Source organism: Mixophyes fleayi, chromosome 1 (genome assembly GCF_038048845.1).
Source record: "Mixophyes fleayi isolate aMixFle1 chromosome 1, aMixFle1.hap1, whole genome shotgun sequence".
Classification (NCBI taxonomy): Eukaryota; Metazoa; Chordata; class Amphibia; order Anura; family Limnodynastidae; genus Mixophyes; species Mixophyes fleayi.
The window spans coordinates 343038801-343110889 of NC_134402.1; the positions used below are offsets into that span (position 1 = coordinate 343038801).

Sequence of the window (72089 nt, forward strand, 5' to 3'; positions counted from 1 at the left end):
GAGCCCAGGATCTGGGCCCCGGTGGAGAGCTCACGCGGCACATCCGAGCAGGACGAAATACCAAAACAGAATGTCTGTTATGTCTGCTATGTCTGTTGCTGCTCACACATGGGACGGCACCTGTCACATTTTGCGCATCCCATGTGACAACCGGGATGTAAAGCGCTACGGAAATTGCTGGCGCTATATAAATAAATGTTGATGATGATCTCACACATAGGGGAGGAGGGGGGACAGATCAGAAGAATCCGCGGCCAATAAGGAAGGTGGCTGATCCCGGAGAAGGGGCCAGCGACCAAGTAATAGACTTGGGCCGGTCGCTCTACCAGCCCAAAATAGACTTTTTCTCTCCGGCCCGGAGGGCATGTGCCCCCTGCCATGTTCGCCCCTGATCCAGACAAGCCGCAGCTAAAGAAACCAGCATTCACAGGTGGTGAAAGTGACAAGAACAAGTAGGAGAGAGCAGGACAGTCTGTCAAATGTTCTGATTCTAATGGGACAACCCCGAGCCACATGCCCTCTGGTGGGCCCCTAGCATTGCAGTCCCCCGGTGGGCCCTTCATGCCCCAGTCTGACACTGTCTATGGGGACTGCTTTTGATTTTAAATAAGAAAACAAAGGGATGTCTTATTAAAAAATGTCAACATTACTTAAATATGCATCTATCCCCTGAAAACAGCAGTTTTCATGGGATTTTGATGTAAAAACTCTTATATAAATAGGCCCCATGGACTGCTATGACTAACATTTCCTCCATTTACAGGCAGTGCAGGCTTACAGTAAGTACATAGTAAAAAGAGTTTGTGGAGGAAGGGGGACTTCACCACCTGGCCTTGCAGAGCAGCCCCCAGCATGGTAAATTATTGGTTAACTGCATTTCTGCAATTTGCAGTGATGCATAGTGATTGTCACCGCAATATCTTACTAAACAGACCCCTAAATGTAGTCAAGTTTGGCAACTGTTGTTTCAGTCCTTCTGAAAGTTACAAAAATGGTAAAAGCAAACCTCAGCATATACACAGCCGAAGGGAAAGTATAGCATTTTTAGAAAATGATGGGAACAGTTACATCCAAGAATTTTCCTGTATAAGGTGAAAAAACGCAATTTCTCTGACGTATGAGAATACTTTAGCCTTGTGCGGTAAATAATATATAAGTGGATTGCTGAATCTCATCAACCGGGTCCACCGATAGAGGAACGATAGTTCCCAGCATGCCCCGGGTATCCCGGCAGTATATAAAGCGCCGTGAGGGAGAGTTTCCAGTATGTGCTTCAAATAGAACGTTGAAGATGTTTCTCCGCAGAGTGATCGTGGCCGGGGGAGCTGCTGCTGCTTCTGCCCTTCTCACCGCTGCGGTTGTGGGGAAGGTCGGGGATGACTCCAATACATCTATCGGCTCTTGGCCGCCTGTCTTCACCGCGCGCTGGGACCATAACTGGGACTGGTGAGTGTTTGGGTGTGAACACATGAGAACTAATTCAGACTGATGTGGCTTCATTTGTTTGATATTAAACCATTTGAAGGGTTTATTAAATTAGTAAACACACAAAATCAAATCCCATGTATGTGAAAGTAACTTCAGACTTCCTTAAATGATTCTTGTAACGGTGTTTGAAGACTCCAACGTACCTGGGGCATGCCACAATCAAGTTCAGAAAAGTCACTATCGACCCCAATGCTGGGAAACTGATAAAAATTTGTTTAATAGAAAATTTGTTCGCTTTTTTTTTTTTCTTTTAACTTTGAACTGGAAAGTTGCCTTTCAGCACCTATTGGGGCACATTTATCATTATTCACATAAAGTGAAAAGTAGTTTTCAATCCTTATCGCAATGATAAGGATTAAACTACTTCTCGCATTTATGTACAGCCGTGCAGAGAAACAGCAGTTCTGAAAAACTGCTGTTTCAGTGATAAAAAAAACAAAACATACTTACCCCCTCTTTGGAAGCGCTGTCTTCGGGTCTTCTCTTCACTCTTCAAGTGTGCATGTCCAGTTCCAAGAACTGGACATGCGCACACAGATCCCCTCTCTGTCTCTGCAACGATAGTTGCAGAGAGAGAGCGCTAAGTGACAGGGAGGGATCATGTGATCCCTCCACACATGCGCTGTACAGCTCTGCTCTCCGGAGCAGAGCTGACAGCATTAGATTTCCTCAATTCGGATGATGTACGCCAGCTGCAGCTGGCGTACATTAACATGGCAAGTTCCCGAAAAAAACATTTTTTCGGGACTTGTTAGATTGCGGCCAGGAGCAGTCACCATTCTGTTGAATGGTGACTGCTCCCAAAAACGAAGAAGAATGCAAAGCAGCAGATATCCATGATATCTGCTGCGATGCACCCTTAATAAATTTGCGGAGGACACTGTGGGACCCTAATTACCCGTTAAAAGCACTATCGTGCTTTATTAAATATGCCCCTTAATTGTATCAACTTTTGTACCCATAATTGATCAGAGACCTACTTAGGGGCACATTTATCATTCATCGGCAGAAATGAGAAATAGTTATCAATCCTTATCGCATGGATAAGGATTGATCTATTTCTCAAATTTATTAAAAATGGAACACAGAAACGGCAGTTCCGAAAAACTGCTGTTTCTGTGATAAAAAAAAAATCATACTTACCCCATACTTACCTCTAGGATCTCCTTCACGTCATCTTCGTTCCTCTTCTTCTTTCCATTGCGCATGTGCAGTTCCACAAAGATCCCGGTCTGTCTGCAATTCTGCGAGTGAGTGACAGGGAGGGATCATGTGATCCCTCCACACATGCACTGTCCAGTTCTGCTCTTCGGAGCAGAGCTGACAGCATTGGGTTTTTTCATTTCTGATAATGTACGCCAGCTTCAGCTGGCGTACATTATCAAGACAAGTTTCCGAAAATGTTTTTTCGGAACTTGTTAGATTGCAGCTGGGAGCAGTCACCATACTGTTGAATGGTGACTGCTCCCAAAAACGAAGAGGAATGCAAAGCAGCAGATATCCATGATATCTGCTGCGATGCACCCTTAATAAATTTACGGAGGCACCTTAATTACTCGGTAAAAGCACTATCGTGCTTTCTTAAATATGCCCCAAAGATCTGCAATTTCAATGACAGATGCACATTTTATAAAGCCTTATACTCACACTGTGCTACTGGTTCTCCAACTTGCCTTAAGACCTAGCTTGTTGTGGCTATTTTATGAATATCCTCAAGAGCACAGACCTACTTACTGAAGTCAAAACCTTTGACACAATCTGTGTAGTTGAGGAGATCTACAATAATGGATAGTTTAATCTAGAGGACTGGGCTGAGGACTGCTGCAGGGCCAGTTAGACAAAGTGGGCTCTGGGCAGGAATCAAGGTAAAGACCATAACCAGAAGATTTGTCTTCTGGTGGCAAGCCCATAGTTGCTTAAGAGGCACTTATTTGTTCTGCATAATGCCTTTAATACCTGCTCAACTCTCCTTTTTGTTCTTTAGACATGGGCTTTACAGTTATGTGCTGTAAAAAAAACACTGCACAGGCATGGTATATAACTTCTGCACTGTGTTTAGTAAAAGTGCTTGCGGTGTTTATAAGATACTGTATAGCTTCATCCTGTATCTGCTGATCACCCCAGGTGCAGAAGAACGCCACTGGGTCAATTTTTTTTTTTTTTTTTTTTTTTTTTACCTCAAGTGCTAATTCAGTTGTAACTGGAGCTGGTATGTTGGTGCAAACAAACAGTTGCTGTAAAAATGAATATTGTGCCATACTGGGACACTCGATTAATAAAATAAATTTTTAAAAGTAAAAGTTCTGACTTTTCCTTAAACTAAAGTTATCAATATTTGTGTAATTAGGAGAACATGTTTAAGAAATTAATGGTTGTGGGTGAGGTTTTTTCTTATTACTGTGTTTCTTGGGATATAAAATATGAAAAAAATCCAATTACCTTTAATAAAGTGTTGCAAAGTGACCACAATCATTGATTGGCAAATACTCAATGTAGCTAGATACCCTTGGTGCAATTGTAACTGGAAAAGTGTGATGTGTAAAAACTCTACTACACTAACTTTTTTTTGCCTGTTTCCATAAAATTGAGTGCATCTGTTCTAGAGAATACTTCATTTGGCAATATATATACTCTACTTTACTTTAATTTTAACATGAAAACTAAGGGGTATATTATGAATCATGTGTTAAACACCCTCAATCTCATTCCCTTTTGTAAAGGTAAGGAATGAAATATTGTTACTATTTATTAAAACTCTTCACTAGGAACAGCAGTCATGAGAACTGCTGGTCTTGTGAAGATCTGTCATGTCCTCTATGGTGACTATTGCAAAGTTGCCACTTATGTTATAGTGACCAAAGGGGAGAGCAGGTAAGTTGCCGTGAGGGATCCTGAGATTTCTCTACCGCAGTAATCTCGCCATGGGCTTCAATGGCTAATGCCAGCTTTAGCCATCGGGTACATTTTTCCAAGAATATTTGATTTTCAGAACTTGTTAAATGGTGTAAAATAGCAGTCCCCATAGAAAACTATGGGGACTGTTTTTGCTTTCAGAGATAGCAGCAGATATCTCTATCTGCTGTGAGTCCTAAATTAACAGGTTACTTAAATATGCAGCTATCCCCTGAAAACCACTGTTTTGGGGGGATTTTAAAGAAAAATGTGATAAATGGGTTCCATAAGACTTTTTTACTCTGCTCCCATCTTCCTTTGAGTATCTGTGATAAAGAAACCTATGCTACCTGGGTACATTCAACTAAAATACATCTGGAGGTATAATGCAGTGTCCTAGTTGAAATTGGATATTCTGGGAGAGAAACATGTGAGATGGGCAAAGGATACTTTACTAGATTCCTGGATTTGCGTACTTTGGTTTAGGACACTCTTAAGACTGACTGCCTCAGAGCTAATGGTTACTTCTACCTATAAAGTGTAAATATTGTAGGTTTAATCAACTACTCTGTGTAATGAAGCTCCAAGTTCCATTTGGTTAAATGGTATTTTAACTGATTAAACACTTAATATTGGTGGTGTCCTAACAAAATTTACTCTATTAATCCGAAGTCTTCCAGGTTGCATCTAGTATAACATGTAAGGTCTCCAAGCCCTTATTCCTGTCTACTGACCAGCATGTTGGTTAAATAAAGCATTCTTCTGAACCCCTTATGTGACTGTTGTAGATGTATTTTGGTGTTGTAGTAAAATATTCTCCCCTTCTAGCCGTGAACCAGTGTCCCTAATAAACATGGCTAAAGTCGCAGGAGAATCTGATGAGCTGGAGTTACAGTTAAGGAAGTACAAGGCTAAAGCTACTCGCCACATTTTCCTGATTCGACACGGACAGTACAACAAGCGTGGAAAATCTGACCGTACGAAGGTCCTCACTGACACAGGTATGCTGGATGTTGGTTAACCAACAATCAAGAGCTGCAACTACCCTATACTTTATGGTAGACCCAATTCTGCAACCAGCATACTATAGGTGCTAAGTAATTGCTGTTTCCTGCTTTTCTCTATCACATGGGTGTAACCCATTCATCAGGTACCAAAGGGAGCTAACTGGATACTTTTGTCAACATCAACTGATTGTGGTATTGGAGAGCAATGACTACCACTTTTTTTTTGTTTTCTAAGTAGGCTGCATGGGATAGTGGCTATAAATGACACCAACCTGTAAAGGGATATCATTTGTTGGTCATAGTAGTTCTTGAGGTAGTTTTGACAGCCTTACTAAGTGAACATGCATTTTAACGGTCTACCCTATGTCCTTTGGTAAAACCTTTGTGTACTTGAAGGTAAACATCAAACAGAACTAACTGGACAGCGCCTGGCAGATCTGGGTTATCCGTATGATAAGATTATTTACTCCACTTTGACCAGGGCCAGAGAGACTATGGAAATGATCAGCAAATCCCTACCAGGTGAGCCCTTCATGCAGACAAAACCGATTACACTTGTGGATTACACTGTCTACTATTAACTAGAGATGAGCATTTTGGTTTTGCAGAAATCCAACAGACCAGAATTATAGGGCTCAGAGTTGAACAATCATGACTGTTTCTTGCATCAAATTTGGATCTAAAATTGAGGCAAAATGTAACTTCTGATAAAGTGCTGGCTCTTGTGAGTTTTGGATTGATATTTTCTATATATAGCCCTCCCCCTGTTCTCATCTGCTATTTTAGGAGTGTTGACATGTGGGTAGGACGTCTGCTGCAATTCTGTATTCAAAACCTTGCTTATAGAGGGTTGGACAGGGTGAAACAAGGAACTCTTATATTGCAATAGCTGTGATTTTAATGCCCATATCTTAAGATTGTATTAAAGATCAGTCTGCTGGCATTGTGTTGCTCGATTGGGTGTGAGTGAAGAGTAGACAAGCAGTGGCTACTGGTTGTAATAGTATATTAGTAAACTAATTGGGGACAATCTTTCTTGCTTTTAAATTCAATGCTTAAATTTGAAGACAGTTGTATTGGGGTCAGTATTAGTGACATCTGAACTATTTAGTGGAGAAAAAGCAGCGTGCTGTATGACTGAGCAGCACCAAAAAATGTTTGTTGCCTTTAAAATCCCAAGTGTTTCAATCGGAATGCAATTGTTTAAGGGGTGCTTCAGTGACATTTTTACTACAAAGTGGGCATAAAACCAGGTGTTCTGTGACTGACATTGGTGTGTTTCTCTGTGAAACCAGCAACTGACCTCTGCTTTCTGTTGAGGGGGGTAAAACTCAGATATGTCATAGCAAAAAAATAAAAAAATGGCTCACCCTGCTAAGACTCCTCAGGAATCCTCATTGCTGATAACTGAGAACACTGAGTGTATTCAGTCTAGGTGAATTTCAACTAGAGATGGTCACTGACTCCCGTGTTTTGGTTTTGGATCTGGATTACCGTCGTGTTTTGGTTTTGCAAAACCGCCATTGCGTGTTTTGGTTTTGGTTTTGTTTTGCTATTTCTTTGGAAAATCCATGTTTTTGGGCCTAAATTAACCCAATTTAGTGCTCCAACTGTTTTAGAGACAAGTAATCTAATTGTTGAGGTAATAAATCATCCAAAAAAACAGTTATAATTCTTCGTTGGTAGGCCTATTCTACACACAAAACAGATTGTCTTCCTCTCCATCTATGCATATTGGCAATGCAGCCATCGTCTTTGAATGTATATTACACCCTACACTTATAGTTAAATATGTAAAGAAATGGAAAAAGCCAGTTTGGTTTCTGTCTCTCTAGGCCCCCCTCCACTTGTATAAAATACCCAAAAATTCAGCCATTATAGACTGTACAATATTATGAAAAATGGACAAAGCCAGTTTAGGGTCACTCTGTCTATGACACCCTACCCTTAAGGATAAATTGCCCTTACAGCAGCCTTTCAAGATGGTATGTGATATGGAAATGCCACAAGTCCCTTTCCTCTTTGGGGGTAGATTGCACCCTACACTTACATAGAAAGTTTTAAAAAGATGTTATCGGCATCATCTTCAGCTTAATCCTCACCCTCATCAGTGTGTACGTCATCACAGACTATCAATTCATCGCCGCTTGAATCCGCCATTAGAGAACAGTCAGTGCTTGGATGTCTTGGATGGTGAAGGCCTTCCTCGTGGAAGATGTAGTTCATTTTTATAAACATAATTTTCTCCACATTGTTGGGAACTAACCTTCTACGGCGATCACTGACTAAGTTCCCTGCTGTGCTGAACACTCATTCAGAGTACACACTGGAGGGTGGGCAGCTTAGGTATTGCAAAGCAAGTTTGTACATGGGTTTCCAAATGGCCTGCTTTTCTTCCCAGTAAGGAAAGGGACTGTCTGACATTTCCATATCAACTACCTCTTGAAAGTAATCCTCCACCATCCTTTGCATGTTTATACTCATATTGGATGGAGTTATGGGCAAAGTGACACATTTTTTTGAAAAATCCTTCAAACCAGCCCAGATGTTAAATTGTTCTGGTCTGCCCCCTGTGTCTTCCCTGCTTCTTTTTTGGAAATTTAATTTTTTACGAGCAGCAACAGCTTGAGAAAGTGAAGGAGGACACGTCGTCAAGCCGAGGCCCAGTTCAGCGGCCAACTTGCTGAGCAATAGCTCCTTGCAAAAGTTCACATCTCGCTCATTTACAAGTAAAGACTCAATGTAGGTTTTAAACCTTGGATCAAGCACAGTGGCCAAAACGTACTGATCCGAGTTCAAGATCTTAATTCGCTTCACAATGATCCTCGAGTTATTAAGTACTTAATCGACAAGGCCAACATACTTTGCTGAATTGCTTGCTTTCAGCTCCTCCATTTTCTCAAGCTGCTTTTCCAATAGTCTAATTAAAGGAATGACTTGGCTCAAACTAGCAGAGTCTGCACTGACCTCACATGTCACAACTTCAAATGGTTTCAGCACCTTGCACAGCACTGAAAGGATTCCCCACTGTGCAAGAGTGAAATACATCCCCCCTCCTTTCCCAATGTCATGGCTTGTGCAATATGCTTGGATGGCTTTGCGCTGTTCCTCCATCCTCTGAAGCATGTACAGGGTGGAATTCCACCGAGTTACCACCTCTTGCTTAAGTTGGTGGCAGGGCAAGTTAAACTGCTCTTGGAGCTGCTGTAATCTCCTACATGCTGTGGCTGAATGCCTGAAATGGCCTGAAATTTTACGGGCCACCGAAAGCATCTCCTGCACCTCACGGTTATTTCGTAGGAAGCTCTGCACCACCAAGTTGATGGTGTGAGCAAAACAGGGAATATGTTGGAAATCACCCAGCTGTAATGCTCGCACTATATTGTTGGCGTTATCTGAAATGACATACCCTGGGGAGAGTCCGAGTTGTATAAGCCATGCATCAATCACATCTCTCAGTTTGCGTAACAAATTGTCAGCCGTATGCCTGTCAGTGAAGCCGGTGATACAAAGAGTGGCCTGCCTGTGACAAATGTTACGTAGTGGTGTACATGCTGCTGCTGTTCCTGCTGGTGAAGGTGAATGACCAACCCAGTGGGCTGTCAGTCATATAGTCTTTGGTTTGGCCACTTCCACTTGTCCACATATCTGTGGTTAAGTGAACAGTGGGCAGAATGGCATTTTTCAGCGCAATCTCTACATTTTTACACACTGTTTGGTATAGTTGTGGAATAGCTTTACGGGAGAAATGGTGTCGCGATGGAATTCTGTAACGCGGACACAAAACCTCAATTAACTGTGAAAAACCAGCTGCGTTTATTGTGGAGATTGGACGCAGATCTAACACTAACATTGCAGCCATGGCGTCTGTGATTCGCTTGGCGACTGGGTGACTGCTGTCATATTTGCTTCCCCTCGCAAATGATTGTTTCACAGTTAATTGCTGAAATGTAGGACTGCTCATTTTATTCACCTGCCTCTGGGATGACGATTCACCCGCAGCAGCAACAGCAGCAGCAGGACTAACGCTTTCTTCAGAGGAATCAATAATAGTGCCGGAGTCATCCAGCCTTAAGTGGGATGCCGGGCTAACTCCAAGCGCTACTGAGGATATTGATGAGGATGGTGTGGTGGGTGTATTTTGTAGCCGTCGGTGAGCGGAGGGTCTTAGCTGATGAGGGAGTGCTTGTATTCTTTTGGGAAGAACTTTCAGCTTTTCCCAACACTTTGCCATGAACTCTCGTTAAATGGCGTAACATAGACGAGGTTCCAAGATGGTTAAGGTCCCTCCCTTGACTGACTGTGGTTTGACATACACTACAAATGGCTATACAATTGTTGTCTGGATTTGGGTAGAAATAATTCCACACAAGTGGATTTTTTTGTTTTATGCCCAGGCATGACAATGGCCTTTTTCTTGTCACGTGCCAGAACTGCTGCCACTGGTGCAGGACTTACACAAACAACCTCATCCTCATCAACATCCTCATTAGCGCCCTCGTCGCCTACACAAATCTCCCCCTCATCCTCTTCTAATTCCAAAGTGGCATCCTCAATTTGGGTATCACCGGCTACACTCGGGCTATTAAGGCACACATCAGCAGAATGCTCACGATTAGACATCCCACTGTTGGATGGACTCTCCACAGGGATTGTTGTCATTTGTGAATCAGTGCAAATATTCTCCTGTAATGCCTCACTGTTATCTTGCAGCTCTGCTTTGACGCGTAACAGTAGTTGTGCACCAATTGTAGGCTGGGTAACTTTTTGGGATCTGCCACTAATAGCCAAAGGTGAAGGCCTCATTCTCTCTTTGCCACTGCGTGTGTAGAATGGCATGCTTGCAATTTTTTTTTTATCGTCACTTAACTTTTGCTCAGTTACACTTCTTTTTCGCTTCAATACAGTAAATTTTTTTTTTGTTTTTTGCACTAATTTGAAAACACTGTTGTTTGACATCGCCTTGGCCAGATGACGTACTGGGAACACTAACATCAGGACTGGTGACAGAACCTGGTTGCTCATTCAGAACATATGTGGACTGCTTTGAATCCATTCTGAGCGCAAACCACTGGGGAGTGCTAAAAATGATTTAGTAGATACTGCTGACAGAAATGACTTTTGACAGCCAGAAATATTAATGCCCAATTATGGGGGACACCCCAAAAGCGCTGGGGAGTGCCAAATATTAAGAAAAAATAATAAACCTCTATCCTCCCCTCTGCACTAGCGATTTTGGTTAGAGCAATTGCAAGAACAATATTGTATTCTCTGTCCCTGCTCTAATTAGCCTAATAATAAAGTTGAAGTATCGCGAGAACCGAGATCCGACGACGTCACAAATGACGTTCGGCCTCGATTTGGATTCGGACCGGGCGGGAGAGTACCGAGCTGCTCAGCTCGGTACTCGGATACCCAAAGTTCGGGTGGGTCCGGTTCTTGGAGAACCGGACCCGCCCATCTCTAATTTCAACACATACCATGCGTTGCACACATAATGAACTTGGTGCAGAGTTTCTTAAAAAAAAAACAAAAAACCGAGGTCTGAGACAGAAGTTTTACAGGCCAATCTCCAATAGAGGCTATTGCATGTAGAACATCCATTTGGATATGCCACCAGCTGAAGCAAGAGGTAGTAACAAGGTGGAATTCCACACTTTATATGCAACGGCAACAAGCCATGAGATGGGGGGGGGGGGGGGATACATTTTGCCTTACACCAGCACACTGGAGAATCCTTTCTGTCTTATGCAAGCTACGCAAACGATGAAATTGTAACAAATTAAGTTCAACCTGGTTCAATTCAAGTTGATGTGTAGGTCTTGAGCTATTACTTTAGTCAAGCAGTCAGTAAGACTTGTTTGACATGATGTCCCTCCAGTTTTTTTTTTTTGTTTTTTTTTTTGTTGTTCTGTTTTTTTTAGACGTCTCCATCAATTTCCCTACTACTGATGTAAGGCTCAGTGGTCAGTATTTGCTTCCCTCTTCTTTGCTTCCACTCTTGTGCAGTGGGACTACATTTGCTCTCTTCCAGTCCTCTGGAATTGCTGTTGTAGCTAATGACTGGCTGAATAATTCTGTTTATGGTGTTTGCCAGCGCCCTTTCAAGCTGTTCTAGTATTCCTGGAGGTATCTCATCTGGCACCTTTTCTGTAAATGTTCTTGTAGCTACCTTGTTTTTATGAATATACTTGCAACTTAACTGTGGCCCCTTCCCCTCTTTTTGTAGTGAGCACTGAGCAAAAATAATTAAGGAATTCTGACATCTATGTTGGTCTTGTAGATAAAGTTTTTTTTATTCACTTCACCAGGACCCAAAGGTTTGGAACTTCTTGAGATTGGATCACTGCATTTGGCAACCATGCTTGATCCTAGGTTTAATTCATGTAATGCTATCTTTCCAACTGATGCAAGTCACAGATGGCACATGCCCTTACGTCGCCTTCTCCTACAAATACCACTACCAGAAAACTTCCCTTTTTTGATGGTCAAAATGGCCCACCAATGGGAAATGTTGACATCTGGTTAGACTTAAAAGAAATAACTGAATATATTGACATCTCTACCATGTCTCAAACTAATAGTTTATTAGAAGAATGGTGCAAGATTACTTTAATGATGTACAAATAAACATCTTTAACAGTCCCTTTGAGTTTTGGGAGGGAAAAAAGGCAATTTGGGGCCCCTTGTACAAACTAGTGTGAGATGAAGTGGGATCCCACAGGACTGGACATATTAATCACCTGTAACAGTTGAATATAATTTTTAATCCTTAATCCTTGGCCCAGTCTAAGTATACACACCAGAGCATAAGTGTATTAAATGTGGCATTTCATGTTGGGTACATTTTGCTCTTAATATTACTTACAATATTTAATGTGTTACAAATATAGACTGTTGCCATATTGTGTAAAAATAGCAGGACAGCAAATGACTTGCTTAAGTCAATTGCCATTATTTTAAATGTCCATTGTTATGAGGTGTCTTGGACATTCTGGTTATATTAGTAATCAGCCAGATCCGAGTGACTGCTAAAATAGCTGGCAACCCAAGTTAATTATCTAGATCAACACGTAATCTGAGAGGGTCAGATGTGCAGTGTTTGTACAGTACTATATTGCCTGAAATAGGAAATGTTTTACATTGATACAAATTATCTCAGACTTGGGTTGTGAAATGCTGCAGATACAATGTGTCAATTGTCTTACTGTTTCACGCAAGCATGAAGTGTTGTGATGTTCCCTGATGTAATATTTTAATCCCACTGTATAATCAAGGTAAGACACCAGAGATGATTAACACTTAAATTATTTAAGTGTCCACTGATAGACCCCTGCTAAAAGGGGGTGGATTTGGACATCTTGACCCATCTCGATGGGTCTAGATAGCCAGGAATATAAAGAGCAGAATGTCAATGGATTAATTCATCTTAGAGGATCCTGTTGTATGTAACACCAGCAGAAACTACTCTGGGCTAGGCATCGTAGTGCCACCTACCGGGACAGGGACTGCGTGGTTTCCTTGGTGTACTTAAGCGTCCTACCCTCCAGTGTATACTTGGAAAAGAGTGTTTAGCACTGCTGGGAACATTGAGTTCTCATCTGAGGAGGCTACTTCCTGAAAATGTAGAAACTTGTGTTCACCAAAATAAACTACAATGATCTTGACACTGGTGATGTCAACATAGAGGAAGATGACTACATGTATATTAGTAAATTGTTCAAATCCTATCTGTTCTCCAGTTTATACCAGGAACCAAAATTATCTTTTGTGGGGGCCCAAACAAATCAAGCACTTGAGTAACAAAAGTCAGTTTAAAAAACAAAGCACTCCTGCAACAAGGACAAACATTCTTGTGGCTGAAGTGCTTGGTTTGTTAAGCTATGTGCATGTCCTTTTAACATATGGGTGGGTCCAAGGACAACTGTCTTGCACAATTTTACATTGTGGCCTTGATATAGCATTTTTGTAAAATGTTATGACAGTTCAACACCAAGTCAACAGTTCAGGCGTCAACAGTATTATATGGATAAGGTTGGGGATACTACCTAATACTGTATGTCATTGTCTTTCAAACCCTGTCTATATTAGGATGTCTACTATATAAATGTTGATCATGTAACCATCAAACATGTTTATCACACCTAGATGGGGGGCCCAAGGACAATTGCATCTTGCATTATTTACACTATGACCTTGGTGTAAAATGTCTAATGAGCTCTGAATAAAGTCTTCACTTTCCATGATGCATGCTGTTGAACATTAAAAATATTGTTCATGGTCTTCCTCTCTGCTTTTCTTCTGGTTGCAGCCCACCTTCATCTACTTGTCTAAAGTGACTACCTATTAGCCAGTGCTTTGCCACTAAATTTAATGGGGATTGTGGCATGCTTTATACACAACTTTGTTATTCAGGATTTCTTAGAGGTCAGTGCAGGGTAGGCTGTCTGTGGCCCATACAACTTCTGGGCATTTTCAGCAACCACAGGTAGATCATTGCCACAGCTTAAATACCTGCCATACCACCAACTGGAATAAGATGGTAACGAGGAGGCATTCCCCACATGCCCACTGCTGTGCACTGTTTCTTAAGGATTTATCTTATTAAACTGCCATGTATTTGTGCTGCTGTTCTGTCACTAGTTTTAGCCAGCCAGCTCTCAGCAGCCTTTGGCCCAAATCGGAAGACTGGAAATGAATGTTAATGATATAAATAGTAATGTTGGAACAAAAGAGCTCCATCACTTTATTTTTTAAAAATGGAAAAAAAAAACTGTTACAACTTTGAATTAAATCCAAAACCAACAAATCCAAAACCAACATGAGGAGTTTTAGAACAAAACCAAAGTGTTCTGCGCACATCTACCTATTAAGGTATTAGAAGTACATCTTAAAGCTTAATTATCCAGCAATTAGGCAATAACATCTTGTGACAGCAAATGATAAATTCATTAAAATGTGAATATAACACCAGCCTTGGATGTAAAATCAATTATATCTGCTCATAGCATACATTCCCTCACACACCACCACTAATGCGGATTTCCTCAGAGGTATAATGGGTTGACCTACTGGATAAACTCTAATCACAGCAAATCCAAAGACACAGATCTAGCATGTGTGGTATATGACCCCAACTAGTCAGATCAGGGCTCATTTTAGATATTTAGTTAATATTAGAATAAATATTGTCCTGTAACTGTTTTACAACAGTTACTTGTAGACATCAATTTACATATAGGAGATATGGTATGTTGTAGTGGACTACAGAATATCCATATCCCACCCTTTCCAGATTCACTAGTCTGGCAACTGGAAATGGGTTTCACTGTAGATAAGATTTTCCAAATCATGCATGTAAACTCAAAGTACCACATCGGTATTTGCTCACAGAAAATACCTTGGTGTGTAAAACAATATATCTGGGCTATCTAAAGAATTGACACCTAGGGGCATATTCAATTGACTGCAGGATCGCAGAAAAGCCCACGCTCCAAAAATATTACCATTAATACAGTAATCCTGTGCATAAAAACTGTTAATACAGTAATTTACTCGCTAGATTTCAGCTCCCTGCGCAATGTTACCGTATTAACAGTAATATTTTTAGAGCGCAGGATTTTCGGCAATCCCACCGTCCATTGAATATGCCCATTAAAGTCTTATACTTATTGTTTGGAATGATGTTTGAGTTCCACTTTGCACTGGGCAGCCCTGAGACCTTATGATTCACTGTACTAATGTACTGCATCTAGGACCTCCTGATACTACTGTCAGATTTTTAATTCCATGATTTCCTACTGAGTAACTAGAGCATCCCAATCTGGATATTTTCCCATTATGTGTTCAGAACACCAATCCAGGGTCATTTTAATAAACATTTTAGTACTTGTGATGCCTCATCAGGGGTTCAATTAATGGGATACACAAAATGTATCTCTAGTATGGAGGTACTGTATTGCAACTATTATATAGGAATGTATATCTTTTGGTTTTTACAGTGAACTGCAAATGGGATCGACCTATGGACACTGCATATCCCTCAGCCCTCTTCTAAAGTGAAATGGGGAGGGGGGATGAGAGGCTGCCTAGTTTGTACCTTTTGTCAAAATCTTAATTAAACTGTCCTGAATGGTAAAATGTGATATGTTCACTTAAATTTAACTCTAGGTTGGGAAACACTAGTTGGTGTACACATTTGAAGCATAGTCAAATTATAAAAGCATGTGATGACCAACAAATTTACCATTATTCAAAAGCAACAAATACTCATTTTTTTGGGGGAGGAATTCTATTTGAGGGACTACAAAAATTTCAGGTTTTGCATAAAAATCTGTAGTTTTAATGGACTTGTGTAAATGGTGAACCTTTAGTCTTTTAAACGGAAATGAACTTTTGAATGAGGCAACTTCAGGTGCATTTTGCTCTCTTCCAAGAACTATAAATAGCCAGTTTAATATCTAACTTTAGTTCAAGCCTTTATCGGGCTTGATACAAATGTTTGCTCAAAGCGGAAATAGAATGTAGATCAAGAGACACTCCAAGGTAGCTACCTCTGAGTGCCTCTTGATCGACATTCTTTTTCTGCTTTGATAAAACTTTAATATGTACTGAGTGCACTCCTCAAGCTATTGTATAATTTCTTTAGTATATTATGTATTTATTTAGAGGCAGCTGCTATACAAACCGATAAATATACCTAGTGCAGGTTTCCAACTTTTTTTTTGTTTGATACAAATGTCCTCATTCAATAGTTTTGTATTCTAATTTAGAGGCCTTTCACTTATATTTAAAATGTATATGCATAACATGTTTCAAAATTCCCACATTGTATCTGTCCTTTTTTTTTTTTTATCAGATGTTCCTAAATTTGGTTCGGATTTGCTGCGGGAAGGATCGCCCATTCAGCCAGATCCTGCATCAGACTGGAAGCCCAGTGTTGTGGTAAGACTGTTGCTGCAGTAAGATGGGACCATTCATGCATCTAATATTGGGGTAAAGGCTTGTGTTCCTGTAGTTCAAATGACAAGCTGCTGATGCACAACAATTAACATGATACAAGATCACTTGCTTTAATGCAGTTATTACTACACAATACAGGTGCTATCAGACTGTTATAACCAAAGATCTTTAAGAAATTCTCTTGTTCCCTTTGCTTGTTAGTTGGAAACCATTGCCAAGTAAGCGCCACATGGCTGACATCTGAAGTAAGGGGCTCCTGAACACTCTGGCTCATTCTATTGGCTCGTGTGTAGGCCTGGCCAACGTGTACAAGTTTTGCCAGCTGATAGCTGCCAGGGCATGTTGAGTCTTGTAGCTTCAAAACACCTGGAGAGCCACAGGTTGGCAAGACCATTAATCTACCCCCCCCCCCCCCTCCACCTACCCAGTAAGATCTTGCTAATCATTGCTGGCCCAGAAAACAGCTCTGCTTCCAGTAGTAGTCCTTATCAGCTACCATAAGCAGAGCATGATGCACTTGTAGTGCAAACTTAAGAATGCCAAGTCCCTGAACAACCCCCTCATGAGGGGCCTGAATTGTGGACTGAATGACTAGAATGAAGTGCCTTTAAGTGCAGGTCTGTTTCAGTAAATAACAAGTTGTTAATAACTAGTACATTAAAGTTACAAGTATTGCATCTCCCTTCCCCACACTGTATAGTAAAATTAACACTATTACATGTGTGCATTTTGATTCTAACTTTTGAAACACATTTCCCTCAGTACTATACAGATGGCACACGCATTGAAGCTGCATTCAGGAATTGCATCCATCGTGCAGATCCTGAACAGAAAGAAGATAGCTATGAGATAATAGTTTGTCATGACAACGTAATCCGGTATATTGTATGCAGGTAATGCCAGATACATTCTGTTCTCTTAAAGGGGATGGTCACCTTTCTAAGGCTAGGTACACATTTTTTGTGCTATTTGGCCAATCAGCCAACATCCAACTGACCAGATATCGTGTTAGTGTATATAGTGACTTAGTCCTCCCAAAGTGCTGATCGTTTCATTTGGTTGGTCGTACTGTTTAATATTTTCCTACCAATCGTGTGTATGCACTCATGCTGCGATCTCCATAGAGTGTACAGAGTTGTGTTCTTTTCAGCCAATGCTAGCAATGAATGTCCCAGTGAATAAATGTTGAAGGAATAATTTGTTAGTTCTGCGACAGTTTTGTTTCAGAGTAACAAGCTAATGAAATTCGTTAGCGCATGTGTAGCTGTAACAAGGCACTTTAATGAGTGACAACAATGAATATTGTGCTGTCATTCTCATGACTAGAGGACCAGATGAAAAGCAGATTTCAAGGTAACTCTTCAGTGTGTACATATGAATTGCCAGACTGATTGGACCTTCAGTTGTAGGTACAATCATTTGAGAGAACAGGTCAGTCGGAAAATTCTTCAGTGTGCACCTATCCTAACTCCAGTGTACATAAGTCTTCTAAGCCTTCAAGATCTCTTAATGTAGCTTGCCTCTTCCCTTGTGAAGAGATGTTGGCACTTACAATGTCTACCTAGGATTCAGGTTATATTTGTATTACCTGCAGCTACAGATCCATAAAACTTGCAGTGTAGTGAGGTCTGACAGGCTCTGTAATCACTGCTTCAAGAAACTGCAGCTTAAAACTTAATGTGCTTTTTAATACTTTTAAACTTTGGAAAAATTATGCCTTTTTCTTTAGGGCACTACAGCTTCCCCCTCAAGCTTGGGATCGATTAAGTCTTCATCATGGCAGCATCAGTTACTTGGTGGTACATCCAAATGGCAATGTGTCTCTGAAAATGCTTGGTGAAAATGGCTTTATGCCTCCAGGTAAACTCAGCAATGCCTAATCCAGATAACTCTGCATTGCAGGCATATTGATAGTGATGACTGTATGGAAAGGCAAACTGACCTTCATCAACAATCATTATTTTGTACCTTGTAAGAATGCTTGAAGAAAAATGCTCCCATATATTCCATGGGCAACAGTGAAGATTAACAAATGCTTCTTATGGATAAGATGAAGTAATCTTGGGCTTTAGCTATGAAGTGTACAAATGTTTACGATTTGATTTGCAAAGTTTCTTAACAAATTATTTACATGGTACACCTTCCCCCTCCATAGCCTTAAAGTCTCTCTTAAACCCAACATTGAGTGCTAGAAAAATGGCTTCTATTCGATGAGGGTAAGAAGCATTTCAATAAGCAGCACACTTATTGAGCTATTAAAATATTTGGTACCAGCATGGAAACAGTCAGAAAATATTTTATCATATGTTAAATAACCTGAAAATATTACAGCTAAGTTGTTTGACACCTTACATTTTGTCTGTTATACTGCCAGTGACAGCGTTAGAACCGTGCTGTCTGGTCTTAGAGCAGACCTTCTGCACTTAGAAATATCTTGACAGTACTGGATATGATGGCTGTGTAGACACTTCACTGTTAAGGTCTGTAAACTTTAATGTTTTGTATTAAATCAAGATCTTTATGTAAATATTGTCATAAAAATAAATTGATGCAGTGAAAACAAATATGTGCTGTATACTGCGCTAGTAAGTCATGAGTATCTAATAAAATGTAACCAACAAGAACTATCAACAATTTGCTAATAAAAAAAATATACCATAGTTCTTTTGATTCTAGGAAAATATCAATTGTAAGAATGAGTCCTTTGAATTAAAACTCAAGATGTGCCCACATGTTTAGAGACCTTTATTTGTCAGAGGGAAATAGGTTCATTTTAGTCCTGAAGCAATACAGTAACGCAACTCTCTCAGTTCCATGGTGAGAAAATGGCTCAAACACAATTTGTATAGAGTTGTGGTGTAATCCTCTGTATTAAATCTTTTATGTGCCATGTGAATATTAAAAAAAACAAAGTGCAACACATCACACCATAATAGGATTTTACAAAATAAAATGTGTAAATGAAACATAATAGAGGTCGCAAAGGGAAAGAAACGCATACGAGATTTAAATGTCAAATACAGGCACAAATTTAATTGGTGCATTTGCTATGATTGTTTACATTAAAAGGGTTAGTAATTGGGCCTTTTAATGTAAACACAATGCTTCGAAAGTTTCAGATGGTTTTGTGTCTAAATATAATCCTTTCCTCACTATTGTGGCTTTACTCAAATACCAAGGGATGTATTTACTAAACTGGGTTTGAGTGAGAAAGTGGAGATCTTGCCTATAGCAACCAGATTCTAGTTGTCATTTTGTAGAATGTACTGATTGGTTGCTATAGGCAACATCACTCTTTCAAACCCAGTTTAGTTAATGTATTAAAGTCCGTTTTTTTGCAACTCGGCGAGTTGACAGCTAAAATTTAAGGCGGTGCTGGCTTATAAAGGAAAGTTTACCTTTACAAGCCAGCGCCGCTTTAAATTTTGGCTGTCAACTCGCCGAGTCCCGGCGAGTTGAAAAAAACCAGACTTATACATTTACCCCCAAATCTTATTTTCCTGCAATGTTCTAATTACATCAGGGTGGAGGCTTGTGAACATAACCATGGCCCAAAAAACGTGCCGTGACAGGCAAACTATTTTATATACCAAACTCATAATGCAATAAATGCTGTTAAAGATGTATTTTCTTTTACGCATGAATACATAAGGTCTCGCTAATTTCCAATGGCTACAATCTGGTCTCCCATACAAATTATATGTAAAATATTATCAAACATGAAATAAATATTATAGCTCTTTCCAGGTACATAACATACTCAGAAAAATGTCATGTATGTATTTCCACATGCATATCACTGTATCCAAACATGGAATGTGTGGACAAATCATCATCATTTATTTATATAGCGCCACTGATTCCACAGTGCTGTACAGAGAACTCCTTCACATCAGTCCCTGCCCCATTGGAGCTTACAGTCTAAATTCCCTAATACACACACAAAAAGAGAGAGAGAGACACTATGGTCAATTTTGCTAGCAGTCAATTAACCTACTAGTATGTTTTTGGAGTGTGGGAGGAAACCGGAGCACCCGGAGGAAACCCATGCAAACACAGGGAGAACATATAAACTCCACACAGATAAGGTCATGGTTGGGAATTGAACTCAAGACCCCAGTGCTGTGAGGCAGAAGTGCTAACAACTAAGCCACCGTGCTGCCAAATCGACTTTCTGTATTTTTCCCACACCTGCCTAAGACTTTTACACAGTACTGTATGTTAACTGAACCACCTACTTTTTCTTGATTAGGTTTTCGTGTTCCATGGGCCCTCAATTTAGAAGAGCCGCCCTCAAACCCTTATGTCATGAGTGATTTTTTTTTTTCTATCCATCAGTGTGTCCTTGAATCTCTGACTTGTTGATGCAGCCTTCTATCTTGTGATTATCTACCAGTTGGGAGTAGCTGTCTGACTTTTGTTGTGATTGCTGGACAGACCCAGGACACTAGTCCTCCATTTCCACCATATATGGGTTGCCAGGTAGAAAAGTGGCTAAATTTGGTTAGATAGCCACATTAGGCATCGGCTAAACAAGTTTGTAAGACATTTTCTATGTTTGATTTGAAGACAAGTAACCCCTTGAAAACCTTGGTATCAGATGGACCTTTTGTGGTCGTTGGTTAAAGGTTTAACTAGTTAGATAGCAAAATAAACAAAGGGTGCTGATTATTCAACATAAGATATAGTGCACTGTAAGAATAAATGAGTGGCTTCATACCAATCTGTATAAATTTTAAGGTTTCCAGGATTCTGTGATAAGAGGTGAAGGATTATTGTAACTTGTTTACGTCACTTTGATCTCCAAAGAAATTTGCACAGTGTAATTTCATAAATACCTAAAACAAAACTGCACATAATAAACAAAAGATTATCTGGATCCACCATAAAGTGACAGTGGGTGTGATGGAAGCCAATGTTATATCTTCCTCACAAGGGCAATGGAAAAGGTGGGCATCTGGGTCGGGGCACATGCAGGCTCTGCGGCCAATTAGGAGTTCAACCCAGAACAGATTTATTCAAATCCCAAGTTTTTTTTTTTTTTTTTTTTTTGAGTAGCTTAATCAAAATTGATACATCAAGCAATTGTAGAATTTTTTTATTTTTTTTTTATTATTATTATTGGTAGAGGGATATGCTGATGTATGGATTGTGCTACTCTAATTCTAGAGTTACAAACACTAACAAATGGTAGGGCCTCCAGGCTTCCTTTGTACACCAATTGCATGAGATACCTGGAGATATCTATAGACTCAATGACTGTGGATTATGTTTTGGGCTGCAGTTGTTGGTGCAATATAAACAGGTTCTCAATAAGTTCCTGTATACACTTCATAGCTTGCCTCCATCCAAGTCTGTTGAGTGCTGATGATTGTTTCCGCAGATGTGGGTTATTGGGGGAATCTGTAGTTTATGTAGAAGAGCAGAAGAAGTATTTAATACTGGTGCACTTAGCTGGAAAAATCTTATAAATCACATCAGTGACGGATAGAGATAACAAGTTCCATACTTCCAGGAACTGATAAAAAGACTTTCTATATTTCTATTTTCAAACATTAAAATATTTAGACAGTGAAATCAGTTAAAATTGTGTTAGTATAAGTATAGTGATATTAAAAATGGCACACTAGCAGCACACTTATAATTATATCCCTTTAATATGATCGTATATATTAATCTTTCTCATGTAGAAAAGTACAATCACAAATAATGTGGCTAGTCGCAGTTGATTTCCAGATCGTATAGTATTCGATCTGAATCAGTATTGTAAATTGAGTAAACAAAACTCCACTGCTATTGGATTGATATTTTATATCTAATTCTTATATTTCTATATATTCATAAATTTCTATAGTTGTTAAGTTCCATGAATGCAAAGAATGATTGTATCATCACTCGTATAAACGCGGTCAATAAGAGTAGATTTTGTATTGTCAATTAAGACAACAATGTAGTAAGTTTGCCTGTAATTATAGCTGCATTGTAACTCACTGGCTGTACATGAGTATATATAACTACAAATGTAATTTTGTATTGAATATAAGAACAGTCCAATTGTAATGATTATAATATACAGATTGATGTTATTAGTTCCATCAAAGAGTTATCAGTATTTCAGCAGCAGTCAGGCAGTTGAACAGACTTATGCTGGTTATATACATAACGCTACTGTGTATATACATATGCAGATGTTATTAGCTTTTGCCACACGGCACGTCTATGCAGAATAGTGTTGTGGACAGGCTCCAGTTTCATATATTATAAAGACGCAGCTACTATCTAATTAGTGTTATCTCCTCAGGTACTGGAAAGGGATGGCGCGAAAGCCGAATTTCCGGTCCACATATGTGAAGTAGATGGCCGGACTGTGCCCCAATTCCTGTTCTCTCTAGACAACTGGGGATAATACAAAGTAGGAGATTGAGCGTAGGGCTACTTGTCAACCCCTGCTCCCTTCTCACTGACTGTCAGATGTGACGTTGTCACGTTCCGACACTGTCAGTGAGGAGTAGCGCAGAGAGCAGCCGCTGCCAAAAGAGACAGAAGAGGAAGATTGGAAGGTCTTTCAAAGGTAAATAAAGAATGGAGGGGTCAACAGTGTGATGATTAAGGAGAGTGTGATAGAGTCGCAAGTGTGAGTTCACTAGTGATAGGGAATAATAGGAACAGGGATAGATAGGACCAAGGAGTAACGAAGGAGCAAGAGAAGCACAATGTGAGGCTCAGGGGAGAGCAGGATGGGAGGGAGAGAAGGGCATAACTGCAATAAAGTTATGGGCACATTGGAACAGTGAAAGGAAACTAATCCGGGAAGGGTAATATGGAAGTTATACATGAGATATATTGGACAGTTTTAGTATATTATGGGGTTATGAGGGAAAATGTAAGTACACAAAGGAGACATAGGAGAGAGAATGTGGGACACAAAGGTAAGGTAATTAGACAAAGGAGAGATGCGGGACACAGTGTGGATAGCCTTGCATCATTTAATACGTTTTATATTACACTATATAATAGTAAATTGCATCTAAAATTAGTTTCATGCTATCAAACCCCTAAACCTTCAGAGGCCCCCAAATATGGCACAAATATTTTTCATGATGTCTGTTGCCTCAGTTTTTATGATGGCAATTTGCATATACTCCCGGATGTCATGAAGAGTGATCAGATGAATTGCAATTAATTTCAAAGTCCCTATTTGTCATGACAATGAACTTTATCCAAAAAATAACATTTCCACTGCATTTCAGCCCTGTCATAATAGGACCAGCTGACATGAGGTCAGTGATTATCTCGTAAACACAGATGAGTGTTGATGAGGACAAGGCTGGAGATCACTCTGTCATGCTGAGTGAGTTAGAACAGGAGACTGGAAACTTTACATGGAGGGTGGTGCTTAAAATCATTGTTCCTCCTCTGTTAACCATGGTTATCTGCAAGGAAACACGTGCAGTCATCATTGCTTTGCACAAAAGGGCTTCACAGGCAAGGATATTGCTGCTAGTAAGATTGCACCTAAATCAACCATTTATGAGATCATCAAAAACTTCAGGGAGAGAGGTTCAATGGTTGTGAAAAAGGTTTCAGGGCGCCCAAGAATGTTCAGCAAGTGCCAGGACCATCTCCTAAAGTTGATTCAGCTGCGGGATCGGGGTACCACTAGTGCAGAGCTTGCTCTGGAATGGCAGCCGAGAGGCGTGAGTGCATCACAGAGAGGTGAAGACTTTTGGAGGATGGCAGGTGTCAAGAAGGCCAGCAAAAAAGCCACTTCTCTCCAGGAAAAACATCGGGGACAGACAGATATTCTGCAAAAGATACAGCCGTTGGACTGCTGAGGACTGGGGTAAAGTAATTTTCGCTGATAAATCTCCTCTCAGATTGTTTGGGGCATCTGGAAAAATGCTTGTCCGGAGAAGAAAAGGTGAGCGCTACCATCAGTCCTGTGTTATGCCATTCATGTGTGGGGTTGCTTCTCAGCCAAGGGAGTGGGCTCACTCACAATTTTGCCTAAGCACACAGCCATGAATAAAGAATGGTACCAAAACATCCTCCAAGAGCAACTTCTCCCAACCATCCAAGAACAGTTTGGTGACGAACAATGTCTTTTCCAGCATGATGGAGCACCTTGTCATAAGGCAAAAGTGATAACTAAGTGGCTTTGGGATCAAAGCATCGAAATTTTGGGTCCATGGCCAGGAAACTCCCCAGACTTTAATCCTGTTGAATACTTGTGGTCAATCCTGAAGAGGGGGGTGGACAAACAAAAACCCACAAATTCTGAGAAGCTCCAAGCATTAATTAGACAAGAATGGGCGGCCATCAGTCAGTATGTGGCCCAGAAGTTGATTGACAGCATGCCAGGGTGAATTGCAGAGGTCTTCAAAAAGAAGGGTCAACACTGCAAATATTGACTCTTTGCATAAACTTAATGTAATTATTAATAAAATCTTTTGACACTTATGAAATGCTTGTAATTTTACTTCAGTATACCATTGTGGAAGTCAAATAATTGGATGAAGTAAACTAAATTGATATTGTTATACCGTGCGATTGCGATTAGTACGCCTTGTGTAATGACGCAATCGCATGTATTAATAACACACATTTACATTCGCACTTACACTTGCAAATAGTACACATTTATTAAGGTTCCAATCCACGTTTATTTATTAGTAAAATGTATTAGAGATTAATTAAATATAGATAATATTAAAGTTAAGGTATTAATGGTTCAGGTTCTCTAAAAGGTAAAGAGTTTGATCTCATATTAAAACTTATTTCACCAGCATCAACCCGGTTTCGACAATAGCGATCGCATCTAGTGGTTACTAGTTATGAGCAAAATGAGATTAATACTCAAAAGTACTTTGTTTATGGGTCAGTTTAAAATGGTTATTTGGTGGGAAGACACGTAGGCAACAGTTAGAGCGAGTTGCCAACCTATGACCAGCAGACAACTGGAACATCATTAACCCTGGACCAATGAAGGCATATTTTAGTGTTATCTGTGCATATTTGTGAATCATCACTGTTTATGTTAATTCAAACTGCATATAAGCCATTCTTGCCAATTCTCCCGGAATGTCCGGGAGACTCCTGCATTTTGCGAGCGTCTCCCCCGGGTGAGTGTGGAAATCTCCCGAATTCTGCCCACTTCACTAAGAAGTGCCCACTTCCTAGTGAAGTGGGCAGAATTAGCTCCCAAACGCCGCGATTCCCTGGGAAATGACGAGTTTTGTGTCATGTCACAGGGCGGGTCCAAAATTATGTGCATTTTGGAGCCCCGCCCCCGTCACGCCCACCTCCCATGACAGGCTCCCGGAAACCAACTATTCAAAGTTGGTAAGTATGATGTAAGTAAGCTCCTGGGCCAGTGTTAAATCTCTGTCTTCCTGACTACAAACTACATGGACCTGGGCCCAGACGCAAAAATGATCAAGATGTAATGCATTGGGTTTTTATACTTTCCTGTTTATTATAATATCTTTTATGCTTTAGCATGACTTGCTGTAAATCCTGCTATATTTTGCAATTAAATCTCTTAGTGTGGTGGAACCACGATAATCTCATTGGACAATGTTTATTGGTAGCAATAAAACAAACAAACAAAACACCATAGCAGCATCTGAAAAAAAGGTCTAAAAACAATGAAGCAGCAAACTTTGTGAAAACCAATACTTGTCATTCTCAAAACTTTGGGCCATGACTGTAGATTGAATATTTGCAGTCCTTTACCTTGAGTAGTACAGAAAACAACAATATATCTACCTTTTAAGCAATGTAACTGATAGTACATACACTTTTTTTTTTTTTTTTTTTTAACCAAGAGTGACAGTCCTCTTGGTATGTGGAGAGTCCCGTATAGCATGAGGACAAAAGCCTCCTCTAAGAACCAGCAGAGGAAGGACACTAAGTTAGGGTATATGGTGAAGAACAGTTATGGTTGCCAGCAGATTACTGTTTTAAGATTTCTACAGTGACTGACTCATGTTTCAGTGCTTTGCCTTCTGCTGTCTCTCCTTGTTCCAACCCTACACCACCACCGGTAGCTGCACAATAACACTAGTTGCCAATGACTGCTTTATTATTTATTAATTGAGCCCAGTAATGCTGCTGCCTAACAATAACTAACAGCACTTTTTTCCCACTAATTGTTATGCCACTAACTTCTGTATCATATGTTCCTAACACCTCTTAGATTGTAAGCTCATTTTTACAGGGTCATCTTTACGTTCTCTTTTAGGTCATTGTATGAATTTGTGTCATGTCATAATGCCCTCTCAATGTACAGTGTGGCATAATATAAATACATATAATATAAAGAAAAAAAATGATGATGGAGAATTAAAATACTTTATGTGAGCTATGATTTCATGCAATAAAAGGATAACATGAATTTTAGACTGAGATGGTCCCATTCTAACAGAGCTTACGCCAGCCATACTCTGTCCACATTCCAATATGTGTAAAGATTGGGAGAGTCTTATGAAATAAACATTTAGTACGATCATAGGGATCCATGAAGTAAGCCAAAAATACACATTAGGTAGCAGCAGCACTCAAACTTGCAGACCTATTAAAGAGACCAATAGACCCTAACAACAGCCCCATATCCATCCCAACTTGCATCTTTCAATCTGAGAAGTCCTAGTTATACAAAGCCTGAGTTCCAACAGGTAAACAAACATAGGGGGATCTGTAGAAATCCAGAGGTGCATCATATTTAAACTTCAATACTAGGTCTGTAGATTTCAGAGCTGTCATGTTGGCCCTTTTATTTTATGATGTTGCTAGTGTTGGTGGGTTGCGCCAAACCACCGATTGGAATAGCCAAGTGTGTCAAATATGTGTACTCTTTGTTGGTGCTCAATTATAAGTCTCGCTAGTAATAGTATAGATGTTTTGCTTTATGAAAATGTGTTTTCAGGGAGAAGTATTGATTTAATGAGACTGGATTGCCATTATGGAACTGTATCATGGTGGTTGGGGGGGATGAAAAGACGAATAGCTCTGCACAACATGAGGGAACGTTTTGGGACCTGACAGTCTAGGGGGTATATTTACTAAAGTGTGGATTTGAAAAAGTGGAGGTGTTGCCTATAGCAACCAAACAGGTTCTAGCTTTCATGTATTTAGTGCATTCAACAAAATGACACCTGTTTAGAAAACACCACAAACCTGACATTATTCCTCCTCAGATGATTCTCTAGGGTATCCTTGTTGGTTCACATTTTGGATTTATGAATAAAGAAGTTAAATGATGAGCTACATCTGTAAGTTTCTGGTAATGAGCCTTAATCAGCATGAGACTGCAATAGCTTTCACAGTATAAGCTGAGAGGAATCTGTTTTATAAATATTATTTAAGTTCTGTTCCCCAGCAGTTTTTTTTTTATTTGTTATTTTTTTAAAATGCCACCAAATCTGCATCCCTGTGATAATGGGAGAATATTTACAGCCTCACCTGCCACTTTCAGGTTTCTTGACGGTCCACTAATTAAGTTGGGCTAGCATGTCAGGTGGATAGAGCTAATCCTGGGACTCTGTAAAAGTAAATGACCTCTGCCCTATAACTGTGTGCGCAGCAGTAGGACACTTGCTATGGATGGTTATTGAAAATGAAAGCAGTTTATTACAAACCTCTTTGACTCACTTATTGTATTTTATGTCTCTGTTTAGTAGTTTTTAACAAGTGTGTGTTTGATTTTATTTGCAAGCGGGACTAGTAGTGCCCTGAGGAGTAGCACTCTCGTTCCAATTGATGGATTCCAGCAGATAAAATATACGCAACAAAAAATATAAGGGAGAAATGTAATATTTCCTAAAAAATTAAAAGAACTACTTAATGGCAACAAAATGAATCAAATAATTAGGAATAATAACTAGGTGCAAAACAAACAAAAAAATGCATTCTCATATTCAAGTGCAGATTTTATTATGAAAAACTATGTGTAGAACCCTGACTTTTGTGGTTATGGGATGGCAAAGCAAGAACCACAAAGTATTTCTTGGTGGTGTTTAGAAAAAAAATATACACACATTTGCTTCTAGTTTGTTGTCTTGCAATTTCAATTTAAAAAAACAAATACTTTTCTTTTTTTTGGCAATCTTAAGTGACTTTTCTTTGACAGTGACAGGAGGTATAAGAAAATTAATGGTATTTCCTGAAAATTCAAAGTTTTCTGGCCGAAAAAAATACGGTACAAGTTGAGTGGGTACCACACAAATTACTGATATTGATATTGGAATGTGGCCAACCCCCCAATAAAATTAAAATAGGCTCAGCGGTGGAGAGGATAAAGAATGTACTGTACAGACGCATATAGTTTAAAAATTAGAACACTTAATTTATTAGATTTGATTTAGGTATGTAAATAGCTTAACTCATACTCACACATAAAAGACCAGGGGGTAAATGTATCATAGTCCGTGTTTTCATCTCGCGCGAGATCGGCGAGTTGACAGCGAAAATTTAAAGCGGCGCTGGCTTGTAAAGGCAAGATTGCCTTTCCAAACCAGCGCCACTTAAATTTTAGCTAAAATAGTGTGTTTACAACCATATGCTGAAGTGTTCGCATCACAACACGCATCCAGCTCTGCATCAGTAGTATAAGCATCCAGTTTATGTCAGATTCATTGAGTGCATCATATGCTGTATTTCTTAATTAACGCTGCTCACAATAAATATAGGACCCCTTGCATGACCAGTGACTCTGATCCTGTTTGCTGCGCCCCACTACTAGGTACAGGCTCAGATAGTGCTAACTTGCTCCCCCACCTTTAGTCACTGGAAGGGACCATTCCCTACCAAACACTTTATTCCCTATTGATTTGGCTATTTGTTTGCTGTGTATTCTATTGTTTTGTCTATTTTGTAGTGCACTGTTTTTGCATCTGATGTTTTAATGTATTCTCAATGTACTGTGCTGTAGAGCTTTTGTGGTGCCTTATAAATAAACAATAATAATTCTACATAAATAAAAAAAATATAGATCTTTTTTCAGCAAATCAACATAGTAGATGGCCCAGGCAATTCTGCATGACCTTTAATTGAAGATGGATTCCATGCAAGTAGGCCTGGGCCATCTCCCTCTTGCAGCATTTGTGGATGAGGAAAAAAATGAGATATTAGTCTTGTAATAATCATTCTTCACAAATAAAAAAATCTATAGCGAATTGTTTTGTTTAACTATAGACTTATACATAAAAGTAATAATTATACATAGATCTACATTATATTACAGAAGGCATCAAATCTGTTTCTGCACCCAGAATATGCGTAAAACTTCTATGAGCTACTTATACCCCATTCATACTGCACCAAAATCCCGGGTTTTTCCCGGGGCGAGCTCAAACGACCTGGGTCTTGGTGCAGTATGAATGGTACAAGTCAAAAATCCCGGGTCTTCAACCCGGGATTTATCATAGTGCAGGGGTTGCCTGCACTATGAATGGTGCAACCCGGGTTTTTCAACCCGGGTTGCACAGAAAACAAGCCGATTGGCTGTGTATATATTTTATTTTTTTTCTACATGCAAGTAAGCACTTTTGTATTGTGTCATTTTATATTTTTGTGAAGAGACATATGAGGAAATATGTACAAAACAAAATACAATATGTGAAATAAACATTTTTTTTTTACTTTTACATTTGTGTGGTACATACAAACAAGTGAGGTCAAATTGGCAGTGAGGGTGGTCCTAATAAGTTCAGCAGAGGTATTGGTGCGCTCTCCTTCAAAAGTACTGGAGTCCACTGACAGCACTGGCATTTCAGATTCCTGCACATTCCACTCAGGTAGAAATTGCTCTTTTTGTATTTCGCAAATGTTATGTAAAATACAGCAAGCAGCAACCACGTGGGGCACAAGCTTGGTGTCAATGTCATTGCGCTTCAATAGACAGCGCCAACGTCCTTTCAAGCGCCCAAAAGCATTTTCCACCACCATCAGAGCCGAGCTGAGGGTATGTGTAAAACGGATCTGTTCCTGAGACAGGTGGTGTTGCTGAGTGAACCCCTTCATCAGCCAGCGCCTCAAAGGGTAAGCAGCATCCCCAATGATGTGTACCGGTATCTCCACACCATCAACAAATGTAGATTTCTGTAAATAAAAACATGCAGTTTCACGTCACCATGTTAAAAATATTGGTCACATAACGCAGTACACTTGGTACTATATGGTGAAAATGCATTTTGCAAGTGGTACATCTATATATAAAAAGGGGCAGTAAATACATGCAATATTGATAGCAAACAATAGTATATAAGCTTCAATTACAAAAACATCATACAACATTACACCTATATTTACCTCTCTAGGGAACAGCCAGCCATCTTGTCTTTCCTCAGCAATTTGGTAAAGGTCTGAATTTGATAGAACTCTGGCGTCATGGGAACGTCCAGACCAGCCGATGAAAACATCTGTGAAACTGACATAAAAAAATACATATAGCAATGTTTTACAATACGCATTACACATGGCACAGTCACATAAAAAATGCTTACCAATAGTTGTGGTCAACCACAGCCTGCAGAATGATGGAATGCCAGCCTTTGCGGTTGTAGTAATCCGCATGGCTGTCTGTGGGGGCAATGATGGGGATGTGTGTCCCGTCTATGGCTCCAGCACACTGTGGAAAGCCACGCTTCAGGAATCCTGCAATTGTATCATCCAGGCGCTGACCTTGCGGTAAGGAGATGAAGCGATGATACAGGGCTTCCAGCAATGCCGTGGTGACTTCATGTACTAGAGTGCACACCGTGGATATCCCCACTCCAAACAAGCAGGAGATTGTCCAGTATTCTCCAGGGGTAGCATACCACCACAACACAATAGAAAGGCGCCTACATGGTGGAATAGGTTTCCCAAAGTTAGTGGCCTTCCTGGAAAGTGCTGGGGTAATAAGGTCCAGCACATAGTAAAAAAGGCCCACGTGACATTCTAAAGTGTTGCATCCACTGCTGTTCCTCAAACGCTTCCACAGTAGACCAGAAAGCTTCTCCGTAGCTACGCTCTCTGGCACGCATGGTTCGGTTACTGGCAGCACTGAATCTCAAAAATGAGGCAAAGCTGGCCCTGAGAAAAGCTCTCCTCCTGCGCATATGCAGACACCGAGTTTTCTTCTGTTGTGCCATAAACTTCGCCTTCCTCCTCCTGAACTGGGACTGTGCAAGAGTGCACAGTGTCAGCAGCTGCAGCAAACTCTCATTTGCTGCATAAAACAGCAAAAACACACTAGTAAACATAAACTCTGGGCTACACAAAAGTGAGTCGTCGGCCATGATGAAAAGTAATGTGGTAAACAATCACCACCCACTTTTGCATCATCTTTATGCGTCAAAAAACCAGTCACCTTTCAATGACATCACTATTTTTCAGCCAATGAAAACTGCTCTGGTGATGACTCCCACAAATTGCCAGGGCACAGACTTGTGCAGTATGAATGGGGTCAACCCGGGAAATTCCCGGGTCCGAGGTGCAGTATGAATGGTGTTTCTGAGCTGGGACGCTCCGAGCCCCGGCAAAAACCCGGCTTGAAAAACCCGGGATATTGCCGGGGCGGCAGTATGAAAGCGGTATTACCTGGACATATTCTACTTGTCTCTAATACCCCATTCACACTGCCTCAAAAACCCGGGTTTTTGCCAGGGCAAGTCCCAACGACCCGGGTTGAGGCTCAGTGTGAATGGGTCCAGGTCTAATTCCTGGGTCGGATGATCCGGGAATTAGACCTGGGTCTTTTGGAGGGTCTGACATGGGCAGTCTCAAGTGTGAACAGTGAGACCCGGGTTTTTCAACCCGGGTCTCACCGACAAGTGTAAAGAAGTAAAAAAGAAAAAAAAAAAAAGAATTAAAAAAATGGGCACTAACCATTAGTATGTTCTCCCAGGTTTTTCAAGCCGGGTTTTTGTCGTGTTACAGAAAATTCCTAGCTCAGAGACCACGTTCACACTGCACCTTGGACCCTGGAATTTTCCGGGTCGACCCTGTTCATACTGAACCCGAGTCTGCCCTGGAATCAAAAGAGGAGCTTTAATTGGCTGAAAAATGGTGAGGCAGAAATCAAAGACTGTGAATACGGTGGAGATCCCAGTACACATCAACGGGGATGCAACTTAACACTTTGCAGCGATGGTTCATGAAGGGCTTCACACAGCAACATCAACTTTCTGTGGAACAAATTCGCTTCACCCATACCCTCAGCTCTGCTCGGATGGTGGTTGAAAATGCCTTTGGATGATTTAAAGGATGTTGGCGGTGTTTATGGAAGCGCATTGACATTGATACCAAACCTGTGCCCCATGTAGTTGCTGCTTGCTGTATTTTACACAATTTTGTGAAATACAGAAAGAGCAGTATCTACGAAAGTGGAACTTACAGGACTCTGAACTATAGGTGATGTCTGTGGATTCTACTACTTATTACGTTTTGCCTCAGAATCCGCCCCTGCATACCCATTATGCGTTATGAAAGAGTCCTGCAACTCGCGCTCATTGTCCATGAAGCGTTGGAGATGTGCGTCTTCTTGGGTCGCCATAGTCATTTCCATCCTTGAGTTGCTCTACCATTACTGTGGTCATGGCTTTTGTTGCTTGTTCCATCATATTTAGCTTCTTCTCCCTTTTAGGAACATTGTACACTACAAATGGGAAAAAGAAAGAAAATACATTAGGGACACGGAGGATGAGGAGGATGTAAGCTGAAATGAGTTTGAGGCCTTCTCCCTCCTACACAGTAGCTTAACGCTGTAACATATACGTGTTCATGTTTTAATATGTTTTAACTTTTAGTTTTGGAGTTTTGTTTAGTTTTTTTGTTTAATCATGTTATACTTTCATATATTTATTTCATTTACTTTAAAAATGTTAACATTAATAAACTTACTGTTTGAACGTAACAATGAGTTCTACATCGATGTAGAAGGCTGTGCTGCTGGCAATGGTTGTGTCTCTTACAACGCTTGGGTGTCAGGTGAAGGCTGTGCCGCTGGCAACAGTTGTATCTTTTGCAATGCTTGGGTGTCAGGTGAAGGTTCTGCTGCTGGCAAAGGTTGTGAGTCTGCCAATTCCTCTGCTGACATATTCATGGTTTTTTTCATTCACAATTTGAACACTCCAAATCAGCATTTTCTTCCAGCGAATCATCGATAATGATTCGCTGGAAGAACATGATTTTAGCTTGCAAAAATGTTAAAAAGCAAAAAAATTGGCTGGGTCCGCCACATAACAGATGAACAACCAAAGTGGATTAATGCGTAGAGGATAATTCCAATCACCTGGTTTTATGTATCATGATGGAAAAGATACACTTGAGCTTCTAAAAAGTGTGTATATAGTTCTCCGCTTGTAGGTCCAACTAGTAATAGGGGGATCGATTGAGTATTTTGTTATATCTTGATTTTTGCTTTTTAACATTTTTGCAATCTACAATCTATTATTCTCTATCTTTATTACATTTTCTTTTTATATTTTATTTTATTTTCTCAATTTGGTGTATTATATTATGAGACCGGTCTTGTGAATTTTATTTCATTACAAATGTGTACATTATTATATTGCTATAGTGTGGATACACTTTGTTTAGCTTAAACAAATAGTAACAGTCAAGCAATTTCCTCTTGTGTATATATCAATTTAGCGCTGTAAGTACTGATTTTGTCATGCATGCATCACATATAACCTGAACATTGATGGAATGAAAATGTTTCTGATTACGAAAAATGTATTAATTTCTTACCAGTGGCACCAGCCACTGTCCCATTACATTGAAATTGAGGAACGTTGTAAAATTGCTGCTTTATCGGCAGGCGCGGGCTGGGAGAGGGATGGCCGGGGGGCAGACAGGCGGCCGCATCACATGACAGGGTATGCGGCCGCGTCACTGACGCATCAGACGTTATCAGATGCGGCCGCGGGGGGAAAGTATGTATTTTGCATCGGGAGGGGGGTTGCCCCCCTGCCCCCCGGGCCAGTCCGCCCCTGTTTATCGGTATAAAGGATTCCTCAACCAATGGCCAATTAATAACCACTTGATGCGCAACAGGAATGCCCAAAGTAGCTGTTTTAGTACCTGACTAAAAGTAGTCTGGGACATATCTGCTGCCATAGCTACTGTGGTCTAAAAGGACCCAAACGAACAGAAATATTACTTAGCCAACCATTTAGTCAGTGGTGGTATTGCTGTGCAGATGTTTATCATACGCACCCAGGGCTGCCATTAGAAACTATGGGGCCCAGTACTAATTAAACTGGCAGCCCCCCACCTCCCTTCCCGCCGTACATGTCCCTCTCCCTTTTCGCAAAACATGCCCACCCCCATCTTTGACGTATATGCCTCCCCTTCCTCTTCACCATATACACTCTGCTCCACCCACTCCTCCCCTCATCACGGCATATGACCCCTTCCCACTTTCACCTCTCCCCCTATCACGATACACGCCCCCTTATTACAGTACTTGCCTATCTCATAACAGTACATGCCCCCCTCATTACAGTGCTTGCCCATCTCATAACAGTACATGCCTCCCACCCCTCATTAGAGTACATGCGCCGGATGCCCCTTATATTTGCTGTTGTTCATTTACCTTGCCTCAGTGTCTGGGAGCAGCTGCGATGCCAAACAGAAGGCGGGTGGCCGAGCTTGGGGGCCCTGACAGACGGAGGGGTCTGTCCGGGCCCCCACAACCATACCCCCCTCCCTGAAGGCGGCCCTGCGTGCACCACGTGACAGGTGTCGTCCCATGTGAGCAGAGAGGAGTCTCCATCAGCGCTGCCTGCCTGCAGTAACAAGGTAAGTGTAAGGAAAAGAGGCTGTTTTAATGTGAGAAATTGGGGGCTGCTCTAATGTGAGAAGTGGGGGGTGTTCTTAGTATAGTGTGTGATATGAGGGAAGGGAAGGGGGGCTGTCTTCATAGTACATGGGTGGGAGGTGGGCTATTAATTTTATTCGTGGAGTGTAGGTGGGAAACAATTATTTAATGGGTGCTATTTATTTGTGAGGTGATGGGGCAATTTAATTTATTGGTGGGCTATTTAACTTAATAGTGGGGCCTATTAAATTAAGATGGGGTGATGGGACCTTTAATGCTGAGGCAGCGTCGGACTGGCCCAGCGGGCTACCGGTGAAATCACCGGTAGGCCGGCTACCTTACGGCCACAACCCCTTTTGTACGTGGGCGGAGCTTACCTGGAGGCCCGTTGTCCTCACCAGGATCCTCTCCGGCGTCCCTGCTGTCACTGACAGCCAGTCATCTTTCAATTGTGATCGCAACTGCGATCATGTGACTCGCCCCCTCCCCTGCCAGCTGATTGATGCTCCTGCCGCCGCTGAAGGAGTAGAGACGCTGCAACTAACAATACATGGGTAAGTAGATTTTAACCACTTTTTTGTGCTATCACTATATATATAGATATATATATATATATATATATATATATATATATATATAATGTGTATATATATATATATATATATATATATATATATATATGTGTGTGTGTGTATGAATTGGGATAACGTTGTTTGGGGGCACTACTGTGTGGCATAATGTTGTTTGGGGGCACTACTGTGTGGCATAATGTTGTTTGGGGGCACTACTGTGTGGCATAACGTTGTTTGGGGGCACTACTGTGAGGCATAATGTTGCTTGGGGGGCACTACTGTGTGGCATACTGTTGTTTGGGGGCACTACTGTGTGGCATAATATTGTAAGGGGGCACTATGTGGCATAGGGGGGGCTGCCTATCTATACTAAACTATAGGGGGAGCTAACTATGCTAAACTATAGTGACGGGGGCCGTTTATGCTGAACTATAGTGGGGTGGGCTGCACAGAGAACACTATAGGGAGGGGGTGATTGGACCTTTAATTTAATGCAGAGGTGGTTTGGATCTATAATTGAATGTGGGGCTAAGTGTGGGGAGGAGGGCTGTCTATTAAATGTGAATATTAATTGTTTAATGCAAGGAATGGTCGTGGCAAATGGATGTATTAAACGTAAATGGTATTAATTTATTGCTGGGGCTGTTTGGAGGGAGGGTAATAGGTTTATTTATTAAATGGGAATGCTATTAATTTAATGTTGGGGTTGGTTGGAGGGAAATAGATCTATTTATCAAATGTGAGCACTATTACTTTAATGTTGAGGCTAGAGAGACGTCTATTTATTAAATGTAGGTGCTTTTGATTTAATGGCGGGGATGGTTGGCGTTTCTAAATGTACCCATTATTTTTTCCAAATAGGGCCCTCAACATTCCAGGATCGAGACAAGCCACAACTAAAGAAACCAGCAGCCACAGGTGGTAAAAGTGACAAGAACAGGTAGGACAGTCTGTCAAATGTTCTGAGTCTAGTGCAGGCTTGACTAACCTGTGGCACTCCAGATGTTGTGAAACTACAAGTCCCAGCATACCCTTCGAGCAATAAGCTGCTATATATTGGCAAAGCATGCTGGGGCTTGTAGTTTCACAACACCGGGAGTGCCACAGGTTAGCCAAGCCTGGTCTAGTGGGACAATCCCGATTTTTGGTGACTGTTCTGCCCAATCTAAGGGGCAGGTCAACACTGTGTACTCTTTATACCAGGGGTGTCCAACCTTTTAGCTTCCCTGGGCCACATTGGAAGACAACGAGTTGGTTTGGGCCGCACATAAGATATACTAACAATAACGATAGCTGATCATCCAAAAAAACATTGAAAACATAGTTAACACTATGAGTAAAAAAGATATATATATATATATATATATATATATATATATAGATCACTTTTTTTCAGATCCCCCTATACTTACCTTTCAATCGCCCTGTTCAAAAAATCCTCTCTAGTTATTATACTATAATCACTTTTTGTATTGTTTCGATGCAATATCAATAAAGTGCATTTAAGCCAGGCATTGTATATCAGGGTGCCCTGACCAGGCCTGCGGTACTTGACATATACACCACTGTGACCCCAAATTGTCACCTGTTTTGATAATTACACCACTATGTTAGTTAAGGGATAACTGTTACGAACCTTCTGGCCCGGATCCAAGAACATTAAGGCGGACGCCTTGTCTCGCAGTTTTTTCGCCTCTCATCCTTCCCTCGCAGAAACCACTTTCATTATTCCAGCATCCAAAGTAGTCCTTGGCCTAACTCAGGATCTTGGCACAACTCTCCGTGGTCTCCAACAGTTGGCACCATCAGCCACTCCCAGGGGTAAATTATTCGTACCGGATTATCTGAGGAGGACGGTCCTCACCGAATGTCATGATAATAAAACCTCAGGTCACCCTGGAGTATCCAAGACTTTGGAACTTCTGTCTCGTTCCGTCTGGTGGCCTTCCTTGGCAGCAGATACCAAAGAGTTTGTGTTATCCTGTGAAACCTGTGCCAGGAACAAGTCTTCTCGCAAACGTCCTGCCGGGCCTCTTATGCCACTGTCCATTCCAGCGAGACCCTGGACCCACATATCGATGGATTTCATCGTGGAATTACCGCGCTCATCCAGCTTTAACACCATCTGGGTGATAGTGGACAGATTTAGTAAGATGGCACATTTCGTCCCTCTTGTAGGATTGCCATGTGCTAAAACCTTGGCATCTCTATTCATTCAGCACGTTTTCAAGCTCCATGGACTTCCTGTTAACATTGTCTCTGACCGCGGCTCCCAATTTGTAGCCACATTCTGGAGAGCATTCTGTGCCCAATTAGGAATCAAACTATGTCTATCTTCGGGGTATCACCCACAGTCCAACGGACAAACGGAGAGGGTTAATCAATCCCTTGAGCAATTTCTCCGTTTATATGTAACTAAATGCCATAGTGATTGGGCTGCTCTGCTTCCATGGGCAGAATTCGCCTACAACAACTCGTGCCATTCGTCTACTCTGGTATCACCATTCTTCTGTAACCTCGGATTCCATCCTCGGTCCAACTCGCTGGAGGTCTGGAATCAAGCTAAATCTAGTTCTTCGATTTCTTATCTGTGCCGGATATGGAGAAAGGTTCACCTTGCCCTCAAACAAGCTTCATTTAAGTCTAAACATTATGCTGATCAGCATCGTGGACCATGTCCTTTCAAGGTCGGGGACAAGGTGTGGCTGTCTACCCGCAACATTAAACTTAAGCAACCTTGTAGGAAGTTGGGTCCTAGGTTCATTGGACCCTTCGCCATTATTAAACAGATTAATCCTGTGGCTTTCAAGTTGAAACTTCCTCCTTCACTCAAAATTCCTAACACATTCCATTGTTCCTTGTTGAAAGCAGCCACATGGTCACATAAATTCAGACCACGTCAATTGCACAGACCTCGTCCTGTCTCAGTCAGAGGACACCAAGAGTTTATTGTTGAAAAGATCCTAGACTCCAAAAGGGTGCAAAGTCAAATCCACTTTTTGGTCCACTGGAAGGGCTACGGCCCGGAGGAGCGATCTTGGGTGCCGCAAAAGCATCTTCATGCTAACCAACTCATTAAGGACTTCTTCAAAAAGTATCCTGGGAAACCTGGAAGTCGGGGTGCATTGACCCCTCCTCAAGGGGGGGGTACTGTTACGAACCGCGGCTCTCCGACGGGCCGCCGCGGCTCGCTTCCGGTCTTCTCGGACGCCCCGGCCGTCTCCATGACGACCGGGGTGTCACTTCCGCCTCTGACGTCCCGGTTGCCTAGGCAACAACCGGGACGCTGTTATCCAGAGGCCGCAGCGCCCGGCCAGCAGGCTGACACCCGGGCACATACCAGCAGGGAAAGGTAGGACTATTTATGTTTATGATGTAGACTCTGGTGATAGTCTTCTGATTTTTATTTATTGGTGCTGTCTTGTGATTGCCAGTATTTCCTCGGGGCAGTGATTATGCAGTGGGAGGGGTTATTACTATGACTCCTATTGGATCTCCTTGCTATTTAAGGCAGTGAGGACTGAGCCTCATTGCCAGTTATAGCTTCCTGTTTAGCTAGGCTCCTGTTCCTGTTTCCCTGCTCCTGTGCTTATTCTATTATTGGATTTCCCGTGTATGACCCCTGGCTTGTTTTTGGACTTCGTTGTATTGCCTGTGACCCCTGACTTCGGCCCGTTTTCTGATATCCCTGTCTGCTGCCGGCCCTTGACCTTTTGCCTGGATCTCACATCGCTGTGTTCTTCTACGCTGCCTCAGGGTTCTCCCCAGTCAGTGCACACTACACGACCCTCCGTTCGTCTGCAGCCAAGTCTGTCCCCACCACTAGGGGCTCCAGTGAACACCAGACATCGGAGCAGATTCCGGGTTCTGTCATGCTGACTGAAGGAGTTCCTAACATTATAACTGGCCCAAAAATAAAGACGATCCTATTTTCCACTGATGGAACCCAGTCCGGCTCAGGTCCTAGCAGGGCAGATCCAAGTTGTGTCGCAGATGGTTCAGGATCTTTCACACAGGCTTTCTGCTCAGGAAGAAGCCGCCAAGGCCTCACAAGCAACTCCGGCACCTGAGCCAAAGTTAAATCTTCCGGACCGGTTCTCTGGAGATAGAACCTTATTCCGAAATTTTAAGGAGGGCTGCAAGCTGTATTTTCGTCTCAGGCCCCGCTCCTCGGGCTCGGAGCAACAGAGGGTCGGCATTGTCATCTCCTTACTCCAAGGCGATCCCCAATCCTGGGCGTTCAGTCTGACTCCTGTTAATCCAGCTCTGCAGTCCGTAGACGCCTTCTTCAACGCACTTGGTCTCTTATATGATGACCCAGATAGGGTGGCCTCGGCCGAGTCCCACCTAAGAGCGCTGAAACAGGGACGGCGGACAGCGGAAGAGTACTGTGCCGAGTTCCGACGTTGGTCGGTCGACAGTCAGTGGAATGACCCCGCACTACGGAGTCAGTTCCGGCTTGGGCTCTCGGAGCAGATAAAGGACTCCTTAGTCCAGTATCCTTCATCATCTTCCTTGGAGGCCTTAATGCAATTGGTTATTAAAATTGACCGCAGGATCAAGGAAAGAAGGTCCGAGAAGGAGGCCGCCTCACCATCCTGGTCCTCTCCAGCCGTCTACCCAGTTCCTCAGGATTTACCAGAGCCCATGCAGTTAGGGGCTTATCGCCTGTCCCCTGAGGAGAAATCCAGGCGGCGGTCATTGGGGCTATGTCTCTATTGCGGCAATAAAGGCCATCTCCTGCGTAGCTGCCCGAACAAGGCGGGAAAAGACCAGGCCTAGGAGTAAAGGAGGAGGTACACCTAGGTCTCCAGATGGTCTCCTCCAAGAATTCTGTTTTAATCCCTGCTCGGATCATGTATGGTAATCGATCCGTTTCTATCCCTGCCTTTCTTGACAGTGGGGCAGCCGGAAACTTTTTGGATATAAACTTTGCCAAGACTCTGGGCATTCCGTCCGTAAACTTGGACTCGGAGATCACGGTCTGCGGACTGGATGGCAGACCGTTAACTGACGGAAGGGTCTCATATCAAACGCCTCCTCTGCAGCTTACGGTGGGAGCTCTCCATTCTGAAGTCCTCTCGTTCTTTCTGATTCCTTGTTCCTCCGTACCATTGATCCTCGGGCATCCCTGGCTTCAACTTCACAACCCTCACATAGATTGGAGCACGGGAGAGATCATACGATGGAGTAAGGCTTGTTCCTCAACCTGTCTTGCTCTTCCTCTCCGGATTGTTCAGCCTTGCCCTGGATCTCTTCCATTGCCTTATCGTGAATTCCACGACGTGTTCTCGAAAAAAGAAGCAGACTCTCTACCCCCACACCGTAGCTACGATTGCTCCATTGATTTGGTTCCGGATGCCAAGCTTCCTAAGGGAAGATTATATGCCTTGTCTATTCCCGAGACCAAGTCTATGGATGATTATGTGGAGGAAAACCTACGTAAGGGATTCATTCAACCATCCAAATCACCCGTAGGAGCGGGTTTCTTCTTTGTGAAAAAAAAAGATGGGAGCCTCCGGCCGTGCATAGACTATAGGGGTCTAAATGGGATTACCGTGAAAAATACCTATCCGTTGCCACTCATCTCCGTGCTGTTTGATCAGCTCAAATTAGCCACAATATTCTCCAAGATCGATCTGCGGGGGGGCATATAATCTGGTTCGAATCAAAAAGGGCGATGAGTGGAAGACGGCCTTCAACACTCACTCAGGCCATTATGAATATCGGGTCATGCCCTTCGGCCTATGTAACGCCCCCGCAGTGTTTCAAGATTTTATTAATGATGTCCTACGAGAATTCCTGGGGAGATTCGTTGTAGTGTATCTTGACGACATTTTGATTTATTCCCAGTCGTTGGAGCAACACCGTACTCATGTCAGACAGGTACTTCGGAAACTCCGCCAGCACTGCCTCTTCGCTAAACTCGAGAAATGCGAGTTTGAAGTCACTCAGGTCACGTTCCTCGGATATGTCATCTCTCCTCGTGGCTTCTCCATGGATCCCAGTAAGGTACAGGCCGTTCTCGATTGGATCCGGCCAAGCAATCTTAAAGCCATTCAGAGGTTTTTAGGATTCGCTAATTACTATAGGCGATTCATCCGGTCATTCTCGGTATTAGTGGCTCCAATTACAGCCCTTACCCGAAATGGGGCCGATACCGTTAATTGGTCCTCTACTGCCTTAACGTCTTTTCAGGAGTTAAAAGAGGCGTTCATCTCTGCACCTGTCCTCCGACACCCCAATCCAGAGTTACCCTTTATCATCGAAGTGGACGCTTCTGACGTCGGGGCAGGTGCCATCCTTTCTCAGAAAGACCTCAATGATCACTGCCTGCACCCCTGTGCATTTTTCTCCAGGAAATTTTCCTCCGCTGAGACCCACTACGATGTTGGAAATAGGGAGTTGCTGGCAATCAAGTGGGCATTTGAAGAGTGGCGCCACTGGCTGGAGGGAGCTAATCATGTTGTTACAGTATATACCGACCACAAAAATCTACAGTATATTCAATCTGCCAAGATTGTTAACTCCAGACAAGCCCGGTGGGTCCTCTTCTTCTCCCGTTTCAACTTTACCATTACCTTCTGGCCCGGATCCAAGAACATTAAGGCGGACGCCTTGTCTCGCAGTTTTTTCGCCTCTCATCCTTCCCTCGCAGAAACCACTTTCATTATTCCAGCATCCAAAGTAGTCCTTGGCCTAACTCAGGATCTTGGCACAACTCTCCGTGGTCTCCAACAGTTGGCACCATCAGCCACTCCCAGGGGTAAATTATTCGTACCGGATTATCTGAGGAGGACGGTCCTCACCGAATGTCATGATAATAAAACCTCAGGTCACCCTGGAGTATCCAAGACTTTGGAACTTCTGTCTCGTTCCGTCTGGTGGCCTTCCTTGGCAGCAGATACCAAAGAGTTTGTGTTATCCTGTGAAACCTGTGCCAGGAACAAGTCTTCTCGCAAACGTCCTGCCGGGCCTCTTATGCCACTGTCCATTCCAGCGAGACCCTGGACCCACATATCGATGGATTTCATCGTGGAATTACCGCGCTCATCCAGCTTTAACACCATCTGGGTGATAGTGGACAGATTTAGTAAGATGGCACATTTCGTCCCTCTTGTAGGATTGCCATGTGCTAAAACCTTGGCATCTCTATTCATTCAGCACGTTTTCAAGCTCCATGGACTTCCTGTTAACATTGTCTCTGACCGCGGCTCCCAATTTGTAGCCACATTCTGGAGAGCATTCTGTGCCCAATTAGGAATCAAACTATGTCTATCTTCGGGGTATCACCCACAGTCCAACGGACAAACGGAGAGGGTTAATCAATCCCTTGAGCAATTTCTCCGTTTATATGTAACTAAATGCCATAGTGATTGGGCTGCTCTGCTTCCATGGGCAGAATTCGCCTACAACAACTCGTGCCATTCGTCTACTCTGGTATCACCATTCTTCTGTAACCTCGGATTCCATCCTCGGTCCAACTCGCTGGAGGTCTGGAATCAAGCTAAATCTAGTTCTTCGATTTCTTATCTGTGCCGGATATGGAGAAAGGTTCACCTTGCCCTCAAACAAGCTTCATTTAAGTCTAAACATTATGCTGATCAGCATCGTGGACCATGTCCTTTCAAGGTCGGGGACAAGGTGTGGCTGTCTACCCGCAACATTAAACTTAAGCAACCTTGTAGGAAGTTGGGTCCTAGGTTCATTGGACCCTTCGCCATTATTAAACAGATTAATCCTGTGGCTTTCAAGTTGAAACTTCCTCCTTCACTCAAAATTCCTAACACATTCCATTGCTCCTTGTTGAAAGCAGCCACATGGTCACATAAATTCAGACCACGTCAATTGCACAGACCTCGTCCTGTCTCAGTCAGAGGACACCAAGAGTTTATTGTTGAAAAGATCCTAGACTCCAAAAGGGTGCAAAGTCAAATCCACTTTTTGGTCCACTGGAAGGGCTACGGCCCGGAGGAGCGATCTTGGGTGCCGCAAAAGCATCTTCATGCTAACCAACTCATTAAGGACTTCTTCAAAAAGTATCCTGGGAAACCTGGAAGTCGGGGTGCATTGACCCCTCCTCAAGGGGGGGGTACTGTTACGAACCGCGGCTCTCCGACGGGCCGCCGCGGCTCGCTTCCGGTCTTCTCGGACGCCCCGGCCGTCTCCATGACAACCGGGGTGTCACTTCCGCCTCTGACGTCCCGGTTGCCTAGGCAACAACCGGGACGCTGTTATCCAGAGGCCGCAGCGCCCGGCCAGCAGGCTGACACCCGGGCACATACCAGCAGGGAAAGGTAGGACTATTTATGTTTATGATGTAGACTCTGGTGATAGTCTTCTGATTTTTATTTATTGGTGCTGTCTTGTGATTGCCAGTATTTCCTCGGGGCAGTGATTATGCAGTGGGAGGGGTTATTACTATGACTCCTATTGGATCTCCTTGCTATTTAAGGCAGTGAGGACTGAGCCTCATTGCCAGTTATAGCTTCCTGTTTAGCTAGGCTCCTGTTCCTGTTTCCCTGCTCCTGTGCTTATTCTATTATTGGATTTCCCGTGTATGACCCCTGGCTTGTTTTTGGACTTCGTTGTATTGCCTGTGACCCCTGACTTCGGCCCGTTTTCTGATATCCCTGTCTGCTGCCGGCCCTTGACCTTTTGCCTGGATCTCACATCGCTGTGTTCTTCTACGCTGCCTCAGGGTTCTCCCCAGTCAGTGCACACTACACGATTCTCCGTTCGTCTGCAGCCAAGTCTGTCCCCACCACTAGGGGCTCCAGTGAACACCAGACATCGGAGCAGATTCCGGGTTCTGTCGTGCTGACTGAAGGAGTTCCTAACAATAACAACTTATAATGGGCCAAAGAGAATAATATATAATGCCCCCTTAGTAATACAAGTAGAAGTATGTAGCAGGGAGATAAGGTCCATGATGCTCCAGGACCAGGTGACTTTTATTCACTTGTCAGCGTCTCTTGAAATAATAAAAAAAAATCCCCCTTAACTTACCTTTTAATCGGCTTGTTCTCCTGTCCTCTTCTCTTCTTTTCTCCAATTCTGTGCTGCTGATTGTTCTTCTCGCGCTGGTGTCTCCTCTGTGCTGCGCTCCGCAATGGATGTTGGGCGTGATGACATCACGCCTGACATTCACTGCGAGCACCGCACGGAGGAGAAGACAAGGGAAGGAGCCGGAGTACCAGCTGACGTGACCGCAAGGTAAGTATTTTCTTTTTGCAGGATTTTTTTTCCCCATTAACAGCGCTGCCCCCTTGCCACAACCAAAACTCCTTCTGGGCCACATTTACAGGCGTGCTGGGCCGCGGGTTGGACAACCCTGCTTTATACACACACTGCATTCTTTACATACTACACTATGGTGCTAGCTGTCCTTCATGGGTTGACCACTCCCCCCTCTAGTGTCTGGTCTAGCCTCTATGATGGCTGGCCACACCCCCTCTGGTGGGCCCCTAGTGTTGCAGCCCCCCGGTGGGCCCTACATGCCCCAGTCCGACACTGTGCTGGGGTGGTTTGGCGCTATAAATTGAATGTGGGGCTGAGTTTGGGGAGGAGGGCTAATTATTAAATGTGAATGTGACAGGATGGACAGCCTATGCCACCCTGTCTGTTGTTGCTGGGAATCGGCTGGGCTTACTTTGCCACCGTCCCCTTTTGTTATTCCGAATATGCCCCTCCTGCTGCAGTAGGAGGAGCCTGCTGCCACCACTGGACTCCTTTATGGCGCCCAGAACCAAGTTCCTTCTGGGTAACTGTCACTGCTAGTGTACTCCCGTGCTGGTACACTTGGGCTGGTACCCCTGATCGCTTACTCTGGATCAGGGTACTGTGGATGGATCCCCCCCTGGCTTATCACACTGGCCAAAGCTGCTGAGTAGCGGCAGAGCGGTGGTACAGGAGAGCTGGGTCCAAACCTCAGGAACAGCCGGAGAACGGATTAGATTTAGGGTCTAATCTGCAGGTGACAGGATTACAGCAATATTGAAGAAGTTGTCAAGTAGGGTCTTGAAGTAAAGAGTGATGTTTATTTTCGCTCAAGTGACCTGACAAGGACAGTTCCACTGAATAAAGGTATCAGTGGTCAGGTCAGATGGAACATCAGAATGATACATTTCAGATTACAAGGGCTCCCTTTTTATACTGTTTTCGACACAGAACATAGATTTACATGCATTGCAAAGCTAACAATATTTACGCTTATCTGTGTTATTTTAAAACCTTGCTCTGATATCCTGCATCTTAATTTAGACACAGTGGACATCTGACAGCAAGTATAATTACATCTTCCTATGCTTTCAGGTGCTAGACCCTCACACATCAAAAAGGTCTAATTAGCATTGATCCTTTCTTCTGTTGCAGAATACACATTTTCTCCAAAGAAAATAATTCCCCAAGAAAAGTTGCAAACCCCAAACAAGGCATTTCCTTACACCAAGATATACAAAAGGCTTTCTAAACAAAGGCTTATTCTATCAAATAGATACATTTCCTCTAGAAATGTTAAAACAGAAAAACTAATTTTCTCCCCCTGGTCTCAGAAAATAAAGATTTACCTTACAAAAATATATACAATATCAAAAATAAGTGTGCAGTTATAGAAATAAGCGCCCTGCGCTATTTCCTTTTAATACATTTATACCATAAGCTATATATATATATATATATATATATATATGTGTGTGTGATCCAGTCACAGTAAATATGAATTATTCAATGCCAGGGTTAGTTGGAGGGAAATAGGTCTATTTATTAAATGTGTATACCAGTGGACTCCAAACTTTTTCAGTTCAAGGCACCCTTAGGGTCTCCAAAAAAATTTCAAGGCACCCCTTAGCCAAAATAATTACCAAGTAGTCCCCCGCCTTGCTTACCACTGGCTCTGGCTGAGGCACCACATGTGAGATCTCCAAGGCACCCCAGGGAGCCTTGGCGCACAGTTTGGGAACCACTGGTGTATACTATTAATTTATTGTCAGGGCTGGTTGGAGGGAAATAGGTTTATTTATCAAATGTGAGTACTATTATTTTCATGTTTGGGCTGGAGGGAGGCCTAATTATTAAACATGGGTGCAATTGAATCTATGCCTTGGCTGGTTGGTGTTTTCTAAATTACATGTATTCATTTTTTTTCCAAATAGGGTCTCCATAATTCCTAGATCCAGACAAGCAGCAACTGGTCTAAAGACACCAGCAGCCACAGGTGTTGAAAGTGACAAGAACAGGTAGGAGAGAGCAGGACAATCTGCCAACTGTCCTGAATCTGGTGGGACAGTCCCGAATTTGGGTGAGTGTCTTGCTTGGTCCGACTACAGGGACAGTTGGGAGGTAATGTCCCGCTTCACACTGTACTACTTGTGAAGGCAAAACTATGTGCACCTAACAATAGTGCACGCAGTTTTGCCTGTGTATTTATCTAAAATGTTAACCATCCTGTCTTAAGTGCCCCGGGCCCCCCAAAGACTTGTTCCAGCTCTGGCGTTGCTTTATTGGTTCTTGCATTGATTCCATTGCCTGCCTTCTACCTTGCAGTGGTCCCATTCTCAGATCACTTTGTTGAACATATGGCCAGCTCCCATTGCACTGACAATAAAACAATTAAACCTTCATCATTTGCACTTAGTATATCACCAGCAACCCCTTGGTACAGCTCTCCCTTTCATTTATGCCATTGTCTGCCAACCCTCCTTGCCCTGTTATTAATTCAAACCAATCCCCCAATCACTGCGCACATTTAGGGCGTATACACAATTATTAAAAAGAATGTGTTTTCTTGCAGATTCTCAAAGCATTTCACCTTTGAGGTGATTGCACCTGGAGAGGTATTTATTATAAGGATTATTTTTAGCGCATTTTTTGAAATGCACAGTACACATATTCATATATTATATATAGAGAGAGGTAGTTTGCATCTCATGACGTCAGGGGAAGATGCAACAATGCGATGAGGTGCTCATATGCTGCTCTGGCACACTGATCCGATAAGATTGTGCCAATATGTTTCGTAAACTTTATAAACAAAGATATGTTTCTATGAAGGGAAATTTGGAAGGATGTGTTAGAAGGCAACAAAACAAGTTGGAGCACAGAGGCATAAGCCAGTTGCTTATAATGCAAAAGGATTCATGTCATTTTATAACACAGGCCTGGCAGCTTTTCCCTGCATTGCTTTAAAAATGACCCACTGTCTTAAGTCATCACATCTAAATGTTACTATTATTATTATTATTACATTTATTTATATAGTGCCACTAATTAAGCAGTGCTGTACAGAGAACTTACATCAGTCCCTGTCCCATTGGGGCTTACTGCCTAAATTGCCTAACACACACACACACACGCACACAGACTAGGGTCAATTTGTCAGCAGCCAATTAACCTACCAGTATGTTTTTGGAGTGTGGGAGGAAACCAGATCACCCGGAGAAAACCCACGCAAACACGGGGAGAACATACAAACTCCTCACAGATAAGGCCATGGCCGGGAATTGAACTCATGACCCCAGTGTTATAAGGCAGAAGTGCTAACCACTTAGCCACTGTACCTGTATGTTTTCACACTACAGTTCTGTAATTTTGCTATTACCTTAGTGTTGTTATACTTTACCGTTCGATTTGGATGAGATTGTCCATCATTTATCTATTTTCCATAATGGTCTCTTGAGGAACCAATGGTGCTGAATTGATTCCCATATTCTTTTTTTTTTTTTTTTAGCTATTACTGTTGCCATTTGGGAATTTTTTTAGCAGCAATTGTTTATGAAGCCCTGAAATCTTGATTGATTCACTTGTTTATTTTTAGATAATACAACCAGTCACATGCTCCTATTGAGTGGATGAAGCATTCAGGGATGTTAGTAAGGACAGGGTGAGGTCAGGTTAACTCAGTCAATATATCCCAATACTGGTATATCAGTCTAGTGCATGCCTGATGATCATCTATAGGAAGTGTCATGACAAGACCCATATGGGCATGGGCAATTTGTACTAGACCTGTGGCACCCGCAGAGATATGCCTCCTAAAATGTTTTTGTCATCTTCGGCTATTTATTGTTTTAGTTGTAACTGTTTCTATCGTCCTCCGAGTAGGTTATAATAAATCTGGTTTAATGTTTATCAGTGTTGATGTGAGCCATTATTCCCATACGTCACTGAAATTCAGTACCTGGCCTCCTAGTTCCTAATAGCAGCTCCCCTTGGGCCAGCCTGCACAAAATTCTGAATGCCCTATGACCCCTAGCCTCACAAGCAAAATGGGCAGCAGCAATCCAAATGCACACAGGAGTGATGATGCAACTACCAGATACACAAACGAGTTAGTGGATCAGTCTCAGAGAACCCAGCTAGGAATTAGGCAGCTAATTAAATGAATTGAGACCAAGCAGATAATTTATGAGCATTTCCAGCCATTGAGGGTTCTGTTTGGAATTGATTACCAACTTACAAAGCACAGTGGACACCCAGCCTCAGCCTAACTGGAAAGGTGCTAGAAGTCTAAAGTCTTCCTCAGATTTAAACTGGAATAAGATGCCAACAGGGAGACCTGCATTACTCAGTTTGGAAGATGGCATGTCCAGAAGGCAATGTGCATGTCAATTTGCGATGGGTCATAAATAGACCTCTAAGATGCCTATATATCATTAGTGGGCAGTGGGCAGCGGTACTTAAGGATCTGTATTGATGCAGAAACATGTACCTCTGCTATTCAAGAAAACTTACCTGCTGTGCGATTCTCTGTGAAAAAGCCTGTCTGCAACAAAACTCGCCTTGATGTGAAAGGACATGGCTCCATTGAAGAAACAGAGATTACTTATTGTGCATGCACCGATGTTTCGTTGCGCATGCTTAGTAAAGTCCACTCTGGCCAAAGAAGGGAAGAAGCATGCAGCCTCCAAAGAGGATCCTCTCCAATGGGACTACACTCCATTAGAAAAGGTAAGTATTCCATCCTGAGATGTTAAGTTTTTAGTGCTAACGGTGAAAAGCAAAGGTCTATGAATATGGTGCTAAATAGCTGAAAAACGCTTAAGGATGAAAGTGTTAAGCCTTTGTTAAATGAAACTAAGGGGTCTATGCATTAAAGTGCAATTTGCAGCAATGCATATTCAGTGCCACCACATTATATTGATGCACAGACTCCTAAACGGTGAAAGAGCCTTTTTCCAGCACTTCTTACAGATTTTAGGCTCTTCATCGCTTCATAAATAGACCCCTATACATCAAAATTATTTGTTACTTACTGTTTCCGCATCTTTTAAATATGTTTGCCATACATCAACATCACAGAAATCTCCTCCGTTTAGTCAAATATTGTGCAGCATCACAGTTCCCATAGACTACTATGGGGACTGCGATGTTCTGCAATGCATCAAGCTTTGCATTGCGCAGACAGTTGACGCTATCTCAGGATGGCATTACCTGTCATTTCCTATGGGATTCTGCTGAAGCCTCTCCGGCTTCGCAGAATCTGTTACAGTATGCGCACAGCACTTTCTGTGGCAGCACTAGGCTGCCTGTAAGAAGAGAAATTGGATCGCTGGAGAGGGGTCACTTCACCAGGGCTCTCAGAGTAGCTCTGGCATGATGCATTCAAGCGGTGCATAAATATACTTCACTGCTATGTGCAGCAATGCATATTTAGTGGCATCGCATCTTATTGATGCATTGACCTTCAATTCTCTTAACTGATCAATCGATAGCATTAAGAGCTGAAAGATCTGTGGGAGTTTTTCTGGTGTTTTCGGGATTCTTACATTAGATATGTGTTAAGCATAGCAGAATGCAAGACATGGCGCTGAAATATATTTTAATTATTTTCTTTTCCAATCTGATTAAAACTATTAACCCTTTGCAGACAAACCAAGCATCAGACTGCGATTTGACCAGAACTACACTTCCCACAATGCCTGTCGGCTCACAGGAGCAGTCGGCAGCTGTAGGCGGAGTTCTAAGAACACGGCGTTCTTCTGTTGTGTGTTTGGTATCATTTTCCTGGTCTATGCCTACCCTTATGATGTACCTACGCAGAGCTCTACTGGTCGGAGGGTCTGCCGCCACCGCCGCCCTTCTCGCTGCTGTAGCAGTTGGGAAAAGTGGAGGAGATTCAGGTTCTGATATCCTGACGCCGCCGGTAACTACCGGGCGATGGGACCGCAACTGGGATCGGTGAGGCTGCTAGTGCGCATGCGCTGTTGTAGTGGGTCGCTCTTAATATTGCAAGCAGGATGTATGCGTCTGATGCATGTGCAGCAATGTTTGGGCACCGGCGCAGATATTGCTGTTCGCTTTGTGCTGACGATTTGAAATCACTGGTTCCACATTATAGCTACTATTGTCAGACTGGAGGGGACTGGATGCTTTAATTTCAGACTTGGGGCAGGAATTAAATCTGATTTTTCCCATATTGCTTCCTTATGTTTAAGAAGTAAGCTAACTGCATTCCTTCAGGACATATATATTGTACATCTAGGTGATTAACAACTGAACCAGGTTGAATCAGACATAGGCGTAATTATTGCCTAGTACTATGTATTTTTCATCTGATAATCATAATTGAATGCTCCTAAATTATTCCAAAACCATAGACTGTGTGGTCTTCCATTCTTTCAGTGATGATGGAACAATTTACAACTCTTTCACAGCATTACTACAGTTCGAACTCTCACATATGAATGAATCAGTTGTTATTCCCAGTATATGAAATTGATTTAGTATTTGACTATCAAACTCATAACATGGTCATGAGTTTGATAGTTACAGATTTCAATTTGAAGAATGTCACCAAGTGGTAGATAATAACCCACTCTTAAGGCATTGGAAAGATCACAAGCCCATTTAGAAACAATCGAACTAAAAAGCAAAAATCAACCAGATTGACCCAATAGAGTTTTGATGCCAACCAGGGCCCAATCTCTGTGGAGTTTGCATGTTCTCCTGGGTTTCATCCAGGTGCACCAGTTTCCTCCCCACAGTCTAGAACCATACTTGTAGGTTAATTGGCTTCTAACAAAATGGACTCTAGTGTGTAATGTGTGTGTGGTAGGGAATTAGAATGTAAGCTCCAATAGGGCAGGGACTGACGTGAATGATTACATATTCTCCGTACAGCGCTGCATAATGTGATTGATGCTATATAAATAATAATAATATGGAAATTTCCTTTAATAGAACTATGCCATAATAATTTATTTGAAAAGCGCCACAAAACTCCGTAGCTCCAGACAGAATGACAATCATATAAAATACAGAAAAACAGAACAAGTACATGCATGATTGATAAAGGAGGCTTAGATGTGAGACAGAGGGTAGAGTGTGCCCTGCACAACTTTATGAGATATAAATGATACATTTGTGTGGTTAGAGCGCCTATGAGCAGACTTACTAAAGCTTATAAAAAGAAAAAGTGGCGTTGTCCATAGCAATCAATTCGATTTAATCTATCTTTTATCTACTACACTCTAGAAGATGATAGCTAGAATGTGATTGGTTGCTATGGGCAACACATATATCTTTAATTTTTTTTAGAAGTTTTAGTAAATCTACCCCCAATTGTAATATGATGTTATTGATTCCATAGAATAGCAGCTGGGCTTGCCCAAGAATTCTGCTTCACTCTGCAACAAATCTAAAGTGGGAGAAATGTGCTTTTTAAATAGAGAATTATTATTAATATAAAAATAATGCTTTTAACAAAATAATAAAAAAAAATGACTGAAACTTTTGAGATGCTGGGGCCCTTAAAATCACAGGAAACACTTACAAAATGAGAAATGAATGGAAGAAGTTTTCAAAAGTTTACACACATTGAAAAAGACATGTTCACACTCCAAAAACATACTAGTAGGTTAATTGGCTGCTATCAAAACAAAAAAAAAAATTGACCCTAGTCTCTGTCTGTCTGTCTGTCTGTTAGAGAATTTAGACTGTACACTCCAATGGGGCAGGGACTGATGTGAATGAGTTCTCTGTACAGCGCTGCGGAATCAGTGGCACTATATAAATAAATGGTGATGATGATGATAAAACAAGTTGGGCATTGCCAAGAACAGTATGTCTGCATACCAGACGACGTGGCAAAGCGGGAGCCACAAGAATTAATATAAGCCCTCCCTGCTTCACCCGTCGGAGGGCACGGGAAAGCATCGGAATGGGAAGTGGCAGACAGGCATTGTTGGATTGAAGATGGACTGGGGAAACCCTGAAGGAAGGTCTGGGCCCCTTGGAGGGCCATCATCATGGCCTTCAATTCCAAGATGTTGATCAGGAAGGAGATCTGATCCAAACAAAGGCCCTGAAGGCAGAGATGAAGGACCACCGCACCCCACCCCCGGAGGCTGGCGTCCTTGGTTTCTATGATTCAGGACCAGGGGGCGAAGGAGATGCCGACTGCCAGGTGGCTCTGGACCATCCACCACTGGAGAGATACCCACACCTTGTGTGGTAACTGGATTGGATAAGAGTCCAATCGCAGGTGGGAGCCCGAACACTTTTCCAAGGTTGACCTTTTTCACCATTTGCCCTAGGAGCTGCAGACAAAAGAGTATGGACGGTCTGCGTTGCCAGAACCTGTGCTGCTGTGTCCTGCAAGAATCATGCCTTGTCTTCTGGGAGGAATACTTTCTGTTTCTTTGCGCCCATGATGAGCCCCAAGAAAATCATCCTGTAGCAGGGAATTAACTAGGATTTATGCTGACATAATCCAGCCATGGAGTTCCAGCGTCCTGATGGTGAGGGTCAGGTGCTAAAGCAGCAGCTGATCTGATGTGGCCTTGAAGAGAAGTTCGTCCAGGTAGGGCACTATTCTCACTCCCATGGAATGAAGATAGACAGCCATGACCACCATTATTTTTGTAAACCCGCTTGGCGCCGTGGAGAGGCAAAAGGAGAGCGGGCTGAATTGATAGTGGGCAGGTTCTGCTGTTAATTGCTTCCAGACCATTGATAACCGATCTCGGGCATTCCATGTGAAATCTATCCACCCGTAGGTGTAGATTTAGAATCTTTTAGGTTTAGAATGGGTCAGTATGAGCTGTCTGGTTTGGGAACCAGAAAGATGTTGGATTAGAACAGTTTTGGCTAACATGTAACACTCCAGGTGTTGTGAAACTACAAGTCACAGCATGCTTTTCCAATATATAGCAGCTTATTGCTGTAAGGGTATGCTGGGACTTGTAGTTTCACCACACCTGGAGTGTCACAGGTTAGCCAAAACTGGAGTAGAACCTCTGGGCTCTCTGACTCCCTGGAACCTGGCAGATGACCCTGGTGGAAAGAAGAGAAGCGACACAGGGAATCATCACCTGCCTTCTTTCCGGGTCACAGGGCAGGGAGGTAGCAAAAAAACGGCGAGGGGCCTTACCTTAGGGATTGAGCATGTAGACCCTCATGATTCCAAAAATCCTGAGAGGATGCTGCCTACTGATCCTTGAACAGTCATAGGCGTACGCCCACTCCCACAGTCAGGAGGTGGGATGGATGACAGTCAGGCTGCCGGCTTTTCTGGAAGTTTGGGCGTGGGGCGCAGAATAGGAGGTCCTACCTCTGTGGGAGTGTCCCCTGGTCCCAAATAGTCTGCCTCTGGTCACCTGTCCTCTGGCGGAGCGACGTCCCCCGAAAGGGCTGGTGAAAGGAACTGAATCTCTGTGTCTTTGGCTTTGGTACATTATACTGGAAGGAAGGTATTCTTGCCTCCAGTAGTCTGACAAATAATATTGTACAATTCAGGGCCAAATAACACTGCGCCCGAGTAATACAGTGACTCTAGGGTTTACTTTGATTCTGTATTTGCGTCCCAGGACCTCAGCCATAGAGTCCTCCTGGCCGCTGCTGCCGAAGCAGTTACTGAGGATGAAATAGAGGCTTCGTTTTGGGCAGCCTCATACATAACGCTGTATGAGACGGTGCAGGGCAAGGAAGACAGATCTGAGTCCTGCCACCAGCTGGTCAGCCCATGTTTTCATGACTCTAGCAACCCATGCTGATTACAGCATGGATCTAAGAGAGGTGCCCACTGCTATGTAGATAGATTTAAAAAATTCCTCTACTTTGCGGTCGGTGGCATCCCGAAGGACGGCTATCCCTAGCACTGGGAGTGCAGTCGCGCCACATGAGTATCTACTCTGGGTACTTGTTCCCAATGGTCCAGGTCCTCCACCTGTAATGGATACAGAGCAATAAACTACTGTGGGATAATGAACCTGCGGCCCGGCTGTTCCCAGGCCGATTCAGCAATTTTCTTTACTTCTTTTGAAGGCGGGAAGTAGATAGTACGTCTCATTTTTCTAAAGAGACCCTGGTCCGTCCCTCTGGGCTCCTCCAAGTTCAAAAGATCCAGGGCTTGATGCACTGCTACTATCAGGTTGTCAATACCCTGATGTCGGGGAGAGTCGTCCAGGTCAGTTACTTGCGTGGAATCTTAATCCTCAATGAGTTCACCTTCCTCTTTTGACGATCCTTTAGAGTTAGAGAGCGAAAGGAGAGGGTTAATGGACCTATGCCTCTTGTTCTTAGACAGCTTAGGTCTTGGTGAGTCCAAGAACGGGTCTAGGTCTCTGAGTACAGATGCGGACCAAGCAGGTTCTCCCAATGGAGGGCCTGGGAGAGCGAGGGAAGATGTAGGACCATTTGGTCCCAAGTCTGCGATCTCAATGTTCACTTGTAACTGGACTGCAGTGGGAGGATAAACTGCTAGTGAGGTGAAGCGAAGCTACAGCTAGAATCTCCGCCGGGCTTGCAAGCAGCTGGAACAGTATCACAACTGACTGCGGTAGTGAAACTGCCCACACCGGTTCCTCCACTAGTGGTGGTGCGCCTGTTCGGGTCTGCGCAGCCTGGGCCCAACATCGCAGTCTATACTAAGCTCCCCTAGGTCCTGTTGTCCGCTAAGTAACTTAACTTAAAGTTAACGTTTTTAGCTCACGGTGTCTTTCCCTTATCGGTTATTTTCTGAATGGGAATCGTGCCAAAGAATGCAGGTACAGTCACACAAGATACAAGATTGTGTCACAAGAATACTAATTACACTATGACTGGTAGTCAAAAATACTATCTCACAATAACTCTTATGTGTTAGTATTTATATAAATGTAATTATTTTGATATCTCAGTGAGTTATTTTTTGTGAGTAGAATTCTATATAATATGCTACTTATGTTATCACACACTCGGTATATAAATATGAAATATGTTAGGGAATCTGGTACTTAGCCTTCCACAAGACTAGTACAGCTATGCGGGAGAGGAGTCCGTCAGTAGTTGTCTCCTGGGCAGTCTTCGCGCCCTAGGGAGATGCCATGTAGGTGTCTGAAGAGGGGGAGCTCCTCCTTCTTTTTCTTTTTTTTTTTCTATAGCTCACTCCTTCCCATTTGACAACTCATATTTGAGGCTCCTGTTATATCAATGATGTGCGGTACTTCTGTAATTCTAAGTCTGCAACCCTCTGGGCTCCTTTAAGCAGCTGTGTTGCTTAAATTTTTCTTTGTACCTCGATTTCCCCCGCCTTTGCTGGGGAGCGGACTTGTTACCTTCCATTAAAGATGGGGACCACACTACCCGGAATACTGTCACTCTCTGCCTTTTGATTGCAGCATCGGTATATCGGGAATGTACCGTGTGACAGGTGCTTGCTAAGCCGGCTAGTCCAGTGACAGCTGTATATCAGTAACTATTTCTGGGTGTGCTGCTGAATGCACACTGTCAAGGCATTGAACTTTTCTTCTCAGCAACACTGTAAAAGGTAAATTAATAAAAGAAATGCATTTTGTCTGCAGCAAAAATAAGTAAGCCCAACTCCTTGGGCACTTAAACTAAACTGAGGAGCTACAGGGAGTTGCAGAGGGGAGGGGACTGTCAGCATGTTACTTTAAACAAGTTAACTAGTTAAGTGCCAACTCCATGCTCCCAACATACAACCAATGGAAGCAGTGTCCCCCAGATAGTATGAAAGAGAAAATATAAATAAGGGCAGCACGGTGGCTAAGTGGTTAGCACTTCTGCCTTACAGCACTGGGGTCATGAGTTCAATTCCCAACCATGGCCTTATCTGTGTGGAGTTTGTATGTTCTCCCCGTGTTTGTGTGGTTTTCCTCCCACACTCCAAAAACATACTAGTAGGTTAATTGGCTGCTGACAAATTGACCCTAGTCTGTGTGTGTGTGTGTGTGTGTGTGTGTGTGTTAGGGAATTTAGACTGTAAGCCCCAATGGGGCAGGGACTGATGTGAGTGAGTTCTTTGTACAGCGCTACAGAATTAGTGGCGCTATATAAATAAATGGTGATGATGTTAATGGCAAGATGACATCAAAGACTGTATAGGCATACAGGCTGCAATCTGATTATTTGCAGTTTGCACTCTGTCTCTACACGTGGAGTGAAGCATTTTAGAGATCCAGCCTGCTGATGAGTGGATATTAACCTATTTATCTTTTTGTCCTGCTTAATCAAGCCTGGTTAGATAATCTTATAATTTAGGAGAAGACCACAGGCCGTGCAATGGTTGTTCACTATGATCATGTCCAACCAAATTGCCTGCCAAACGTAGCAAGCATGAGGACTGTTCATAAAATGTTTGGTGTTACAAGGACTGATTTTTTTTCCTCTGTTTTTATTTTCTAACATCTTAAGGGGCCATGAAAGTCATGTTTCTGTACTACACTGGCATGTACATAAAGTGTTTAAACACTCTCTTTAGATTGGTACAGAAGTGGAGAGATTTGGGAGCTGTTGAATGTGCATATTAATATAGTGTACTATTTTGTTTATTTGATACTTTTTTTTTTTTTTTTAGTCGAGAGCCAATATCTTTGGTAAACTTGAGCAAGGTCAATGGTGAGACTGGAGAAGAGGAGTTGAACTTGCATTTAAATAAGCACAAGGCTAAAGCCACTCGACACATCTTTCTTATCCGACATTCACAATACAAATTGGATGGAAAGACTGATACAGATAGGATTCTCACCAACCTTGGTATGTATCTCACAAGTGCTCAAACTGATAAACCAATTTATATAAAGTGACAGAGGAAACATATACAAATCATTATACCATGATATTATGGACATGGACTTGGATACGTGTAAGAATTAAACCTGGAGTAATGAAATGGGCACATAGGCTTGGGCAAAGGGGACAATAATTTATGCAAATAATTCATCCATAGTTTAGTTTCTATTTAAATATTGATGGCATTTTTATACTTTTACTTTTTTGGAGCAGGGCAGTATATTGAGAAATTAATTAGTGAATGTGTTTATTGTGGTTGATTTATTTATTTATTTTTTTGTATATTGATAAATGATCATGTAAAGACTAAACTTTTAACCATGGACTGAAAATAGGGATGAATTATTAATTTATTTTATTCATGTGGGTGGGTATAGATTGGGACCATTTAGTGCTATGATGATGATTAATCGGATATGGTGTTGGATATAAAATTGGCTTAGAGAACATTCTGCACAATCCAGCCTTGAATATATTTCTTGGTGGGGCAGAAGGAGCGGGATAGTAAGGACCACTAGAGTGGGTTGCTGAAGCAAAGTGATTTTGTCCTCTTCTGTTCTGAAGGTCGTGAGCAAGCAGAGCTAACCGGGCAACGCCTTGCAAGTCTAGGATTGAAATACAGTCAAATTGTTCATTCGTCCATGACCAGGGCTAGAGAGACGACAGAAATTATCAGCAGATATCTACCAGGTGAGGGCATGGTACAAGTAAGCTTGGAACAGATTCTGCCTACACTCCTATCTGTCACCTTTTGCAGATTACTTAAGTAAATGTCTGTGAAGGGAGTACTCACATGTACACCAAACCATAGTAATAGGTGGAATTGTAATGTGCATCACACCTGCTATATTTTATTCACTAGAACAGTGGATCCCAAACTTCCTCAGTTAGAGGCACCCTTAGGATCTCCATAATTTTTTTCAAGGCACCCCTAAGCCAAAATAATTACCAAGTAGTCCCCGCCTTGCTTACCACTGGCCCTGGCCGTGGCACACAGTTTGGGAACCACTGCACTGGAAGAAAGAAATGAAGGGTCATTAAGATATAGAGAGGTTATGTAGAAATGAAAGACGATTTCTTGAAAATATTGTTATTTTTACAATATGCCTTTTTGTAGGCAGTGTTTATATAGTTTGGTTAATCTTTTATTGCTGCTACTTCTCTCAATTAGAGCTTTAATTTTGCACTTTCATTATGAATGTACAGTAATCAGGATTTAGGGGTATGCCATACTGGAGAGAATTACTGGTACCAAAGACAGGATGTGTGTTCATGTAACAGGCAAATGGGGATGTTGTAAACAGCTGGGTGTAAAGTGGGAAATTGTGAGGAATGCAACCGGCACTCGGTTTTAACAGTGGGAAATAAATTGAGGGCATGGAATGAGGAAGCATGATGTGTTATTGTGGAGAAATTCACCATATGCCATAGAGCAGTATAAGCGTGAGAGAGACGTTTAATGAAGTTTGTAACTGACCACTTCACATCGAGCTGATTTTGCTTCTTTTGAGAGAAGTTGCCGCCTGTTGCACTGAGAGCCTGTCAGTTCTTTCCCTATAGTGCATGTATAACATTGTTTCTTTTCTGCACCAGAGCTACAACTTTTTGATTACAATTTCTTGTAATAAGTTTAACTATATGGTTCCCATTTATGTTGTCCATACTGTCTGAAAGCTTCTCTGCTCACCTTCTGCAGGTGTAAAAAAATCTAGCTCTGACCTACTTCGTGAAGGAGCTCCCATCCGACCAGAGCCCCCTGTCTGTCACTGGAAGCCAGATGTGGAGGTGAGATGTGTTCACCAGTCGTGTCTGTCTGTGACCTATGAGCTGTCTAGAACTGCCCTTCCACGCTGATTAGTAATTTGTAGTTTGTATGGTTGTTGATCATGACACTGTCTCCAGCAGTATTACGAGGACGGGGCTCGCATCGAGGCTGCATTCAGGAATTTCTTCCACCGTGCAGATCCTAAACAAGAAGAAGACAGTCATGAAATCATAATCTGCCACGCCAATGTTATACGCTACATTGTATGCAGGTAACACATTGTAATCTGTCCTGTAGCCAATCCCCGTCTCTCATTTCCTTTTGAAGCTCACTGTATTCTATAAACTCTTTGTGTAGCCTTTATGGTTACCAATTGGCAAATAAAAGGTACAAAAGCAAATTTAACTGGATATGACCATTTTCTGAAGGACCAGAATGCGCGATGGTGTAAAGAAGGGTCATTTAAAGATTAACTGGTAAAACAATAATCAAAATCAAACAATAAAAATATGCTGCAGAAATAGAGAATCATATATCTCATATTTCACAGCATGTACACAATTATAACTATAGGAAAAAGACAGACTGGAACCACAAGAGAAAACAGGGGGAGGATGATTAGGTCTTGACGGGCATTAACAGTCGAGATTTCTGGTAACTAGTTGGGGGAATAGTGGCTTGGAAGTCTGGCCCACCTTGCTATATACTAAAATATTCATTTGTACATACATTCTATGTTTCAAATCCATATATTTATAACTTAAAGATGAGTCCATTAAGCTAACCACTTATCCAACATCAGTAAGAAAATTTACCTGTAGCCCACCAAAAAAAAAAAGTAAAATAAAAGGGGCATGTTCCTTCCAAACACTGGGTATGGTTTATCTAAATGCGGGTTCATTTTAAGCAAAAACTATTCATTACTACTTACTAAAAAAAGAAAATCAGAAAGATCCAACTGAACCCTTTATGGTTGCCAACATATAAAAACGTTTCTAGTGTATAAAGCAATTCTACTACTACTGTACGATAACTAATGCCCAAATAAGGACTATCGTTGTGATCAGAATGCAGAATAGAGCCCCATTGTGGTGAGTAGACTACTACACTAAGCTGAGCCGTAGCTGATAAGTAGAGAATACTGGGGCAAGAATTCCACATCTGGTATTAAATATAGAAAATCAAGCTATTTATGGTGCCAAGAATAATCTTAGCCACACCTGTTTACCAATTATAGAAAATTAAGCCATCATATGTGGTTTCATGAAGAAATACCAGTCTGTTTTTGCATCCATGGAGTGTGGACTCCTGGTGCTATCAGTGCTGAACTCGCTGAATTAAGTCCTTGTTCTGTGCACGAATCACTTTGCAAAAAATAAACAAAACAGAACGTTATCAGCCAATAAATGGCTCATGCTTGTGCACCTTTTTGACACCTATGCAAATCTAAGTTTCTGGAAGAACTGAAGGGTCTTCTCATATAATGCATCTGAACAGTGGCATAAAACATGTTATATACCATACTACAAATTTTGAGTATCTACCCAGCTAGTCTGCTTGTATATAGCAAGAGTGAGTGACCTTGATTACTGCTAAAGTGGACATAAGCAGAATCTGCAGAAGTAGGGTTGCAGCAATTAATTAGAGTTAGGACTCTATCTGTGTCACTACTGACCCAGCGAGATAGTTAATACACATATACAGCTATACTAATATGCTGCATAATTGTGAGTGCCAACCCTAGCCAGTGAGAGGTTTTAGTAAGGTACCAGTTCAATCTAAACCTCTTAATATTTCATACAAAGGAAGACTAATTAGAGTAAACTTTATGGGAAATACGCTTCAGGAGATATTTTAGACTGTGTTGGAAACTATTTTTTGTAATGGAACCATTTTAACTAAGCTAACAGTACCTAAGACTGTTGTGTAGGAATTTAGCAGATGGACAACATTTAAACTTCCAAAATCTGGCAAAGAGAGAGATTTGTCTACATCTTGTGAGAGAATCTCAAACCATGCCTGGGTACAGCTATCTGGCTGATTATGCCTTATAAAAATAACTTAATTTTGTAAATGTTTGAGAGACTCATCCAGATTTTTACTGATTTTTTTTTTTTTTAAATAAAATGTCTGTAATGGTGATGAAAGGGGATTGTGATCTGACTGTGTACATCAGGCCTGGCCAACCTGTGGCTCTTCAGGTGTTGTTAAACTACAAGCGCTAGCATGCTTTTCCAGTATATAGCCAGCCAAAAGCTAGCAAAGCATGCTGGGATTTGTAGTTTCACAACACCTGGAGAGCCACAGGTTGGTCAGGCCTGGTGTACATGGATTGCTTGAAGCAGCAATGAATAAAAGAGAGGAATGCATAGTGCAGTCTGGTGTAGCATCTGTGGGATGAGGGCGGAATAAAAGTAGATGGTTTGGATAATTGGTTAATTTCTCTTCCAGAGGTTAAATGTCACTAGTTATAGGGACTCTTTCTATCCCAATTTGTTGGTAATAATTTGATAAAATAATTTTCCTGGGTAGTTTAGGATCTGCATAGTTTAAGAAGGTTAGAAACAGGACTTGTTGCATATAGTCTAACTGTGTTTTTGTTCTTGCACAGGGCATTACAGCTCCCACCTGAAGCCTGGCTTCGCATGTCTCTTAACAATGGTAGCATCACCTACCTGGTGATCCGTCCCAGTGGTAATGTCTCTCTGAGGATGCTCGGTGATTCTGGCTTTATGCCACCAGAAAAAATCAGCCGGACTTGAGTATTAGCGACTTGTTGCTTCTTGAAGCTTCCTCACTGCCTGCCCTGAAGATACTTGGATGAGATCTAATGCTGCATTTACTGTATCCAGCGTCCCAATCTCTCTGTGCCTTCTCCTGGGATTAACAACTTTTATCAAGATATGGACACTCATTTTAAGAAAAAATAAAAAAAAAAAACATTTTATAAAAATTTTGACCTATTCTGCAGTTGGAGGACATGAAACATATCTGCCTAAGCAGTCATTAGATGTCAACCTCTTTGGGCATTAAGATAGATTACTATTTTATTAGAGGAGAAAAGCAAAGGGGGTTACCTGGATGATGCGTTTATTCTGTACCTGTGAGTACAGAATGTATTGACCGGTGAAGAATTTCCCATATTTTTTCCAGGGTAATCTGTATGTCTGTATGGTTGTGTTTTTTCTTTGCTTTTTTTGCTATTTATGGCATAATATTTTGCATGGTACAGGTAACGTAGATTTGTGGGTAAAATGTAAAAAAAAAATCATGTTTGTAGTTGTGGTAACATTTGAACAGAAATGAAAACACCTGTGCTTTTCCTAACATCAATGTTTTCATAGTCATGTCAGTGTCTTTTCCTTTTCAAACTTGCCCCCAAAACTTACAGCTTGTTTAAGCTAATGTATAAAAATGTTCATTTATTGTCTGTGTGTCTAGGCTTCATTTTTAGGCTTTTGCAGTAACTGTACTAATGCACAGGAATTTTGTGCACTTTAGCTCATGTCCTCAAATGTTTGATACAAGTTAACCCGTGCATGATACTCATGCATTCTAGTCAAATCAAGCTACTTAAGGTCTTAAAAAGGTTCTTGTCATGCATTTGGGCCTAGCCCAGGCCTCCTCAGGGGAAGAGCGTTACGTCCCGACGCAAGCGCCCTTTTTAATGTGTGTTCATGAGGTAAAATTACCTCACGAAAATGAGTTTGAGCCCTCAACTCGTAATTTAGCCTTTACTACCCCTCCCACGGGAGGAAGGGGGGATGATGGAAGTTAACTGACTTGAATATTCTAATTTTTTGGTCAAATAATGTCAGTATATCAAATTTCAGGTCAATTGAATGTGTCCTTTCTGAGAAAATAGTTTTTTCCACACACACTAACACACGCCGCTACACATGTGTGTTCATGAGGTAAAATTACCTCACGAAAATGAGTTTGAGCCCTCAACTCGTAAATTTAGCCTTTAATACCCCTCCCATGGGAGGAAGGGGGGATGATGGAAGTTAACTGACTTGAATATTCTAATTTTTTGGTCAAATAATGTCAGTATATCAAATTTCAGGTCAATTGAATGTGTCCTTTCTGAGAAAATAGTTTTTTCCACACACACTAACACACGCCGCTACACATGTGTGTTCATGAGGTAAAATTACCTCACGAAAATGAGTTTGAGCCCTCAACTCGTAAATTTAGCCTTTAATACCCCTCCCATGGGAGGAAGGGGGGATGATGGAAGTTAACTGACTTGAATATTCTAATTTTTTGGTCAAATAATGTCAGTATACCAAATTTCAGGTCAATTGGATGAGCCCTTTCTAAAAAAATAGTTTTTTCCACACACTAACACACGCCGCTAGGCTTTTACTTTTATATATTAGATAATGCTAAGAATTTAGTAGGTCAGTGTATAACTCCGCCCAGCAGGTGGCACTGCAGCTTGGTTTTTTTTTTTCACACACACAGACTAACACACGGTGCTAGGCTTTTATATTATAGATATGCCTCAAACAGAAAACACCAGTTTTAATTTTTGCTTATTCGTGTGCTGTAGGTATATATGTTATAGACAAAATGCCTGTAGAGTTGGACAGAAGTCCAACTGTGGATCGTAAAAATCTGTTTTGTTTTACGCGTGTGATAAAACAAAGCAGAATTTCTATTTAATCCTTTGGGGGATTGGACCATAGGGTATAAAAACGCCTTTAGCACATTAAAATGTTCACTATGTTTTATACTCCTTCACCTTCCTTCTCCCCATCCTTCAGGGAACCCAGGTGTTTTTTTTTTGGGGGGGGGGGGGGGGGGGTGTTTAGAGTGTCTAAAATGCCAATATGTCCTGTGCGCAGTTTCTTGTTGAATAGACTTTAATATTTATTTTGAATGATCTTTATGTTGCACTTCTTAGCCGATGATACGGCCTATGCCAGCCATCCAGAATGAGCTGGATATAGGAATAGGCTTAGGAAACGCTGCTTGCGCTGTTACCTTGCGCCGCTCTCCCCTTCCAAGACTTCCGTCCATAGGACCTTTCACTAATAATACAGGCAGTGGACTTGATCCTCTCACTGCCTGTCTAAGGCAGCCCCGCAGTAGGCAAAGGTTGGGTGCAGGAACTATCCCCCAGCATGGAGGCCGCCATGTTTGCAGGATCATGGGTGGTGGTGCCAACATTGCAGCAGTGCACATATTTCTCAACAGGTTTTCTCCAATACAAAGCTCAGCCAAAAATGTGTTTTTGCTTGCAGTTCCATTCCATTTCTCAATCTGAGTGTCCCAAGCTGCAGGAATATAATTAGAAATCCCAATTCAGCACTATTATTAAAGTGCATTAGATTAGAAAAGCAAAGGGGGTTACCTGGATGATGCGTTTATTCTGTACCTGTGAGTACAGAATGTATTGACCGGTGAAGAATTTCCCATATTTTTTCCAGGGTAATCTGTATGTCTGTATGGTTGTGTTTTTTCTTTGCTTTTTTTGCTATTTATGGCATAATATTTTGCATGGTACAGGTAACGTAGATTTGTGGGTAAAATGTAAAAAAAAAATCATGTTTGTAGTTGTGGTAACATTTGAACAGAAATGAAAACACCTGTGCTTTTCCTAACATCAATGTTTTCATAGTCATGTCAGTGTCTTTTCCTTTTCAAACTTGCCCCCAAAACTTACAGCTTGTTTAAGCTAATGTATAAAAATGTTCATTTATTGTCTGTGTGTCTAGGCTTCATTTTTAGGCTTTTGCAGTAACTGTACTAATGCACAGGAATTTTGTGCACTTTAGCTCATGTCCTCAAATGTTTGATACAAGTTAACCCGTGCATGATACTCATGCATTCTAGTCAAATCAAGCTACTTAAGGTCTTAAAAAGGTTCTTGTCATGCATTTGGGCCTAGCCCAGGCCTCCTCAGGGGAAGAGCGTTACGTCCCGACGCAAGCGCCCTTTTTAATGTGTGTTCATGAGGTAAAATTACCTCACGAAAATGAGTTTGAGCCCTCAACTCGTAATTTAGCCTTTACTACCCCTCCCACGGGAGGAAGGGGGGATGATGGAAGTTAACTGACTTGAATATTCTAATTTTTTGGTCAAATAATGTCAGTATATCAAATTTCAGGTCAATTGAATGTGTCCTTTCTGAGAAAATAGTTTTTTCCACACACACTAACACACGCCGCTACACATGTGTGTTCATGAGGTAAAATTACCTCACGAAAATGAGTTTGAGCCCTCAACTCGTAAATTTAGCCTTTAATACCCCTCCCATGGGAGGAAGGGGGGATGATGGAAGTTAACTGACTTGAATATTCTAATTTTTTGGTCAAATAATGTCAGTATATCAAATTTCAGGTCAATTGAATGTGTCCTTTCTGAGAAAATAGTTTTTTCCACACACACTAACACACGCCGCTACACATGTGTGTTCATGAGGTAAAATTACCTCACGAAAATGAGTTTGAGCCCTCAACTCGTAAATTTAGCCTTTAATACCCCTCCCATGGGAGGAAGGGGGGATGATGGAAGTTAACTGACTTGAATATTCTAATTTTTTGGTCAAATAATGTCAGTATACCAAATTTCAGGTCAATTGGATGAGCCCTTTCTAAAAAAATAGTTTTTTCCACACACTAACACACGCCGCTAGGCTTTTACTTTTATATATTAGATAATGCTAAGAATTTAGTAGGTCAGTGTATAACTCCGCCCAGCAGGTGGCACTGCAGCTTGGTTTTTTTTTTTCACACACACAGACTAACACACGGTGCTAGGCTTTTATATTATAGATATGCCTCAAACAGAAAACACCAGTTTTAATTTTTGCTTATTCGTGTGCTGTAGGTATATATGTTATAGACAAAATGCCTGTAGAGTTGGACAGAAGTCCAACTGTGGATCGTAAAAATCTGTTTTGTTTTACGCGTGTGATAAAACAAAGCAGAATTTCTATTTAATCCTTTGGGGGATTGGACCATAGGGTATAAAAACGCCTTTAGCACATTAAAATGTTCACTATGTTTTATACTCCTTCACCTTCCTTCTCCCCATCCTTCAGGGAACCCAGGTGTTTTTTTTTTGGGGGGGGGGGGGGGGGGGGTGTTTAGAGTGTCTAAAATGCCAATATGTCCTGTGCGCAGTTTCTTGTTGAATAGACTTTAATATTTATTTTGAATGATCTTTATGTTGCACTTCTTAGCCGATGATACGGCCTATGCCAGCCATCCAGAATGAGCTGGATATAGGAATAGGCTTAGGAAACGCTGCTTGCGCTGTTACCTTGCGCCGCTCTCCCCTTCCAAGACTTCCGTCCATAGGACCTTTCACTAATAATACAGGCAGTGGACTTGATCCTCTCACTGCCTGTCTAAGGCAGCCCCGCAGTAGGCAAAGGTTGGGTGCAGGAACTATCCCCCAGCATGGAGGCCGCCATGTTTGCAGGATCATGGGTGGTGGTGCCAACATTGCAGCAGTGCACATATTTCTCAACAGGTTTTCTCCAATACAAAGCTCAGCCAAAAATGTGTTTTTGCTTGCAGTTCCATTCCATTTCTCAATCTGAGTGTCCCAAGCTGCAGGAATATAATTAGAAATCCCAATTCAGCACTATTATTAAAGTGCATTAGATTAGAAAAGCAAAGGGGGTTACCTGGATGATGCGTTTATTCTGTACCTGTGAGTACAGAATGTATTGACCGGTGAAGAATTTCCCATATTTTTTCCAGGGTAATCTGTATGTCTGTATGGTTGTGTTTTTTCTTTGCTTTTTTTGCTATTTATGGCATAATATTTTGCATGGTACAGGTAACGTAGATTTGTGGGTAAAATGTAAAAAAAAAATCATGTTTGTAGTTGTGGTAACATTTGAACAGAAATGAAAACACCTGTGCTTTTCCTAACATCAATGTTTTCATAGTCATGTCAGTGTCTTTTCCTTTTCAAACTTGCCCCCAAAACTTACAGCTTGTTTAAGCTAATGTATAAAAATGTTCATTTATTGTCTGTGTGTCTAGGCTTCATTTTTAGGCTTTTGCAGTAACTGTACTAATGCACAGGAATTTTGTGCACTTTAGCTCATGTCCTCAAATGTTTGATACAAGTTAACCCGTGCATGATACTCATGCATTCTAGTCAAATCAAGCTACTTAAGGTCTTAAAAAGGTTCTTGTCATGCATTTGGGCCTAGCCCAGGCCTCCTCAGGGGAAGAGCGTTACGTCCCGACGCAAGCGCCCTTTTTAATGTGTGTTCATGAGGTAAAATTACCTCACGAAAATGAGTTTGAGCCCTCAACTCGTAATTTAGCCTTTACTACCCCTCCCACGGGAGGAAGGGGGGATGATGGAAGTTAACTGACTTGAATATTCTAATTTTTTGGTCAAATAATGTCAGTATATCAAATTTCAGGTCAATTGAATGTGTCCTTTCTGAGAAAATAGTTTTTTCCACACACACTAACACACGCCGCTACACATGTGTGTTCATGAGGTAAAATTACCTCACGAAAATGAGTTTGAGCCCTCAACTCGTAAATTTAGCCTTTAATACCCCTCCCATGGGAGGAAGGGGGGATGATGGAAGTTAACTGACTTGAATATTCTAATTTTTTGGTCAAATAATGTCAGTATATCAAATTTCAGGTCAATTGAATGTGTCCTTTCTGAGAAAATAGTTTTTTCCACACACACTAACACACGCCGCTACACATGTGTGTTCATGAGGTAAAATTACCTCACGAAAATGAGTTTGAGCCCTCAACTCGTAAATTTAGCCTTTAATACCCCTCCCATGGGAGGAAGGGGGGATGATGGAAGTTAACTGACTTGAATATTCTAATTTTTTGGTCAAATAATGTCAGTATACCAAATTTCAGGTCAATTGGATGAGCCCTTTCTAAAAAAATAGTTTTTTCCACACACTAACACACGCCGCTAGGCTTTTACTTTTATATATTAGATAATGCTAAGAATTTAGTAGGTCAGTGTATAACTCCGCCCAGCAGGTGGCACTGCAGCTTGGTTTTTTTTTTTCACACACACAGACTAACACACGGTGCTAGGCTTTTATATTATAGATATGCCTCAAACAGAAAACACCAGTTTTAATTTTTGCTTATTCGTGTGCTGTAGGTATATATGTTATAGACAAAATGCCTGTAGAGTTGGACAGAAGTCCAACTGTGGATCGTAAAAATCTGTTTTGTTTTACGCGTGTGATAAAACAAAGCAGAATTTCTATTTAATCCTTTGGGGGATTGGACCATAGGGTATAAAAACGCCTTTAGCACATTAAAATGTTCACTATGTTTTATACTCCTTCACCTTCCTTCTCCCCATCCTTCAGGGAACCCAGGTGTTTTTTTTTTGGGGGGGGGGGGGGGTGTTTAGAGTGTCTAAAATGCCAATATGTCCTGTGCGCAGTTTCTTGTTGAATAGACTTTAATATTTATTTTGAATGATCTTTATGTTGCACTTCTTAGCCGATGATACGGCCTATGCCAGCCATCCAGAATGAGCTGGATATAGGAATAGGCTTAGGAAACGCTGCTTGCGCTGTTACCTTGCGCCGCTCTCCCCTTCCAAGACTTCCGTCCATAGGACCTTTCACTAATAATACAGGCAGTGGACTTGATCCTCTCACTGCCTGTCTAAGGCAGCCCCGCAGTAGGCAAAGGTTGGGTGCAGGAACTATCCCCCAGCATGGAGGCCGCCATGTTTGCAGGATCATGGGTGGTGGTGCCAACATTGCAGCAGTGCACATATTTCTCAACAGGTTTTCTCCAATACAAAGCTCAGCCAAAAATGTGTTTTTGCTTGCAGTTCCTCCTCCATTTCTCAATCTGAGTGTCCCAAGCTGCAGGAATATAATTAGAAATCCCAATTCAGCACTATTATTAAAGTGCATATGTGAATGTTCATTGTTCTGGATCTGATGTGGCATTAGTAACTGTTCTATTTGTGTACTCTGCAATACATTATCTTCCCCTTGCCTGTCATTTCTGATAAGGAATTTAGTTCCAGGTCTAAGACCGGAGGGTCTGCATCAGTAACTTTTCATATATGTGTGAAATGTCATGTTAAATTGCCTAGTGGACACTCTGGCACTGATGCCTTTTGAGCAGGATGTGAGGTTGAAGGCAGACTGGCGTTCATGTCTACAGGGTCCCCTTACTGATCTGGTAGAACCATCCTGGGCAAAGTCCCCAGTGCTGTCCATTTCTGAACAGGTGCAGTCAGCTTGGTAGCCTTTGGTTATAAGTGATGCAGTTCTGGATACTGGAATAATTAAGGCCAGAATCCAAGAAGTCTCTGGAATATTTGCCTTTTTCTGGAGATGTCTTATTTGGCCTTGAGCTGGATAGAATAACCAGTCGGGCAACGGTTTTAGTACTTTAGCGGTGCATGTAGAGTCGGAACCCCCAAGACAACAGTTCACTGCTCCTAGTGGAGAACAGCAGAGAGATGAACAGGTTTGGTCTGCTAAAATGTGATAACCAAGCTCTCAGCAAAAAAGGCTGCATAACGGGGTAATTGGCTTACCTGGTAACTGGTGCCATGTGCTACTTTACCTGGATCAGCGAGTCAGTTTCACTTCAAATTCCTGAGTGAGGGGCATCATGGATTGGGGATATACCAGAGATCTACTTAGAGCTTTTTTGTCACTACCAGCCTTCCTGCAGATCAGGTAAAGTGCTAGACCCTACAGCAGGGGTGTCCAACCTTTTAGCTTCCCTGGGCCACATTGGAAGACAACGAGTTGGTTTGGGCCGCACATAAGATACACTAACAATAACGATAGCTGATCATCCAAAAAACCATAGAAAACAGTTAACATATATATATGATAAAAAAAGTGATAAATATATATGTATATGTGTATATATATATATATATATATATATATATATATATATATATATATATATATATATAATCACTTTTTTTTCAAATCCCCCTATACTTACCTTTCAATCGCCCTGTTCAAAAAATCCTCTCTAGTTAATATACTATAATCACTTTTTGTATTGTTTCGATGCAATATCAATAAAGTGCATTTAAGCCAGGCATTGTATATCAGGGTGCCCTGACCAGGCCTGCGGTACCTGACATATACATCACTGTGACCCCAAATTGTGACCTGTTTTGCTAATTACACCACTATGTTAGTTAGGTGATAACAACTTATAATGGGCCAAAGAGAATAATATATAATGCCCTATTAGTATTACAAGTAGAAGTATGTAGCAGTGAGATAAGGTCCATGATCCTCCAGGACCAGGTGACTTTTATTCACTGGTCAGCGTCCCTTGAAATAATAAAAAAAATCCCCCTTAACTTACCTTTTAATCAGCTTGTTCTGTCCACTCCTCTTATTTTCTCCAATTCTGTGCTGCTGATTGTTCTTCTAGCGCGGGTGACTCCTCTGTGCTGCGCTCCGCAATGGATGTTGGGCGTGATGACATCACGCCTGACATTCACTGAGAGCACCGCACGGAGGAGGAGACAAGGGAGGGAGCCGGAGTACCAGCTGACGTGACCGCGTGACTGCAAGGTAAGTATTTTCTTTTCTTTTTTTTGCAGGATTTTTTTTTTCCATTAACAATGCTGCCCCCTTGCCACAACCAAAACTCCTTCTGGGCCACATTTACAGGCGTGCTGGGCCGCATGCGGCCCGCTAGCCGCGGGTTGGACAACCCTGCCCTACAGGAAGCCATACATGAGAGCCATTGTTCCAGTGCCTGTGAGGCAGAAGGGAGTTAATTAAAACCTATTTTAGGTCTCAACTTCAAGACACTCAAAACTCATGTTTGGGTGGACCGGCTCAAGCTAGAATCATTGAGACTAGACATCAACGACATGGAAGGGGATGAGTTCATGTTCTCTATGGACATCAAGTATTTTTAGTTTCACATTCCTACCTGGGAGGGTCACCAATGTCTTCCAGACTGAATTTATCTTGAAAAGTCCTAATTTCATTTGACAAGACAACACATCAGTTTGTCTGCAAAGGATGTGTCAGTCACTTCTCTAGTGGCAATCCAGACATGATGGTATCCCAGTTGCACAACAAGTTGGAGTGTTTTTGCTTAAGGACCTGGGACACACAGTTGTTAGGCTCCACAACAGTTTAATTGAATTTTCCTTTGATATATTTTGTTTATGACAATGCTGTCATGCGTCTGGCCAAGACATTCAGGGTACACAGACATTCTCAAGATGGCAGTAGGCCCGATATGGTGTCTTCCTCTAAGACGGGCTTTGCTGACTCATTTTATCATCAGGTATTAATACTGCTGGCTTTAATGGTGTGGCTGATGAAGCCATAATCCTTAAGAAAATAGAAAAAATTGTATGTGTCAAGCATGGGCTTTTTAAGTGAAATTCATTGCCCTTTGTCATTGAAAATGTATATTTTGTTATGAGATAAATACCTGTAATCGTACCTCATCTATCAAGACTCAATGAGGGGACCTCCCTTATGATCCTAAACATATAGCTGACATCTTTAGAGACTTTTACTCTTTAATCTTCCACCACAAATTTCAGATCCTGTTGCGTTACAACCTAAAATTAGGGACTTCTTATCCTCAATT

The 72089-nt window shown here is 41.9% G+C and overlaps 2 protein-coding genes across 3 annotated transcripts; both read left to right on the forward strand.

Annotated features, from left to right (window-relative positions):
- Positions 1–1265: 1265 nt before the first annotated feature.
- On the forward strand, positions 1266–18913 carry LOC142161354 (serine/threonine-protein phosphatase PGAM5, mitochondrial-like). The gene is made up of 6 exons (XM_075216892.1): positions 1266–1446; positions 5209–5381; positions 5784–5909; positions 16246–16331; positions 17112–17242; positions 18079–18913. The coding sequence occupies exons 1-6, from the start codon at positions 1292–1294 to the stop codon at positions 18227–18229; spliced, it is 822 nt and encodes a 273-aa protein (XP_075072993.1). The 5' UTR covers positions 1266–1291; the 3' UTR covers positions 18230–18913.
- Positions 18914–50258: 31345 nt separating this feature from the next.
- Positions 50259–62935, forward strand: LOC142161340 (serine/threonine-protein phosphatase PGAM5, mitochondrial-like). Of its 2 annotated transcripts, none has more exons than XM_075216873.1 (6): positions 50259–50906; positions 57526–57704; positions 58305–58430; positions 59437–59525; positions 59643–59776; positions 62117–62935. In XM_075216873.1, exons 1-6 carry the CDS (start codon positions 50521–50523, stop codon positions 62265–62267), a joined length of 1065 nt encoding a protein of 354 aa, XP_075072974.1. In that variant the 5' UTR covers positions 50259–50520; the 3' UTR covers positions 62268–62935. The 2 variants fall into 2 exon arrangements, with proteins under 2 accessions (XP_075072974.1, XP_075072983.1); XM_075216882.1 differs by having other exon boundaries at positions 50262–50906; positions 59646–59776.
- The last annotated feature ends 9154 nt before the right edge of the window (positions 62936–72089 follow it).

Coding starts and splice junctions, on each gene's coding strand:
- LOC142161354 (XM_075216892.1), top strand. CDS start 1,292: ATGTTTCTCCGCAGAGTGATCGTGGCCGGGGGAGCTGCTGCTGCTTCT. Junction 1,447..5,208: donor TGGGACCATAACTGGGACTG/GTGAGTGTTTGG, acceptor CTCCCCTTCTAG/CCGTGAACCAGTGTCCCTAA. Junction 5,910..16,245: donor GATCAGCAAATCCCTACCAG/GTGAGCCCTTCA, acceptor TTTTTTTATCAG/ATGTTCCTAAATTTGGTTCG.
- LOC142161340 (XM_075216873.1), top strand. CDS start 50,521: ATGCAAGACATGGCGCTGAAATATATTTTAATTATTTTCTTTTCCAAT. Junction 50,907..57,525: donor TGGGACCGCAACTGGGATCG/GTGAGGCTGCTA, acceptor TTTTTTTTTTAG/TCGAGAGCCAATATCTTTGG. Junction 59,526..59,642: donor ACTGGAAGCCAGATGTGGAG/GTGAGATGTGTT, acceptor CACTGTCTCCAG/CAGTATTACGAGGACGGGGC.